This window comes from Pseudopodoces humilis, chromosome 1 (assembly GCF_049639895.1).
Source record: "Pseudopodoces humilis isolate 2021_Gansu_Grassland_sample_001 chromosome 1, ASM4963989v1, whole genome shotgun sequence".
Classification (NCBI taxonomy): Eukaryota; Metazoa; Chordata; class Aves; order Passeriformes; family Paridae; genus Pseudopodoces; species Pseudopodoces humilis.
In genome coordinates, this window is record NC_142200.1 from 45119950 (window position 1) to 45192038 (window position 72089).

Here is a 72089-nt window from a genome sequence, read left to right on the forward strand (position 1 = left end):
AAAGCAGCCGCACAGCCATGGGGTGGCCATGGTTGCCACTGACAAATGTAGGCTGTGACCAAAAGGGCCAGCTAGGGCTGGAGGGAAGACCCAGGGCCTTCCACCAGCAACAGCTGAGAAACAGAGCAAGTGAGTAAGGATCAAGATTCATGTCTTGTGATGTGGGCTGTGGTATCCTGTCACCAGGTAGCCAGTGTCCTGCCAGCCACGGAAGCACACACACCTCGGCCAGCTGCAAGTTGGCTGAAGGCAAGGAATTCTGTACCCACAGCCTGTAGTGTGGCACTGGAATGCACACAGGCTGAGCAACGGGTGTGCCCAGGAAAAATCAGGTTTAAAATGCTTTGGCTGGGGGCTTTCAATGTCCCTGTACCAATTGCTCCTTGCAGCTCTTCATTCTTGCAAAAACTGGCTTAGACTTTGCAAACTTGTTCATGAGGCTCTTTGGCGACACCGAGATTCCCTCCAGTGGCTGCACTGAAACAAATCAAGCCTGCTTTCAGCACTTCCAGCGTCTGTAATTTGTTTGATGTTGCAGCCGAACATCTTCTTGCTCCATTTCACTCTCACGGCAGCAACCTGCAGCCGCTGAACTCACCGGTGAAAGCCGCCCCAAGCCCTTGTTCCAGTGCTCTGCCACCCTCCACATAAAAAAGTCCTTCCTTATGGCGAAGTGGAAACTTCTTGTGTTTTACTTTATGGCCATTGCTCCTTGTCCTGTCGCTGGGCACCACTATCTTGGCACCCTCCTTTGAGATGTTTACATGCATTAACGAATCGTCTCTTCTCTAGACTAACAGGGTCAGTTCCAGCAGTCTCTTCCAAGAGATGCTCCAGACCCCAAACCAAGTCCGCTCCAAGTCGCAGCGCCGCCCTTCAGCGTCTCCAGTGCCGTCCTGCTCGGCCCCGCCCCGCGCTGCCGCCAGAGCGGGCCGCTCGGGTGCAACCAACTGCGGAGCCGGGCGGCAGGGGGAGTAGAGACTGCCTCCTGGCACAGCCCGAACCTGTCCCCTGCAACGTGCGCGCCACAGCGCTGTCACCCCCCCAGCCGGCCGTACCACTTCCCTGCCATGAATCGCGTCGGGCAGGAACGTACCAACACGGCGGAAGGAAAGGGGGTAGCCAAGAAAGGCGCGTAACAAGGCTGCGGGGGGGATCACTTTCGAAGCGGCTCAGTGTCGGCTCTCGGTCCAGTTCTTCTGGCCAGGCAGTGCGGGGCAGCCACGGTCTCATCGAGGCGCCCCTTGGCCAGGGAAACAAGCAGGGAGGAGCCGACGGTCTTCCTTAACCCCTTCCCCTGGCGAGATGGGGATGGGCCGTCCCACCGGGCGCGCGCCCCCGCCCCCCCCACGCACCGCCACTGCTGGGTCCGCGGGGCGCGCGCGCGAACGGGCGGGAGTGGGAGCGGACGCGGAGTCCCCCGGCACCCGCCAGACATGTCGGTGGCGTTCGCGGCCCCGAGGCAGCGGGGCAAGGGCGAGATCACGCCGGCCGCCATCCAGAAGGTGAGGAGAGCGCGAGGAGGAGGGCCCAGCCCGGGCGGCCCCGGGGGCTGCAGCTGCTGCTTCCTGCCGCGCGGGGAACGGGGGCGGCGGCGGCTCAGGCCCGGAGCGCCGAGGCCCCGGCAGGGAAGGGAGGCGGCCGGGCCGAGCTCGCTGTGCCCGGGGCTCGGCCCCGGCGGGGGCTGCCCCTCTCTCTGCGCTTGGACACTTGTTGGAGGGTCCCGGGCCGGCGGGAGGAAGCGGGCGATGTCCCTGGGCCTTTCCAGTCCTCATTTTTCTTTCTCCACTTGGGCTGCCCCGGTCGCCCCCGTGGGCCTGAATTAACCCGAGAGGACTTGGCCTGAAAGTGGAGGAGTCGAGTAAGTCCTTCCTGCGGGGGGCCCTGACAGTGGGACCGCAGCCGGCTTGTTCCAGACCCTGTGCCTGACTCTGGGCGCTGCGGAGTAGGAGGCGCCTCCAGTTCCCAAACTTGGTCGACCTGATAGTTAAGGCTGGCTCCCACTAAACCTTAGGTGTGATTGAAGAAGATTATTGCGGTCGGAGCCAATGACAGCGGCTCTGGACGACTCCTCCTAAACTGTTGTGGGAGGGAACAAAGTTAACTCGCTAAAGCAATCAAAGAAAAGCACATACAGGATTTATGGTAATCCAGTGTTTTATATCAGCAGCAACAAAGGAGCATGTTCAAGTTCTCTGGTAGCTGTGTGGTATTTGGAAATTTTACTTAAGACTCGTACCATCATTGGTGTAGATGGCAGTGGATCAAACATATTTCAGATTGCTACCAGCTCCTTATGTAGAGGAGTCCTTTGGATAGATGGAGCTAGCCTCTGATTTAGTAAAAACTTAGAACCTCTACAAAGTAGGTGTTGCAGTGATATGGACCTCAAAGAAGACCCTAGAGTGGTAATGGGAACCTCCAGGGTACTGTAGAAGAAGTCAATGCTTGGGAATTGTAGATCAAAAATACATATCCACTGGGTGGAAAGTTGCACAAAGGTAGTCAGTAGAAACTTCAGGATGCTGAGGTACGCATGGAGAATACAGAATGCAGTCAAACCATTGGTTCAATGGTGGTGTGCTGGCAGAATCCTACTGTTAAAGTTTAAGAATATCTGTAAAGTTGTCGAAAGCCCTAAAGGCCTCTTCATCCAGCTGGAAACCAAATTCTCGTTTGATGGTAGATGTTTATTTCAATTTTTCATCAGCAAGCACTCGGTTAAACTCGTATGTAACAGTTGTCTGCAGCCCCACCCACCTAGGATAGTTCTATTCTATCTTGTTGCCTTTCCTCTTAGCCCTAGCATTCCCGCCCCTCTCTGGTCCTTTCTTTCCCAAGACGTCTGGCTTACATGGCTGTAGTGAAGAATGCAACCACCTAATGTGCAGTCTCAAGGACTACTTGTCTGCTTAGCACTGAGAATCTGCTGCTTCCCTCAGGACTGTAGGAGATAGTCTAAGGAGAGCCTTGATTCACAGCTTCATTTGCAAGTGCTCTATTAGACTTTGGTACCAAAGGTATTATCTCCTTTTTTCCTTTTATTTTTTTTTCTGGTGAAAATGGCCACTGTGTTTCTTATAAAACTTAAAATTAGTACATGTGTTGCATGCTAGTGTAGCAGTGGGTTTGTGATTCTCTTCAGAGAGTGCAGTTGTAGCTTTGTCTATTTTCTGAGGCTTACACAGTAGAAAATACTGCAGTTATGTCTGTGTTTAGTGCTTAATGAATGTGTTTCCAGATCCAGCAGTTTCAGGCAAAATACTTGCACTGGGATCATTCTAGTCCATTCTGGTGAATTACTGTTTAGAGTTTAAGAAAACTTGGCTGGCTGGCTCCCTCTTATGTGAATAGAAGTCCTGAGTGAACAGCATAAGGTTTCTGACTCCATACTCTTTTCATAGCAGAGATGGATTAGGTAGGAAAAGAAGTGTTGCTATTTTTTATTTTTTTTCCCCCTCCCTGTAGAATTTGTTAGGGAAATAAAGGCTGTGGAATGATCATTCTGTGTGGAAGGATGAGTCTAGTCATGGCTAGTTTCAACCGTGTTTGGAAGAAGGACTGAATATGTGGCATGTTTTAAGGTTCTGCTAGTTTTGTGAAATTCAGCAGCTGGGGAAAGGAATCTAAACTAGCTTTCCAGTGAGAGAAAGCAAAGGAGTAAATTGATGCAAAATTTTGCATTTGGCTGTAAATTTTCCATTTCCATAAGGTGACTTGGATAACTTGGCTGGTGGCTCAGGTTAGCCATGGTTCTGCTGAATCTCACCTAATCAGAGTGCAGAGCATATGCTAGAAAGATGTGTGGGCACGTGCACTCTAGGAGACCAAGTTGTGGGTTTTTTTCCCGTTTACAGAGCTTGGAACAGTCTGACTTCGTGAACTTTCTGTAGAAAGTTGTGAAATTAGCTGTTTCCCATGAGTTTTGGAACTGCTCTTTTTTGAGTACTGTAATTTAATAGGTGTTCATTTTCATGGACACTTCTGAAGTATAATAGATTTATTGTGTCCATTTGTCCTGGTTCTGGTCACCACAAGATTAATTATTGCAGTAGCCAGGAGGGGTCATGGCATGGACCCGGAGGTTATTCTGTAGCACCTCGCTTCATTTTCTGGGGATGGGGAAAGGGCTCACGTAGTGTGGTGTGGTCAGATATTGTCGGGGGCTCTATATGGTGAACACTTGTATGTGAATTATTTGTCCTCTTGTATCCTCCATTGTTATTATTTTTGCTGTTATTGTTTGCTTCTTAGTGCTGTTTCCAGTACATTTTTGCCATCTCAACTGGTGAGCTTAATTTTTTGTACCTTCAGTTCTCCCCTCCACCCCACCAGAGGGGAGAGGAATGCACGGTTTGGAGTGTTTCAGTGTGAACGCTAAATTGGGCAATACCATTCCTAAACCATAATGTGCCATTATACCAAATATTTATGAAATGCAGCTTAATTAGAGATTCTTCATGTAAGTATTACCTAGCTTTCCAATGCATTTGCTTTGAACAAATCTGGTCAGCTCAGTTTTCATCAATAACAATTTCAGTGCCTTTTAAAATTAAATGTATAAGCAGTTGCAGGCTTTAGAAGGAGAAGAGAAACTTGGGGCATAGACTTCTAAGTGAATTTCTTGTTAGCAATTCAATGAAGGGATGTAGAAAACTTTTAAAACTTTCCAAGAACATAGTGCAAAATCAGCACAGGTATTTGAACAAGATGCTTCACAAATGTAGCTGCTGATGGTAGTGCTATGAAACCCTTAAGCTAAAACCTGTAAAATTAATCAGAGGGGAGAAATGGGAGCAAAAACAGTGTTCTGTAAATAATTGGTGAAGTAGAACTTTCTGGGTAACAACTTTTTTGTTGTTTTTTAAAACTAAGAAAAGGAGCATTACACATGACTGAAACTTACCTTCAATTTCTTTGCACAAAGAATATGAAATTTACTCCAGATTTCTTTATTGTTTCAGATGTTGGATGAAAACAACCATCTTATCCAGTGCATAATGGACTATCAGAACAAGGGAAAGACTTCTGAATGCTCTCAGTAAGACCTTAAACTGTATCTACTCTGGACTGGGTGAATTTCCATCTAAATCATCATTCTTGATTTGTTCAGCTTACCTTACAGGAGTACTGTGCTGTGAAGAAAAGTACTGCTACAGATACTACACTTGAAATTTCTGTGGAGGGTGGATGGGTTTTATTTGTTCTATGAGTATCACTTGTGTCACTGAAATGTTGCAACTTTCCTACTGCAAGTTGATGTCATGATGATGATGATGCTCATAAAAATAAGGACTGTATAACAGTCTTTTTCCTCTGTATTGTAATTACATTGTTGAAAAGAGGCAGTTTTGTTTGAAAAATTCTCAAAGTCATGCAGGAAAATTGACCTTTCTGCTTCCTTATGGCATGTTTGAAAACTACCTGCTTTTCACTTGCCCAAGAACAAACAGGCTTGTCTTAGAAGTCTGGCTTGCCAAAATACCCATTATGGACTGGCTGTCTAGTGGGGCCTTTGGAGAGGGTCTGAGAGAACTACAGAAGGAGTGATTAGTTAAGGAGTGTTACTTTCCCATTGTGCTTTTCTGGCATGAGGTGATGATGGCACCCATGTAATCAGACAGATATGGACAGATAGGACATCTTAGTCCCTTGCCAAGAGAAGTGTTAGTCAGGGAATAGCAGGGAGATCATAATAATAGGTGCTTTTGGTTTAAGGGACTACTTTTAGTAGTTAATACTACTAGTAGCAAGCCTGTAGTTATGTACTTGTAATCTGCTCTGGCTTTCAAGGTTATTTTTGTGACTGTGGGCTAGATACTGAGAATCAGGACTGTGGTTCTCTACCAGAAAAAATATTCCATAGCAAACTTCCAGAGCTCGGAATCCTGATGAAATGTGGTCACAATTCACATAAATCTATGATATCTTGAATATGGGAACATAATAAACAGCTCCCTTTCTCTAGTGTTTGTGCTGGAAATTACACCAGACACAAGGACACTCCATGTATGTCTTCTGGTGATTTAGTTTAAGTCAGGAAGTGAAATAGGTGAGAACAGTGTCACCCAGTTTTAGAATTTTTTCATAGCAAGCCAGTAGTACAGATAGGCACAGATATGATGGAGACATTGGGAAAGATTGGATAATAGATAAGTGTGGGGGAAAAGGCGTAAAATTCATAGTAATGGTACTCTTGTAAGTCTCTTAAGTATTGTTTTACATAAGTAGCTTTCTTTACATTTGTGGAATTAAGAGTAAATTCTGACTTTACTGTATTTATGAATTAAGGTTTTTTTTTGCTTTGTTTATTTTGATAGATACCAGCAGATGCTGCATACAAACTTGGTTTACTTAGCCACTATAGCTGACTCCAACCAGAACATGCAGTCTCTACTACCAGCAGTAAGTACCAAATAATGTAAAAGCAGGGAATATATTTAATTTGGGTTCCTGAGGAGAAAAAAAACAAAACAAAAAACCAAACCAAAACCCAACCAACCAAATGTTTGTGACAATGACCAAATACTTGGCTTTGGATTTACTATTTATTATTTATTATTACTACTTATTATTACTATCCAGTAAATACATGATGCTGTCTCTTTGTGCTGTATTTGGAGTAGTTTCACTGCTTAAGTCTTGCTTAAAATCTGACTTGTTTAACTGTAGACTCTCACTGTGAATTAGATATGCAATGCTCAACTATCTAATCTGCCTCAAAGACAGAATTTTTTTTCCTTTTTTTTTTTCCCCCTCTCAGCTGAGAACTGTAGTGGTGTGGTTCTTAGTCAACTCCTACAGCAGTATTAATTTTCTTCTTAGATTAGGGAAAGGTGGGGGAATGGGATTTTTTTATTGTCTTTTTATTTTTTGCTGGAATATCATCCATTCTCTTGCCCCAGTAGAACGAGGCTGGGTACATTTTTTTCTTCTTTTCCACCTTCTAGGTGAGTCTCAAATTCTTTACATGTCTTGGATATTACTTGCTATCTTTTTTTAGCAAAAGAATTTTTTCTGAGTCTGTATTCCTGAAATCTGTATAAGATGCCTCCAGTTTTTCCCCTTTTCCATTGTTTATGCAGCAGTAAGAAAAGAAACAGCAGTGTTAAAATAGCTTGCTATCTGCTTGCTTCTTTTGCTAATCAGAAAGCTTGGGGAGTTCATTGTGAGTAGCACAAGGAAGTTCTTTGTTTTTTGGTAATAAGACTTTTCTTGAATTAATATAGTCTTGATTCATTTCTGTAATATGAAGCTAAAAAGCATGTCTATAAAACAGCCATTCCTAGATACTAGTTTTCACCAACTGAAATTGAATTACTTTTTCTTTGGTCTCTGGAGAAGTGTTCTCCAATCATTGCTACTAGTGAAGCATCCTTTCAAGTTGGTACCTAGAGGACTATAGAAACAGTGCTTCATTATGTCCAACCTGTTGTGCCTGTAGAGGTTTCTCTTTTTATAAATCCATGCTTGTAGCTGAGGGGGAGGGAGAGAACCCTTTAAGAGGGCTGTGTGTGTTCCTCAACTAATATGTTTTTGGAGGCTTAATTCATATCCTGGTTCTGATGACAACTGGAAATGAATTTGACCTTATCCTAGTCCCTGGTGGACAGCCCCGTTGTTAAAGTTGAATGTGATGGCATTCTCTTCTTAAAAGAAAATGAAGATAGGGCTGGGAAAGGCTTTTGCAGATCTGGACAGAAGTGTGGCTCTGATCTTCAATGTCAGGAATATTGCATGGTACTGAGAAAAATAGCATAGTATGTGTTTGGGTTGGTAGAGAAAGTCTCTTTTGGACAGGTGAGGAAGGGAATAAAGGTAGCTTCTTGGTTTTTTTTTTTCAAAAATACTAAATGAAATTTAGATTTTCAGTCTTACCTAAATGTAGATGCTCTGATCTACAATCTTTGAAGATTGTCCCAAAATGTAGCATAATCAGACAAGATGATTTTTGTTGGGATTTATAGGAGAATGTTCTTTAAATTGTTTCTCTCTTCATAGTAAATTTTAGCTAACAGAATTTGGGAACACGTGAGCTATCATGTTATCTTTCTTTTTTTTTTTTTCAATGCAAGATGAACTACTTCAGAATCTTTTCCTCCACTGGCATGTAGGAGCTGATGAGGCTCATGCTTACTTGGAAGTAGTATGATTCTCTTCACTATGGTTGTATATCAACAGTTGATCAGTCTTACTAAATGCAAGGTGTGGATGTTAACGGTTAAATACAGAGAAAGATCATGTGAGTGTAGACACCTACTATTTTTAATACTAAAATGCATCAATTTTATGATGCTGCATATGAAACTTGCAGTTTCTTTCCATAGAAGTTAGGAGACTGAGTTTGGATAGCTTCTGAAGTTGGGTTGTGTCTCATCTATTTGTTTCTGGAAGACTATTCTCCCCTAGTAAATTGTATTTTCTTTTTTGTTTAAATTTTATCCTGTTATTGTTTCAATCAGGTAAATAAGCTCTCAAGAAATTTCACAACTTTTAAAGCATTTCATAAAAAGTGATAGTTATGGGTTAAAGTCAGGTTGGAAAGAGAATGCTTCTCTTCAGATATCGTTCACACTGAACAGGACATAAATGACCGGGTTCATTGAAATTTTTAATACGAGCAAAAATTACTCTAACCTTATGAGAACTTCATTGGTTCTCATATCACTCTAGCAATAGTCCTTACAATTAATGCTTTATATTGTTAGGAAAAATGCTTGTTGGCTGTTAAGCCTTTTCTCTTCTCTTTCAGAATTCACTGTTCTAATGAAATGACTGATGTAGTTTCTAAAACTCTGGTATTGCCTTAGAGAACAAAAAGTGTAGTGACCCAACAGTGCTGTGCAGAGAAATGTTTATTGAACAGGGACTGGAAGTGTGGAGAGGTGAAACAGGTGAAGCAAGCACTGCAGAGTCTGGGTGAAGTGAGCAAGGAAAACTTTGAACATCCAATGTCACTACAAAGCTCCTGTGGTCCTCTATGCGTGCTAGAGTATTAAATTATTACCTATGGGGTAAGACACCTTCTTTCACATTAAAAGACAAAGTGTGAGATTCTTGAGTCAACCAGTCTTTTTTCAGCTGTGTGAATAGCAGCATTATTAAAGGCAGAGCTGTTATGTGGCATCTTCCCAGCTGGATAAAAGCAATGGCTAAGTTCACATGTGAAGCTGATACAACTTTTTGCTGTCTCTTCTTGAGTTGTGGCACATATTCTCTTTCTTAGGTTGAAGTCAAGAGTCTCTTTACCATCACCTTATGAGATAAGCTAGCTTCCCAGAGTGGGCTTTTGCACCATGAGGAGCATTTACTTTCTTGTGATTTTTCACTAGTGCTACTTTTAAGGGAGGCTACAGCAAGATATTGATGTTCTTGAACTGTAGAGAGCAAAGATGCAATTAAAGTGGTGGTGAAGTATTGTGTGTGTTTCTAAACACATGAAATTTCAAACTGCAGAACAAGCATCTTATCCCCTTTGACTTGTTTTTTTTTGGTTTGTTTTCTGAAGTGTTTTAGTGCCCTTAAAATCCATTGAATACTAGTGAATAAAAAATGCCCAGCTTTTCTGCTTGGACATCTTCCTTCTCTTATGTCTTCATTTTGCCAAATATTTTTAAGGAAACAACCCATGACCATCTCTTTATTTAGCCTTTAGTGGGAAACCTCCCATTTTATAATAAGCAGATACTAAGGTCTGCAAGAATTATTTGGCAACATTTGTGTGCAGGTTTTTGTTTGGTTTTAGTGGTTTGGTTTGGTTTTTTTGGCTTTTTTTTAGTATAGGAAATGATTTTTTTTTTCAGTTTTTCTTACTTACATTCTGTAAGTATGCAGAGCATGGGATTTCGGTGTGTATTTCAAGAAGGTGTTGAAAATAAGTGCTTCTGATTATTACTCACTTGTGTAACAATGCTTTCTTTTATGTTGAAAGTGCCAGTTTCTTCCAGTACTAAGTTACAGTCTCTATATGTAATGATTTTCAAGAAAACTTACTGTGTCCAAGTCATAGAAGAACCTGGAAATTGCATTAAATAGTTTTTCTAAATTTCATAATATTGGAAAAGTTATTAATAAACTTTGTAATTAGAAAAAAAAGTCCTTTTTTCTTGAGCTATTTCTTTCAAAAATAAAGCTTTTGGTAAGACTTGCAAAATCCCTTATTTTGTGCTGTTCCCAAACTTGTCACACAGATTAAGGAGGAGTCCATGCCACTTTAGTTATAAAATACTTCTCTATAAGGTAATGATTACTTTTTATGAACACCTAATATCAACAAGCACTGAAATGCTGGGTGTTTCCAAAGCAACTGCTTCAAGAGATAGGGAAAAACCCAAACCACAACAAACCAAACTAATACAAAGAAACCTCCCAAACCAAAACCAAAGACATCCACTGCCCATACACAAAATAATAAAATACTTGCAAAAATTAACTTGAAGACAAGCTTTTGTGAAGTGTTAGTAATGATGTTTAATGATTCTAAGTTGTGAAGCTCTGCAGGCTAAATAGGAATCTTCAGTATAAGCATGGTTTCACTCAAACAAAACTCTCATATAATTCTAGACACTTTGTTTTTCAAAGAGGTAATGTTAAATCTGTAGTTTTAATGAACTTGTGATGTGGTTGTAGGAAAAAATCGGAGTCTTATGAATTAAGCTGTGCACTCTGTTTTTTTAGTAACCTTTAGTTTGAACATAAAAACGGTTTAAAATACATGTTAATTGAATTACCTTGACTTGGCTTTTCTTGAGAAAAAAGCAAGATGGCATCCTGAGAATAAAAATATGTCTCAGTTTTCACACATCAAAATAAAATTTTGAAATAAAACTTTTGTTACTGATGATGAGAGGAATCTTAAATTAATGAGATTCTTGTCCAGTTCTGTACCAAATACCTGGACAGTTTGATAGCTATGGTGGTGTTGTGGTTTAACCCCAGCTGGCAACTAAGTACCATGCAGCTGCTTGGTCACCCCACACTCTTTCCTTCCCCTTGCAGTGGGCTGGGCGGGATAACCAGAAAAAAAAAGTGAAACCTATTGGTTGAGGTAAGAACAGTTTGATAATTGAAATAAAATACTACAATAAGATCATAGTTGTAATTAACAATGAGACAGTAAAACCACAGACTAGTGCCCAGCCTGAGTGATGCTCTGTGGTGTGGATTAGCCAGTTTGGGTCCACTGTCCTAGCCATGCTCCCTCCTGGCTTCTTGCACACCTTGCTGGCAGAGCCTGGAAAACCGAAAAATCTTTGACTTACGAGTAAGCCCTGCTTACCAGCAACTAAGCATCATTGTGTTATTAGCATTATTCTTCTGAATCCAAAACCCAGCACTGCACCAGCTACTGGGAAGAAAATCAACTCTATCCCAGCATAAATCAGGACAGGTAGCATAGCAGAAAATCTGTTTCTGGTATGTGCAGTATGGTGCATAATTCTGCCTTAGCCTTTCAGAACGCAAGTCCATGCCCAGTTCAAGTTCAGCTATTTGTAAACTGAATTAATAGAGAACAGAGCAAAAGGAAGGTCGAATGTTTCCTGTCAGGAGGCAAGGGAGCTATTAGTCATTACTGGAGCTTGGATTTTGAAGAATAATTGCTCTGACTAAATGTTCAATAGTTCTGAAAAAAACATAATAATTTCTTCTGATGTTATAAAAAAGAAAAAGGTGGCTGTGCTGGCACAACTGAAAGGGTGCTGTTGGAAATGAAGAGTCACTGGAGGGAGCTTATTAACCCAGCAACTACACTAGGAATAAAATAAATACAGGAATTTAAGTTGTTAGGATGTTAGGAGTGAATTCAGAGCCCAGTAGCTGCCACTTTAAACCAGAGGATCAGTCTAAGTTCTGTAAGCTACTTTGCATGTATTGTTAATCAGGTGTGTCCACATGGGGAGCTAGAGCACTGTACACAAAAAACTACTTCTATTGCCTCTGAACTTCTGTGGCTGATTTAGAAATCAGTAAAAATCACTGGCAGTTTGAATGAGGAGTGTGCTCTAAAGTGTAATTCTTTCATACTTGAAGATGTGATTTGCCTCTCTGTAGTGCAATATCTGCACAATAAATACCTTTTCAACTGTAGGCAGGCAGTTTGGTAATGTAGGTGCAGAGTCTGTGTGGTTTTGCTCTTTCCCAAATGCCTTGCTGTGAGGGTTCTGCAGGATTCTTTCTTATTTAGCTGCGTTTACGTAAAGCCTTTTAGCTAGAACAGAGGTGGATTTTTTTCTCTTAGGCTACTAAATGCAAGCAAAAACTTTAAGTATCAGACCAAACATTAAACTGTCTTAAAAGAAAATGAGGCAAGAGCTGTGGAACACAAAGCTTCTGAGGACAGATAGAAACTGCATTTTATGGGGGATTTATAGAGCGCCTCAGAAATTGTCTAATGTCTATAATTCAGTGATCCCTGAGTTAAGATCCACAGTTAACTTATTCATGGTCACTTACAGTAAACCCATATGAATTCATACAGTTTTTAAAATTTCTGATTTTAATAATTTTTAGTTCTACTAAAGCCCCAAAAGAATTTTTGGGGGATCATTTTTAAAGTATCAGAGTAACTACTGTTAAGAGGACATCAGATATTTTAGGGTTACATTTTGTTTGTTAAAATGTTGTTAAAGGATATTGGGACAGTGAAATGTTTTTATGCAGTGACATGCAATTTGAAACAAAGATTCCAATTTCGTCTTTAAACAGAATGTTTAAGTGTTAGATTATGCAGTATTTTAACATTTGTTCAAGTATTAAGTCAGAATTTCTCTGATTGTTGAAGATACTGATGTAAATCAAGATGTATAAACTGATTGTTCTAAATTTCAAATTCCTTACTCTGAGCGTCACATCTGGTAATCCAACAGTGAGAGCAAAAATTACATTTACAATTCACTATTTAGACATGATTGTAAATGCTTTTCCTGTAGAAGTCCTCCCTACCCCCAAATATTACACTAGCTGAGAATTGATACAGGGTCTTCATTTTTTCATGTAAGACACTCAGTACTAGAGTACCCTGTACCTTGTAGAAGAAAAGTTGTAGCCCAATTAAATCTCCGCTCTTTCAAATCTCAAAACCATATTCCTTTACAATCTTATTTCCCAGTCTGACACCTCAGTAAGTACTCCACAGGTGCCATCACCACCTATCAACAGAGTACTGCTCTCAGAGACTGGGACAGGTCCTGTGATATTAGCGGTGTGATATGAGCAGGGCAGAGTACCCCCTGGGAAGGGGTGTTTTGCTTTGCAGAAAATGGTACTTGAGAATTGAAAACAAAGATGATTGATTAAATCCTGAGTGAGGGCTACTCTTGGAAAGAAAAGAAGGCTATTTATGTTTGCATTTCCTGTAGCTTTTAATTGTAATTATGAGAAAATTTCTAGAAAATTGTGGTTTTGATAGTGTAGTTAAAGTATCTATTGCTAATAGTTTTGATTAACAATACCGTGTTTTAATGTGCTTAACAGTATTTCCTGGTTTTTGCTTTTTTTCTGGTGACTAAGTTGGTATTCCACCTCACATTTTATAACAATAGATGTTCCACAAACAAATCTTTGAACCTGCTGTTGGTGGTAAAAATCTTACCACCTTCAGGTGCACATTTTACCCTAGGACATTTTATTGTTGCATCTTGCATTTGATCTATCTTATTATTTAAAATAAAATCATCTAAAAAAATGCAGTGTAACTTGTTTTTAATGCATGCTTTCAAATAACTTTTAGATTCAGCAGGATTTTGTTTGCTGGAAGTTGTCAGTTAAAATCTAATTTTTTTTTCTTGTCTCTTTTTTTATTACAACTTGTTGACTTGTTGAGTCAGTTTCAGTCTTTTTCCAGTTCAGATTTCCAGAGTTTCACTAAATAGCTTATAATTATTTTTTTTCATGCTCTGATAAATTTTAAATGCTTATAGCGGCTATAAGTGTATTCTGTGTGTTTGGGGAAATGAGCCAAAAGTTAGTGTTCAGCAAGTGAAGCTATATCTAACATTTTCAAGTCTTTAATATACTTTTTACCGGTAGTAAAATATTTAACATCTTCTACTACATAATTGGAATAAAATAATCAATGATTTTAATTTTCATTCCTTTTTGTCGTACATCCAGCAAAAGAAGGGAGGTAGCTTTTCCTTTGGTTCTGTTAACTATGTCTGGATGTCATTTCACCCTTCATATCTAGGCTCAATGACTGCGGTTCATTTTGGGTAGCTTTTCTTCCACAAAGGCTGGGTTGTTTCTTTTGAATACTGTGTAATCATTTTGCATTTTAAAAAGTCTTTGCTATATGTAGTGCTCGTTCCTGGGGATAGTAAATTTTCTTAACTTCTATAAAGAACAAGAAAGGCTAAATAATCTAGTTTATGTAGCTGGGTGGATTTTTTTTGTTGTTGCTGTTGTTGTGGGGTTTTTAAATTAAAGTTAATTTAAAGAAGTTTATTATCTGTAAAAGTCTGGATCAAGTCCAGCAGAAATCGGGAAGTTGCCATTTAAAAACATTTTTTTCTTGTTTTCTTCTGTCTGCATCCACTAGAAAAATACTCTGGAGGAATTTCACTGGGGAATAATTATGTCTGCAGGAGACATTTCATTTTAATTACTATCAGGTAGTGATTGGTTTTGATCTGACAAAAAGGCTTGTAATGTTCTTTTAAAATTTCCTATATAATATCCTATATAACTGTTGCTATTGCATATATGTATGTGTAATTATCTCTTAATCTTACTTAAACATGGTTCTAGCATACTGCGTTGATGAATACCTCAGGTTTATGTGATTTATGGGGTGTCTTGTATGTTTAATGTTATTCCTCAATTTACTGACTATTCTCCTGAGATTTTCTTTCTTGTTAAACCATTAATTGGATTATATACTTCTTGTATGTATCATACATTAAATTGTATTTCTGTCATACCCTCTCATGTTACATTCCTTTATATGCAAAAAAAAATAAATCTGTCCTTTTTGCTGTTTCAGGCTTAAACATTCTAAGTTTTTAATCATTGATTGCCTCTCTTTAGAATCCTTTTATTTTTACAGTATCTTTTTGCGATTACTTTGCCCAAATTGAATGTGTATTATGGTATCAAATACATTAGCATTTCTTTTCTTTAATAATCGACCTCACTTTGCTTATTACTGAAGATAATCAGAAAGTGACCACAGGTCTTACGAATAGATTTTATGGGGTTTTGAGTTTTTTGTTCATTTTGTTGGGTTTTTTGTTTTGGTTTGGGGTTTTTTCCCCACCAAACTGTCTGGATTGTGGTCAGTTCTTTTTTGTTTGTTAGTTTTTTTCTGGATTAATGGTAACAGGAGCTTCCTCTTTCTGAAGAAAGTGGTTCGCATTCAGTGTAATTGCCATATATTTATACACATCATTTAGCACCTTCTGCTTATTCCTTCTTCCACATTTTCAGTAATGTTGCAGTAACTTCACCAGTTGACATTTACTAAAATATTTTTAGGAGATCTGTGTATGTTCCTTTACTCTTTGAACTTCATTAACTTCCCTTTGGCAGTTTCTGATCAGTGCCACTGGACAATGTGTTGCTTCAAAAGGCTTTTGTCAAAAAACTTGTCTTAAGAAGTTTTTGTTAATTATGCAGTTAGGTGGTTTAATTTATATTTTTAAAAATTCCTAGTAAATTAGAAAGTTTTGATTTTACTACATTGACACTTTACTAACTTAGCTTTATCATCCTTGGAATTTTATGATATTTAATTATTTTCATAATTTTACCTGTAGCTCAGAGAACAAGGCTCACAGGTCCATAATTCCTATAACTGGTCCTACTACTTTTTTTTATAAATAGAGGTACAGTGTATGTCTACCTTCTATTCATCTGATAGGGTAGTTTCTTTTAATGGCAGAATGATTTTTTTTTTAGCATTTTGGACCTTTTTCTTGCATTATTTTCAAGAATCTGATGTGGATTCACACAGGTCTTTGGGCTGTTTCTATATACAGAAGCTCCTCTTGATGAATTGCTTTCTGGTAGTATCTTTTTGAGTGTTTTGAGTTGCTCCCTCAGTTGTCTTAATTCCCTGTGGTTTGTGAAGTCTCTTGCAGGTTTTTGTATCTGAAGTCCTTAACACTTTTTTTTTCCCCCATCCTTGCATGTCTACACTCTCATGCTGTCTTTTTGATAACTGCAGTGTTTTTCTTGAAGGATAGTTGTTCTGAAATCTTCAGGCTGAATAGAGTTGGAATATATATAGTTTTGTCTAAATAATCCTTGGAGCTTCTTTCATCCGTCTTTCCACAGATAGGGGCATGCCCGTGTTTGTACAGTATCATATGCAGGATAGCTAAAAACTAGGTATGAGCTAATCTTCTTTAGTACTTCATTGGACCTCCTGCCACTTCTGCTACAGGTCGAGGAAGGAACTTTCCTTATGAAATGTCATTCTCTTCATCATGGAGCAATGAATAGAATTTAGAAAGAGAAAGTTGCCTACTTGCTTATATTTTTCTTCATCTCCTTCCTTTCTTCTTGTTGAAAAAAAAAAAAGCCTTCACTAATTTCCTGAGGAATTTCTTAAAGTACTGCAGGGAAAATAATACCTGCTTGAGGTATTTGAAGAAATGTTGAGACAATAAATTACTACTCTTCACTCCCCTCCCCTGGCAAGTGAATATTTGTATGTATGTCTATGTTACCCTGCTGTTACCATCTCCAACATACACTTCACTGGGAAAGCCTTGCTCTTTACTACTGTACTGTGTTTTTTCTTTATGAACCTGTTGAATGGTGTAGGCATAAGCAGGGACTGGGCTAGACAGGAACTTAGGGTTCACCCCCTTGGTTCTGTCTGTCAGGAGAAAAATGCACACATGGTTGTCTCATGGGGGTTTTTCATGAAGGGTTGTAACCTGTAGACAGAGTCCTCAAAAGCCAGGGAGCCAAGAATTTGTTCCTGCTGAGATGATTTTTACTCCCCTGAAGGTGCTTGCCTAAGGTATGTGAGGAGGATGGTAGAGTCTCACAGGTGTTTTTAGTAGGAAAACAAAGCTGGCTACTAGCAGTTTTTGTGTCTCCTTACATTGCCATTAGTAGAACCTACCAGTAAATCCCCCCTTGTATTTATTGTTTTTCTTGCTCTCCCTCTTTGAACTCTCAAGGTTATTCAGTTATTTTCCTCACAATTTCATTAGGAAATTTGCCAAAAACATCCTTTCTAGGCAGCTGTCTCTGGACCTTTGGAGGCCAGCACTAATGTGCTTCCAGTCTGTAGGGGGTGTTTGGCACAGAATTATGAACTAGGCCTTCATCGCTTTGGGGGAGAGCAGGGAAGAGATTGCTAGCATTTTACCACACCCAGGTGCAAATTTTTTGCTGGTCTAGGAGCATTCAGAGGCTTTCATCTCATGTTGTACCTGTTTTGTCCCAGTGCAAGGTCTGTTAACAGCAACAAATTGTTGATGTGAGAGAATTACAGTGAAGACTTATTTCTCTGTTGAATGAAAGCATTTTTGTGTGTGTGTGAGGGAGTGACTCCAGCGATCTTAAACTGTTCAGATGTAATTTTTTAATGAGGCATTGATTTGTGTTTTTTTTATTTTAAAGTGGTGCTCAAAGGTGCTGTGGTGTTGCCTGCATGTAATACTTCACGTAAAATTGATGAAAATGTTAAATGTTTAGCCAGAATTAATGTTGGGAGGAGTTAAACATATCAGATAGAGAAAGAAATGCGTTTCAGCGCTTTCTTTCATACGCTGTTGAACAATATAGGCAAGTGCTGTACCATATGTACATATAATATATTTGTCAGACTAACTGCTTCTCGTGTTTGACTAAACTGTCTCCTTTCAGCCACCCACACAGAATATGCCTATGGGTCCGGGCGGGATGAGTCAGAGCGGCCCTCCCCCACCCCCGCGCTCGCACAACATGTCTTCAGATGGTATGGTAGGTGGGGGCCCTCCTGCACCACACATGCAGAACCAGATGAACGGCCAGATGCCTGGTAAGTTTTTCTCCTCTAAGACATTAACACCAGCGTTGCCTGGCAACTGAAACGACATGGGGGCTCAAGGGATACTAGATTGTTGATGACAAAACTGCTTTGAATGCCCCCGAGTACAAGCTCTCTTAGAGTTTGTTAGCTACAGAGCTACGTGACCTGTATTCAGTGTTTATCAGGCTGCCCTTGGGCTTTGATGTAGCTGACACACAGCATTCCTCTGATGAACAGAACTGGCTAAATTTAGTCTGTTTGAAACCATGCGGTACAGCTGGCTTTAGAGGGCTTACTGGGGAAAGGTATTGGCCTGTGGCTGAGTGAACACAAATCCTTCCATAAAAAGATAATGTGAAATCATTGTAGCTAAATAATTAGATAATAATAAAATAGATACATCTGAAAGAGGCTGTTTCTGATTTGGGTAAATGTTTAAAAGAAAAAAAAGATTGCTTTTATACAGCTTCCACTAATCTCCTGTGTTCTTTATTATTGAAGATGTGTTGAATCGTAAGGGATTTGTAAAGAAATGGCCTCCAGATTATTGTTCTAGGTGTAAATTTTAAGTCAGTTTCTATGCCATCCTGTTTTGTAATAAAAAGGAAAGTACTTGGGAAGACAGAAAAAAATCAGAGAAAGAGGATGATAAAATTCCACATTGTACCTACCAATACTGGCTTTGGGGTAACTATTCCCTTTAGCAGTCAGATCAGAGTGCAGTAGGCAATGGAAGAGCATGCTTCTTTATATAGAGACTATTTTCCTGAATTTCCACTTGTAAAATCATACTGCCTATTTCATGTGAAATGGCTTTCAGCTTAAAATTGCATTCCCAGGATTGCTTTTGTTCAGGATCCCTGGTTTTTTTTTTTTTTTGTTATGGAGGAACTTTTTGTACAAAAGCTCCTGAAGGTATTGATACTTTTGAGAAAGTAAACTATTGTCAAAGAATCTTTGAAAATTCATCTCTCACTGGTGTCAAGCATAAGCTTCCTGACAGCAAACACAGTAATAACTATGCAAAACTTAATACAAAGTAAAAAAATATAACAATTGCTGTAGTCTCTAATTTCTGTGCAAATCTTAATAAAACAGACTTAATAATGGTGTCTTCTCTGAAAGAGTAGCTTGAATAACCTCTAGAGGCCATGTGTAAGAAGTGCAATCAAAGATCTAGAGAAGTTAGTTTTATCATACATGTTGGTCATGGTCTGCATTTGGAAGTGTAAAAAGCAATATATGCTGCTCCCTTAGTAGGGCAGAGATATTCTGATTATGGTGTCCTTTATCCATCTAAGATCCATCAGTTCCCATGGAGAATAGCATTGCCTCTCAAAAATCAGTCTCTTTGACCCTCAAGTGTAATCATATTATTGTTATTATAGTGATCTTTTCCAAGGAGAAGGATTACTAAGTCACAATGTGAGCATAATGACTTCCCTGCAGAGCCACAAGGGAGAAAAGTCACTCCTTAAACATACATATTTTGTAATTAGATAGAATAAGAAAAGAGTGCTTAGGAAAATACGTGAAAGGTAAATAGCTTTGTTTTGGTATTCACCTAGACAGATACTTAAATACAGTTTCCAACTAAGCTTTAATTTAGCCTTCCCTCCAACATACTCCCTTTCTTAAATGTCTGTTCTTTCCTTCTCAGTTTGAGGTTTTCTCTGAGGATGTGAAGATAAACAGCTTAGGATGAGGGCATCTCTAATATTGGAAAGGCATGCTAGAATCATTTCATAGGTAGACATTGGAAAAAGGGAAACAGAATCCTCTTGTTAAGTGGATTAACTGGCTGAATCACACATATCTTTTTAAGTGTGTCTTAGTTTGTCTGCTTGTGAGCCTTTCTGTATTTCACAGACATGTATTTCTAATAATTTCTGCAGTGTATGTATTTGCTTTCTGGTTTTAGGGCACTTATTCTGAGCTTACATAAACATTTGTACTAAAAACCAGATGCAAAATCTTGAATATCTGTAGAGATTATCTGTATAAAAGGAGCAAAGTCTCTAATCTTAAACAGAGGGAATCCAGGACTGACATCAGTTGACCAGCCTGGAAAAAATAAAATGCAGGCTCTTGAAAATGGATTTCGGGTATTACCTGAGCAGGGGCTTTCATAGACCTGAGTATGGGCAGAAGGGTTGACGAGAGGATTAGAAGAAACGCCTAGTGATCATCAGGGCATGAGTAATTTCAAAGTTTTGCTGTAGACCTGTCCCGTTGCCTGAAGGGCAGTGGATGATTTTTATTGTACCTGTGTCCTGGTTAATACAGAACCTGAACTGCTGCTGGGGCTCTTAATTGCATCCCCTGACAAATGTGTGTCTGTATCCTCTTGCCAGGGAAGACAGTCATGACAAACCTTTTTCAGCTGGTGATACACTTGAGTGTTATCTGTACCTGTGTCAGATTGTGGTTTTTTGAAAGAAATGCTGTCTTAGGAGTTACTTTGACTGAGTTTATGTGATGCAGAGTAAGGGTGATCTGGATTTGGAAGGAGATGATGAACTTAGATGTGCTGGAGGCAAGTTGTCTTCCTGATTTCTTGATGTTATTTTCTCACATGTAAAACGTTGAAAGGTAAGACTAGCTGTAGGGGTTTCTGACCTTAGTCATGGCACTGGTAGGTGACTGTCCTGAATAACAGGTTTTTCTGGTTCAGGGTTAGTTTTTGCAGTAGCCAGGAGGAGGTATGGCCAGGAACTGGAGGTTATTCTGACCTGCAGGGTATTGTCAGGGGTTCTTTGTGGTGAGCAATTGCCTGTGAATCCTTTACATCTTGTATACTGTTATTAATACTGTTGCTGTTACTATTCTTTTTCTTATTTCATTGCTATTTCCAGTAAATTGTTCTTATCTCAACTTGTAATCTTTACTTTTTGTGCCTCCAGTTCTCTTCTCCAGCCCAGCACAGGAAAGGGGATACAGGGGAGCAAGCTAACTGGTGTGTGGTTTGGAGTGTTTTAGTGGAAACGGTAAATTGGGGAATAGAATTTCAAACTACAACACAGGTGTTTGTGTGTTCCCAACAAGTTCTCTCAAAATCTTCTTTCCTTCCTGCAAATGTAGTCTCAAATGTATTTAGTTTGGATTACAGCTTCTTGGAGGTAAGGTGCTGTGCATAGATAATTCATAGGAAAAAGGACTTGAGTTTATACTCAGGATAGCTAGTTACTCTGCTGACTTCATTGTAACACAATTTTAATTATAAGTGTATATATTTTAACTGTAGCATTTAAAGCAGTTACTTTAAAGTGGAGATACATACTTCATGCCTCATTAATTCACTCACAGTTCATTCATACTCTCTTCTTTCTATAAAAAAGAAAATCCTTTTTTCATTAGATGCAAGAGAACTCCATGAAGTGTTTTGACAAACTGTAATAAAAAATTATATGTAAAGTGTGTTTCTATTATTTTTCATTTCCAAGGTTTTTGATCCTATGGTCTCAGCTTTTTCTTTCACCTTATTTTCTAGCTTCTCCCTAACAAACCCCCAGATTTTGACCACAGAAAATACACATGCCTCGCATTTCATTTGACAGCTTTTTCTTATGAGTGCTTTATCCTGTTTTAGTGCTACTTGAGACATGAACTGTAAACTAGCCTTTTAAAGAAGGTATTTTATTTTTTCAACTTATCTCTTGCAATGATTCTTGCCTTCCTCATTTTGCTTCTTACATTACCAGTTTTTAAAAACTTGCTCCCCTGTGTGCTTGCCTAACTCTGAAATCTATCATTGACAATGTCTTCCTTTAATCAGAAAGAAATAAAACCACTCCCAGGCCCTAACTTCTGGCACTAAGCCTGTGTATTCCTTCCTTTAATTAGGAAAGTAGTCTAGCAGCTCCGCCATGGTTGTTTGGCACTATAGTAGGAAGTAAAGTGGGAAGCTTTTCTTCGCTGTAGCTTTACCTAAGAGCACATTCATGACTGAGTTCATAGTTAGAGTGAAGCTCACTTTTTCATAATTAAACTGTCTCCATGTTCTCATTATTACAGAATTAGGCAGTGTTGAATTGAAGAGGGGCAGTATAGGCATCTGTAGTACTCTTGTGGGCATAATCCTATTCACTGAATTGCTTTTTCTGTATTTCTGGTGGACCTGCCTTTGTACATTTCAGCGATCTCTGCTCACCTTACTTTGCCAGAGCAGTGAACTGCATGTATGATATCTTTTTCATCTTTTACACTTTCCTTGACGAAATAGGTTTATGTTTATTTCAGTAAGGTGTCTTAAAAAGGGCAAGAGGCAAAAACTTATTCTTTGTTTCTTCACTTTGGCTTTAGTAGCCATGTTCATTTATCATTGTTATCTTTTTCTTTTGCATCTTTTTGTTAGACTTAGGAACTGTTTACATCTGAAGGCAGAGGGTGTGTGTGTGTGTGTTCCTTTTTTTAAAAAAAAAATATTAAAAAAAAATATGTAAACTAATTAGTACCTTCCTACAGCTCTACTAGTGTAGTTTCTTTTAGATTCCTCTTCCTAGACTTCTCTAGCTTAACAAATAAACCTGTGGCATGTTTAGCAACAGCAGCAGCATCTTGGTGAAATCTGTACATATCAGCATTTGCCTTGTTTACAGTTGGTCTGGTCTGTTATGTCCTCTGGTTGTACAAATTTTCATGAGGTCTTGTCGTGTGGTCCTTGTCATGGATAGAATCCATACATTTCATCTTTTTTCACTTGTTGCAGTTATATCCAGTCCCACCTCTTTACTAATTTTAGTTCTAGTAGCTGTTCACCCATTCCTAAAGTAATGAGTAAACTGACCAGATAGTATTGTAATGTTGTACTTGTTAAAATACCTATTGAGAGTAGATTGAATTCAGGGAATAATCCAAATTCAATCTTTGTTGTCAGGAAGAAGGGAAATAGAAGTTGAAAAGATGCTGTTGGCTCATGGGTGTATGAACAAGTTTCTTTTCCTTTGCATCTTCACAAATTGAACTGATAATTTGGAGACTGTCCTTCCACTCATCATCCCCCACTCTAGTAATCCGCAAATACAGTTGCAGAATATTGGCTATATAGTATATGATTAGAAATGTGAAATAGTTCTTCAGTCATTTTAATTCCACAAGGTTTCATACTATCTGAATCACTGCAATGCTAGGTCCATTAGAAATCAAAAGCATTGATTTTCTATTGTGTTGAAATTTCCCACCTTATTTACAAATAGAAAAGATGCACCATTGTCTGTAACATTTTCCCTTTGTTCCTTTTATCACACCTTTCTCTGATTTCCAGTGTTGTTCTTTTACATATGCACAGCAAAGGTGATGTGTTTACCAGCATAGGTCACTAAATGCTTTCCATTTACATGTCATTCTTATAAAAAAGTCGTGATTGAAGTATAAAAAAAAAAAAAGTCTTGATTCCTTACTATGAAGATTTCTACTCATTCCCATCTCAGGAGATAAGCGTTGTCTTCTTGTTATGACCAAGTTTTGGTTAGATTTTTATCTATAGGGGCATTAAAACAGCTCTGTAGAAAAATTAGTCTGACTCACAGGTTTTCCATAAATGCCTTTGCTGTTGTATCAGTGATCCATGGAGTGTTTGTCTACTTCTCTTTCTTCTATGGGTAGCTGTATAATCATTTGAATGAAAGTTTGCCTAGGTTAGCATTTAGTGGTGGACTTGGCACTATTAAATTTGTAGTTGGACTTGGCAATCTTAGTGGTCTTTTCCAGCCAAAATGTTTTTATGATTCTCTGTAATTTCACCATGACAATACTGCCTGCATTTGAAAATAATACTAATTGTTAGTTTCAAAAAATTGTCTAACATGGGTTGTTTGAATACACAGAAATGTTGCAGCCATTGTAACAATTACAGCTCTGATGGAGTTGTCAAGCTGTCTGTTACACTGGTCTTGTGCCATTCAGAACAAAATTCAGGCTGTGTTAGGCAAGTCCTAAAAAGACTAGTTTTGTGTATGATACAGGTAGAAGATGAGCTATGTGATAATTCACATTTGTTTCTGTAGCTTTAGCTACTCAACAAAAGAAGATGTAGTAGAGATGAGCTGTTACTTTGTTTTTGAAGTGAGGGAATCACATGCAAACCATATTTAAATTTATTTTCATGTAATTGTATTTAATGACTTCTGTTTAGTTTTGTGATTCATTATGACTGTTTTCACCTGCTTTTATGATGCTTAGTGTACAATTTTTTTCCCTGTTTTTCTTTCTGAAGGACCCAACCATATGCCTATGCAAGGACCTGGACCTAACCAACTCAATATGACAAACAGTTCCATGAATATGCCTTCAAGTAGCCATGGGTCCATGGGTGGCTATAATCACTCAGTGCCATCGTCACAGAGCATGCCAGTGCAGAATCAGATGACAATGAGCCAGGGACAGCCGATGGGCAACTATGGGCCCAGACCGAACATGAATATGCAACCAAACCAAGGTACGTGAGGTGTTTGTTAGCTTCTGTAAAAGGAGAACATCTTGGGTGCAGATTTTTTTAAGGTCTTATCTTGTAGATTTCCTTCTTTAAGTGTGTTTGTACCCTGAGGTTGGCTCAGTTGATTAGGGCAATGTGCTAAGAACACAAAGGTTGTGACTGTAATCACCCTATGGGCCGTTTACCTAAGACGTGGTCTCAATGATCCTTATGGAAGGATCACCTCAGAGTACTCTGTGAATGTTTGGAAGATTCTACATCTCTTTTCTCATATGTATCTTTTATTTGCAGACATTGAACTATTTTCCAGTATTATGTGAAAACCTAGGAATGGATCTACTTTCATCATTTATAAGCTGGAACTACTGTTTGTCTTTTTCAGACTTTACGCTTCTAGCAATGTGTTATTGTCATTCAGGTTGATAAAAGAAATCTCTGCTTTTATATCTCTTGGTTAAATTGAAAAATCAAAGTCAGATAGCCCTCAGATTGTTATACCTAGTTAGTCTTTGTTTACTTCATGCTGTTTTAGCTTGGAATGTCTGTTAGTCTTAGGGAAGCAAAATTCAGTTCCAGGAATAAATCTGGTACTCCCTACTACTTTCATGAGATGTCCTTGTGTATATAGTAAAAGTCAAAACTAATTTTGTATCTAAGACATTTCCATTGCATAAACTGATGATGTTCTGATGTCCTTCTGGAAGTGCAAGGACATTGTGGAATTAAAATACTGCATTAGAGTCACAGCACAACAAACTATTAAGTTGTATATGTACTGCATATTGTTATAGAGGTGCTTTACAAGTCAGCAATCAGTATTTTCAACTTACCTGCTAAGTCTATTACTGCACTGGTTCTGTACATAGCACCTGCTAGAAGACATAAGACAAACAAGAGCTCCACTTTTTTATATTTAGATACCATCTGTTCCTAAGGTGTATAGACAGACCAGGTCATACTGATCAGTTTGATTATTAGGTTGCTGAAAGGTGTAAAACAGACAAAAGATTAACTTAAATGAGAGGCTAAAATTAAGTCATGATGAGAGAAGTTCCTTCTCCACTTTCCTTACCAGTAGGGAAAGTGTGAGGTCTGAGGCCTTTGACATCCACAATGTTAATGGCATTTTTCTTAAAGTATAGCAGTGAAAGAAACAAAAGATAGGCACATAGCAGGGAAAATCATAAGTGGGAATATTTTTGACTGTCTCTCTGAGCTGGCAAGTTATGTCTGTATTCTGGGCAATACATAGCATAGTAATCTGGTTAACGTTGTAAGATGCTTTGAAAAAGCCCTGTGCCATTTAAGTTCAGATTTTTTGGTTGCAAAGTTATCAGTAATTATGGAGCAATTATGAGGGCGCCATCTATTAATTCACTCTACAGAAAACAGTTTCTTGTGAGTGGCCTACAATGATTCCATCTCAAAGTAGCATTCTTTACTCTTCCTCATAGTATTTTTCTCTTGTGTTTTCAGTAGTCAGTCAAACTTGAAAATTGATCATCAGGAAATAAGCAGAAATAAAATTAAAAGGTTTCTGTTCTGAACAAATAATGGTACTTAAGTGACTTTGGGGAATAAAGAATAAAACAGTATTTTATATTCTTTATAACCAAATTATAGGTTAAAGAACAAGAGCAAAACTTTGGTTAGAACAATGTTACCATAGCCATTAGAGCCACAGCAAGCTTTTGCATTGTGTAACTCTTAATTCTGCCAAGTTTTGACCCTTTAGGCTGAGACTTTTTCCATTCCAGGTTGCCTGCTTCAGGGCTGGTTCTGTTCTTTGCAGAGGTTTCACAGAAGTAGAGGGCAGTCAGGCTAAAAATTATATTTAAAAAGTTTCAATGTCTCACAAAAAGATTAGTAAACAGAGCACTTCATATATAAATGTAGGCGTGCAGGTGCCCCTTTCTTTGGAGCAAGGCTTTGAAACTTGTCTGTTATGCAAGCAAAGTGCTATTTGCTGTTAAATGAAAAATACTGTTCCAAATATCTCTGAGAGAGGAAGTCTTAAGTCTGAAGACGGGCATGTTTGGTTTTTTTGATCTAAGATGATTCCCAGTCAGGTCTGCTTAGTACACTTCAGTTTTCTACTCTTAGTTGTTACATGTGTATTGAAGTTTGATGACAAATTAGAGGAAGTATTTTTGTAACTTCACTCTCTTGTGACTACAAGACAGCTGGGCAGAGAATGAAGAGTGATCTATGAGAACATGAGAAATTTAGAGGTAGGTAGCCAAGCCCCAGTCTGGCTGGGCAGAGGTCTCAGCCAAGCTTGACCACTTCAGGCTTCTCACCTAAGTGAAGAAACATGAATGAGCTGCTAGGAAATGCACTCAGTGCAGTTTAACAAATGGGGATTAAGATTGTAACTCAAATATTTCCTAACTGGTCAGATGTGCAACAATTCAGAAACACAAGTGAACCAAAATTTCTCAGTGTTCTTGTCAGGAGGTTTTTTGTGAACCCCTAAGTATGCTTTCTTTCTTTGTCTTACAGGAATGATCCATACTGAAAATGAGAGATCCTACTACATCTGTCAGTTAATAACAGCACTGGCTAAATATAATATAATGCTATATAAATATAATGCTAAATATTCTACAAGATGAGGTCTTAGCATCTCAAGCTGGATGTTAAAAATTAGTAGATGTTTTTGACCTTAATCTTTCCCTGTGTGGATTCCTCATCTGTAGAGGAATGAATCTGATGTTAAGATTACAGTACCATGTGATTTCACAATAGAATTGTCAAAGTGTATTCATTATGAAGATTTGGACAAATTACTTATGGGTGTCATAAGAAAACCTGTGAATGAATTAATAGTTCTGTCTTCAGTATTTGACTAGGCATCACATCTCACATGTATTAGGAAGAAACAAAATATGGAAAGTTCTTCAGGGAGTAATACCTACTGTGTACTGAATGAAGCCAGTACTTCTAGGGGAAGGAAAAACATACTATTATGTAATAGATAAAACCACCATAACAGTCAGAAAGGCTTGCTCTAACACTTGGATTATGCTTCAGCATAACCTCTTTATGTGCACTTGCTACCAAAACACCTTGCTGTATATACACCTTGTGAGGCAGATGGTGTTAGCAAGAAAAAAAGAAAAAGTGCTAATTAAGAAATAATCTGCATAGTAACAGAACAGTTTGCTGAATTTACTTCCTGTATCCACTCTGTACTCATTGATTTGCACTAGTTATAAAATGCTATCCAGAGGAATACCTTAATTGAGAAGAAGAGTTTTCATTATATGAATTTTACATAGTCAGTCCAGTTTAAAAGAGGAATTCTAGTAATTTTGGACTTAAAAAGCAGAATATTTTAAGTGGAAGTTTCTGTAGATGACTCTTCATTGAAAAGTTAATATAGCAGCCTGGGACATCTGCAAGGAATATTGGTTACCTTTTTGGAAAAGATAGGAAGCATAAGGAATTGAATGAATATGGAAGGAACTATGTCCATATGGGTGCCTTTCTTCTTGAATATGGTAAACTACTTAGGTTGAAAAAAAATTTCAAGTGTTGCCAGTTTTTGACTTTTCAGAGGGGAGATGTAGGCATGATACTTCTGAAACCTGAAATTTCCGTGGAAATTCCTCATTTTTCATGTTGACCAAATCTTTCACACTCAGGGAATCATATTTAGTAGTAGAATCAATACATTTTACGAGTAAGAACCAAGAAATTGTAGCTTGGTCATCTCAGAAAGTCTGTTTGCTATGCATGGCCGTCCAATAGACTGTTTCTCATTTCTCAGATCCTTTTGCTGGGATTCCATTCCTTGCTAGAAGAACTTGACACAAAGTTGCCAAACTCCCAGTCTCTATTGAATGAGCATTTTATGTTGCCTGTGGTAAGGGAAAGGGGAACTAGTTTACAGGTGACTTTTACAGGACAGTATCATGTTGCCTCAGTCATTTGCAAACCAGTTGTCAAATCTGGTGTTGAAATTTTTTAATGATAGTTTCATTTAATTTCATTTCATTTATATAACCTTAATGATAGTTTCATTTATATAACCTTGGAAAAACTCCATTAAAATTTCAGAGCTCTTTCACTTACAAGCAAACATGATGATAGGGGAAAAGTAGAGATGAAGCAGGCGCAGATTCAGGTTCTTTTGTTGTGCACATATAGAAAGAAACATACAGATAGGAGCATCCAATGTTAGCTAAAATGTAATTATATTCAGGGTATGGCAGATCAGGATAAAATGATTTCTGTGTTCGACTACCTTTTGTGAATGTCTTGCCATCTGTTCCCTTCCATGTAAGCTGAGACTGTTATGTTTCAGTACCTTGATTACTTACAGTAGTCAAGATGTTATGGAAAAAGCAGGGCAGTCTAAATTTTTTTTGAAATCTATCCTATTAAAGGGAAATAAAATTGCCTCCACATTCTGAAACAACATCATGCTATAGCTGCATTGTGTAGGATGTCTAGCTGCAGAAGACACTGTAGTTTAGTCATGAAAAAACGAAAGATATAAACAGCTGCCACAGAATTTGTGCTTTCATCTTCTTTCCCTAGCGTAAAACATGAAAGGCAATGTTGGTATCTAAGGATTTTTTTTTTCTATGACATTTTATGTACTATTTTTTTCCAAATGATACCTGAAATTATGGTTCTGTTTGAGATGAGAAGTTTGTGGAGTGTGCAAGTGTGGAGAATTGTCTTCTGTCTTTAATTTGTAGCCTGAATCATACATTAGGAGTAGAAAAAAGTTTTGTATCCTCAAAGTGTTTTGAGATAATGTTTAAAATGCTTCTGGTGTTAAAACATCTTTAAGGATGGTGGTTCATTTGACTAAGCACATCTGAACTACAGTGTTTGTCAAGTTAAATTGACCCTACATTATAGTTTCTAAGATAGCTCTCACAAAGCTTAAAACCATAGTCTTAAAAACAAGCAATTTTTTAGATATGTGGAAAAACAGTGAAAAAGTTTTGCTGAGGGCTGCTGCAGTGATATATATTTTGTTACTTTTGTAACAGTAGACACAGTGATGAGATTGACTGTAGTAAGTCTGGCATGATGGGCTTTGTTGATCCTCTAGATATGGATAACCAGTTGCAATGTACACCTATGTAGGTGTACACTGTGAAATGCCTAAAGAAGAGACCCCTGATCAACACAACCGGTGTAATTTGGAAGGCTGAAGAATCAGTACCTTGTACTGCTGCTTTTTGGTCATACCCACCTATTCCCATAGCTTTTTAGTCAGAACAGCAGAGTGACCAGTTCATTTGTGAGTGTGTTCCTAACTTCTCTGCTTCAAAAGGTTCAACCATGTCAGTGGTTATTCTTGTCCTCTTACAGCGTTTTATCACCAGTATCTGAGTTTCAGCATAAAGGACAATGCTAAGGAGACATCTTTAAACCACTGAACTTTTCTGCAGCTCTTTCATCCTCTGCACTTCTGGTCTCAGATTTGTTAACTTAGTCTGGGACCTATTTTCAGTTTGTATTTCTGTTTCTTTGTTTGTCATACCTGTGTGAAGACTAGGTTGTCAGTTTCCAAAAGTCCTTGTCAGGAGACTGCCATTGTGTCACTATTTACAAGAAGATTAGGTTGTATTCCAGTTTTGCTCTAATCCACATACCTGTTCTTCCCTGTACATGAGGCCTCCTTATGAGATGCTGGCTGAAGCAGAAGTTATTTTTTTCCCTCAACTGCTCAAAATTGCCTACACCTACTAAACAAAAATGTGTATTGATAATATAGACCAATTAAATTCTGTACCTGCATATTTTACAGAGATAATCTTAACACAATATTTCTTTGGATGCATTTTGAACTGTGTACAGATAAGATACTTTGTCCTCTCTGGATTAAATAGTTCTAGAAATTCACAAAAAAAAGGGTTTCTATGGAGAGTTTTTGAAAGCACTGATCATTCTCTTACAGCTCAGTTATGTGAACTTTGTATATGAAAGTCTTATCTCCAGATCAGGAAGAGATAATGATTTTCACCAAATGTAGTTTGTTGTTGCAAATTCAAAAGCTGTATTTTAGGTTGATTATAAAAATATGTGCCACAAATATTAGAAAACGTTATAGAATCATTGAATGGTTTGGATTAGAAGGGACCTGAAAGCTCCCTGCCTGTGCTACAGCTAGCCCAAGTTTCTCAGAGCCCCATCCATCCTGGTCTTGAACACACCCAGGGATGGGGCATTCGCAACTTCTTTGGGCAACCTGTTCCAGTGCCTCACCACCCTCACAGTGAAGAATTTCCTCCAAATATCCAATCTATACCTACTTTCAATTTAAAACCATTGCCCCTTGTCCTGTCACTATCTGCCTGTATAAAAAGCCCATCTCCCTCCCTTTTATAAAGCCCCCTTAAAATACTGAAAGGCCACAATGAGGTCTCCCTGGAGCTTTCTCTTCTCCATGCTCTCTCAGCATTTCCTTACAGGAGAGGTGCTCTATCCCTCTGATAATCCTTGTGGCCATCCTCTAGACTTGCTCCAACAGGTCTGTGTCTTTCCTGTGCTGGACACCCTAGAGCTGGATATAGCACTCTGGGTGAGATGACACTAGAGCAGAGTAGAAGGGCAGAATCACCTCACTTGACCTCTTGGCCATGTGTTTTCATGCAGCCCAGGATACGGGGCTGTAGGCCCACATTGCTAGTTCAGACCCAGCTTTTTATCAATGCAAACCCTCAAGTTCTTCTCAGGTGTCCTGGGGTGACTTTATGATACTGGTATCCCCAATCGTCTGGTTTATGTTATATATTAAGTTCTGCACCTTTAAGACTGGCTTTGAGAGCAAGAGAGGGGGATACCAGTATCATAAAGTCTGGCTGGGTGTTCAGTCCAGAGCAGGCTTGCACAGATCCAAGAAAATTGGGAAAAAAACAAACAAAGGTCCAGGGAACTCCTCTGCCTCAGCTAGCTAGAACTAACTAAAATCCAGAGAGAAGCTCTGTCCCGCTGTCTGTCCGTGCTGCAGACACCACAGTCCAGGAGCGGGATGTGTGGGAGTGATGTTTTTCCTTAACACAAACTGCGCGCTTCTTCTTCCCCCTCTCTTGCTCTCAAAGCCAGTCTTAAAGGTGCAGAACTTAATATATAACATAAACCAGACGATTGGGGATACCAGTATCATAAAGTCACCCCAGGACATCAGGGCTGCTCTCAGTGAGTTCTCCACTCCATACTCATGTCTGGGTTTGCCCCAACCCAGGTGGTGGACCTGGCACTTGGACTTCTTGAACTTCATGACGTTTTCTCAGACCCACTTCTCAAGTTTCTCCGTATGCAAATAGATAATGAATTAATAGTCTTAAGGTTTTTATTAAGTTTTGGGATTTTATGTCATATTAAGTATTACATGATGAATAAATGTAGCTTTCTCCTAGGCTAGATTTTTCAAATGGAAGAATAAATTCAAAGCTCCCTCATCCATCAGAACTGCTGCATAAAATGGTTATGTTCCATGAGGCAGTAGAGACCATGGTGGTTCTTATAGGTGTGTTCTTAATAAGAACCAAATTGGAAGGAAGCCAGGCCGTCTGTTATGAGCACAACACACAGCCTGATACAGGGTAGTGAATTCTCATTGTGGCTCTACAAAGCGTTAATGAAGTTCTAATTTAAAAAGCAAACAGAAAATCTCTACATTGCACCATAGGGATCCAACACATTTTATCACATTGTATTGTGACTAATATTAATATTGTTAATTAACAAGCTTTCTTGAGATCTAGGAATATTATGGCAACAAGTTTCTATTTTTTTTTCAAGACTGCTTAATGTTTGTCAGTACCTCCAAACAGAGGAGTAGTGAAATGGAATAATCTAAATTACCTACTTGTTTAGAAGATCAAAAAGGGAAATGTATTTTGCCAATAGCTAAAATAAGTACATCTGAATTTAACCCCTTTTTTTTTTTTAACTTTGAAGTCAGGACACAGAAACTTCCCATACTGAAAGGTAGAAGCATAACTGGATCTTCTTAAGAGTGGCTAATACTTATCTCTAGAGGAAAATGAAGCTTAGGTCACTTTACTTCTCAGTGAGAGATATCACACAGGGGTTTTATGGGATTTAGCATTAGAACTAAATTCATTCATTCATGCAGCTAAATTTGAATTCATACCATTAATTAATTTGTCTTAACTTTCCCTCATAACTCTGCATAGACAGATCTATGTGACTACATATTCCCTTTCCTGTATAAATCCATTGTCACTTTATCTAGGTATTTTTCCAGTACTGTAGTTTCATTCAGGACTTTCTGCTTGTGCTTCAGCACCTAGTTTTTTAAAAATACTAAACGGAATGGAAAAATCTAAGCATACAGAAAGTAGGTGATATCTTCCTTTTTCTCCTTGGATGGCACTTAGGAGTGGCTCTGCTAGTTTGATGTCATAGTTTGTTTTAATTTTTAGTGAGGCTGCTAGTTTCTTGTTGTCTTTGTAGTTTATAAAATAAGTTATTTTTTAAAAAGGCAAAAAAAGTTTAGGGTTTCACCATTATGGACTGGGCAGTATGTGTGAAGTGGTTTGAATTAATCTGTTACAAAAATCTGTTACTTAAAAAAGTTCAGCTCCCTGTCACAACTTTTTCCTCCTCATGTTTTTGATACTGGAATAGCTCTTTTCTGAAGTGGTACTACAGAGGAGGCACTGAGGCTGTTCTTTGTTAAATATCAGTCTAACCTGCAGTCTCATATAATGAAATGGTATAATCATCGTTTTCATTGCTGTGTGATGTCAGTAGGGTGCTCTTTAACTGTCTGTTTTCATTACTGAAATTTGCATTTCTCCAAGTACAGTCTTAATCAGATTTTGTCAGTTGATAAAACATGGACAATACTTGACCTTTCCTGGTCTCTTCCTGTGGTTCGTAGAAACTTGGTGCAATTTGGTATGAAAGATTTTTTTGTTACAGACTGTTTGGGACTGTTCAGAGTCAGACAGAGCCTGTGTTCTGTGGGCTTTCTGCTTATGCCAGTTGTGTAATTGCCTGTCAGGTTCCCATGGTTTGTCTTTACAGGCTAAATAAAATTGTTGATTTTGTGATAACAGCTTAGTGGTTTGTTGATGGAATATAACAGCAACTATGTGTGTATTGAAACTATGCTCTGAGGAAATCACAAATGTTAAATAATTTTTCTATGACTTACCAAGGTTTCACCATCAGGTTTTCACCTACGCTTTTTTTGAAGATTTTAAAACAAAAAGTCGTAAAAGTGTTTCAGTTATATTTGTGTGTGTATAAAATAATCTGTGGTTTTGAAGAAAAATAATCTAAAAAGCAACCTTATTCAGGCTGACTTCAGTTTCGTAGTTGATTACTGGATTGTTCACCTACATTTTCATAGGTCCAGAAACAACAAACCCTTATCAGAACACTGGATATGCAAAGCCTTTTTTGGTGCATTTTTAAAGGCTGAGGTTTCCATGTTCTTTTGGAAAAGTTTAATACAAATAATTTTTTGCATATTTGACATTTTTGCTGCTTCTCCTTTTGCAGGTCCAATGATGCACCAGCAGCCTCCCTCCCAGCAATACAACATGCCACAGGCAGGTGGCCAGCATTACCAGGGGCAGCAGCCACCAATGGGAATGATGGGCCAAGTTAACCAAGGAAATCACATGATGGGGCAGAGACAGATTCCTCCATACAGGCCACCACAGCAAGGTAGGAATTCACTTCAGTATTTTTACACTGATTTTAAATAACCATGTTTAAAACCATTTTACATCACTTTCTTGCTTACACCAAATTTCTGTCAAGTCATTTGTTGTGACAAACTTTGTTTGCACACTCTTTTTGTTACCCTTTTTAAGGGTGGTTCTTGCAGCAAGAGATTACTGCTATCACCATGAAATGTGAAGACAAGTTTGTTTGCTTTTTCTTTTGGTTCTTTCTGAGATTATGCATCCTGAAATTATGCGTCTCAGATATGCTGATGCAGAATTCTGTTTTGAAATGTAAATGATAGGTACAAAAAAGGAACAGAATACCTACTTGGTTCTGAATTGATTCAATTACAAAAGAAGGAACAATGTTCCATGATCTTGGTTTTCTTTTTTCTTTTTAGTCCTTTTCAACAAAGAATAATTTTATTTTTAACACCTTAGTTTGTTATACACATATTCCTAAAATGAGCTCAAAACTGAAGTTTGATATATGTAGTCTCAGTCTAGTGCAGCCAAACAACTGTGTGTTTGTATATGTAGATAGATACATTTACTTATTTTTTTTAACTAAACCAGATTACATATGTTATCTGTAATGCAACAATATGGGTGGGGAATACATTTGAGAAATATTTCTCATACTAAAATCAGAAATTAGCAGGCTTTATAACAGAGAAAACAAGTTATTTACGTATTGACTGGTTGTGGTTTTTCAGGCCCACCACAGCAGTACTCAGGCCAGGAAGACTATTATGGGGACCAATACAGTCATGGTGGACAAGGTCCTCCTGAAGGCATGAACCAGCAATATTACCCTGATGGTAATCTCTCATAAATGTTAACCTTCCCATTTTCTATACCTGCCCAATACTAATGTAGTCATATGCCCAAAATTAAGGGATGAGGCAAGAATAGTAATTGGATATCATACCTCACATTTACAAAACCTTTGAAATTCAGAATTGTTACTACAATTTTTTACAGTTGTTACTAGTTTAAGTTACTATGACTAGTTAAATTTACAACTTAAAGCATGTAATTTGAAACTCTTAACAACAGTTTTAGTATTTCAAAAGAATGGAAATAATTGGTTTTTCTCAAAGAATGGAGAGTTCCTTAGCATATCTAATATAATTGAGATGAATTTAAACAGTCATAACTTTATTATCAATAAGAGAGGGGGCGATATCCTTTTATTAAAAATTTTACTGAACTGAAAAAACTTGCTAAAAAGATGTGAGTTTTTTCTGTAAATACTTTTTTAAACTTAGTGTTTAGTTGTCATGTAAGTCGCACAAATGTGTTATTGCTGACATGGTATGGGCCTTCAGTTTAACATTTATATAGGAATAAAATGGTCCTTGCCCTGAGGATATTGGAAATGTGAATCCTCTTTAGGTGTCCCCTCAGTGCTATCAAGACAAGACTGAAACTTTGAATTTCATAAATCTGTCCTCCTACCTCTTGGAATATGGAGTGCTGAAGACTATTGGATTGTGTTATAAGTTAGAAAAGCTGAAATTAACTTGTTTTCAGGCTGAGCAGAGGCTGGGACAACAAAGATGCTGATTCCTGACTACTGTGATAACCATGTGTGCAACTTAATGGTATCTTATGAAGTTCAAGAAATGTGGTAGATCTTAATGTTTAAAAAATGTATAAAAAGCAAAGTTGTGTAATTGCCAAAGCAAATTTTCATAGCAAATAAAGGGATGCAAGTCAGTTGTTTGAATTTAAGTTCCACCAGATTGATTTTAAGATACATCAAGCCATATCTGTATAAGCTTACATGTGTTAATTTCTGGAGATGTATGTGCAGAGTTATTTTACAATTTGCATTAACTGGTAATTATTCAGGTTTCATTTTGGAGCATTTATGTACACGAATGAACACTAAATTGTTACAGGCAATTTAGTAAGGGCAGTTAGATGTTACCATCAACAGCTCTGTAGCAGCATAGATTACTTCTAAGATCTGTTCCTTCTAAAGAGTCATCTTTATTATTACCTCATTATTACTCTTTCATAGAATACAAGGAGCTTATTTTAAGACTTGTTCTAACGGTTATGTATGCATGTAAAATTCAGTCAGTGATGTACTGTACAGTTACAGACCTCATAACAAAACCACTGAGTATTAGAACTGTTTTCTCCTTTCCTTACTTGTATGTAAAATTTTTATTCCAAATTTATATTATTTAATTTCAAATGTAAACAAAATTTTGGCATGTATTCTTGACCAAGTTAGAAATAAGATATATTTTCATCATCTATAAGATAAAATATATGTGTACTAAGACAAACAACAGGTGGGATGCTTACTGCATGTATTGGGTTTTTAATCAGAGATGCCTGTAGTCTCTGAATAGAAAGGTTTGTTTGTAATGAATCTGCTCAGGACTGGAATGTAAGAGGAAAAGTTTTCTTAAGACCTTAAGAAGGAATTCTGTTTGTAGGGAAAACCTTGAGAGTGTTACATATCTGTCATTTAAAAACAGAATTTAATGTAGATAATGGTTCATAACTTCATTGAGCTTTATTTGTTATATTTCACACTGCTTTTAGCATATGCTTTTGAATTGGAGATCAGCAGAACAGGTGTTAGACAAAGTATGATAATTGCTTTCTTTGTTCATTCTAATTTAATTCAGGTTATTTACATGTGAAAGGCCTAAATGCTTTCATTTTTTTTTTTGAGTGAAAGATGAAGTACTTCCCCCCCCACTCCCCCAACAAGGATTATTGGAAGGTTAAGACCATCCCTTGCTGTGATGTTTCTAGAACTACTGCATTAAGCCTTTTTTTTCCCCTGTCACATGTTAATTCAATATGAAAGGAAATCATATTAATAAGTCTTTGGCTAATACAATTTAAAATTCTTTTTCATGTATATCCAGTTGAAATTTTTTTTTTTTCATTTTTCTGAGAAATGAAATATTTTTAGGGTTTTCACTCAGAGGCCATTAACGTTTCTTCCTGTCTCTTGTCGAATTGATGTAGGTCATAATGATTACGGTTATCAGCAACCGTCGTATCCTGAACAAGGCTACGATAGGCCTTATGAGGATTCCTCACAACATTACTACGAAGGAGGTATCTATATACCTTCACACACATACACACATACATTCCCTTTCCTCCCCCACCCTCAACGGGAACAGAAATTCTTGCACAACACAACTTATACCCATGCAAAGCTCTTGTAGAATACTAGTTGCTGGCTGTCTTGGAAATGGCAGGGAACTTGAAGCCTTCAGAATAATTTCTTGCAAACACCTAAAATATATAACCACAATTTGCCATTCTAACAACAGTAAAATGACTAAAACACTCTAGAGATTTTTTTTTTACCTCAATGGAAATTTTTATTTTAACATAAATTTGTTGGTTCAGTTGTATATCTTTTTGTGTGTGTATATATTTTGTATAATCATAGTGCCATTAGGAAACAGCTTGCTGATCTTGTGTAGCTAGTCTGTGCTCTTGTAGCTGTCCTTAATTTTGTCTTTTTTTTTTTATTTTTATTTTATTTAGCATAGTCATGATCTTATGACTGTGATGTTCCAGTAAATGTAATGCTCGTTTGGCAGAGATGCTGAAAATGCTGCAGTTCAACTTTGCAAAATTGGCTTTAACTGCAGTTTGTTTGGCCGAGTTCCTTCTGTTTGGTTTGAGTTTTCTTTGTTTTGTTCAGTTTTTGAAATCAATATTGCATTTTCATTTTGTTCTTGTGTTGTTGGCTGTGCATCTTAGAAGGAAAAATATAGTAAAATAGGTGTCTTTATGAGTTTTTGCTTTCTTGCAATGATCTTACAGGAAACTCGCAATATGGTCAGCAGCAAGATGCATATCAAGGACCACCCCAGCAGCAGGGTTATCCACCACAACAGCAGCAATATCCCGGCCAACAAGGCTACCCAGGACAACAGCAGGGTTATGGTAAGAACCTGAGGATACAGACAGCTGTCACAGAAAGGACTAAGAGACTTGTTGTGTGTTGCTGCATCCCTGTTTGACCGTGTCCTGGGGCCAGGCTTGCACAGAACAGCTCTGTGCCTCCAGTTTCACTGGGCTGAGACAAGAAAACGTAGAAGGCAGCGTCTTTTGGGAATTAGATCTATTGACAGTCTAGAAGAGTGTGGTAGCACAGAAAACTGAAGGTGACTAAACAGCATTGTAATGGGTGTCTGTAATTTAGAAGGACCCATAAAGATTGCTCTTTTCTGTCCTCAGTGGGTGAATGCACTCAGAAAGATGACAAAGAATCCCTTTCATCTGTGGATTTGCCAGTTAGAACAGTCTTTTAAAAACTGGTTTAAAACTTCATTCAACATACATGAATCATTCTTTTCAAATTCTTAGACTGATCAGTAGAGAAAGGACTGTAAGCATTGACAGTGCAGCTTTAAAGACACTTTGCCTTATAAATTCGCACTGGTAGTCCAAACCTCATGATACATGGCAGGAATGAGAAATCCTCTGCCACAAGTCCCTGGATTCAAGGAAGACCTCCCAAAAAGGAAACTTAAAGCAGTAGAATGTAATTTTGGTGCATTAATTCTAAAAGTCTTCGTGTCAGGAGAGCAAGTTTTACTTGCTTGCATACTGTAAAGTCATATATATTTATCACAGAAGAATGAATCTCTGAAATTCCATAAATTCCATGTATTTTAGCTTTCAGCTCTTTTGCAGGATTAAACCTTTCAGCATTGTGTGTATGTGAGGAAATGCACAAGTAATTTGTTTGCCATGTAGATAAATTCCAGATTCACATGAAATCCAGTTATGTTGAGACAGAGTTAAGTTTTAAGAGGATCCACTGAGATTTACCAGGTGTTCTACTTCTGGAGGTTATGGATGAATTGATAGTTCTGAAGTAATACTTGTACCTACGTTCTACTAAATATAATATAGGAACAGACTGAAGATCAGTGTGGCGATCTATGTAGATCACTGCTTTGAACTTTGTAAGTAAAGAAATAAAATTGATTTATTCTGAAAGTTTAGGTTAAGAAATACTAGAAGAAAAGGGATTAGGAAATCTTTTGGAGCTACTTATCCAACATAATTCGTAAAACAGAATAACATTTTTCAGTTTCTGGTTTCTAGTAGAAACTGTTACTGAAGTTCCATTTTTTTTCTTTGTAATGTCTCAACGAATATTTAGAATTCAGCTATAAAGAATTACCATGAATAAATAAACCCACGTTCATTTGTCAGATGAACACAGCACTTCTAGGATGTCATATTCTTGCTCCATTTAATATTTAATTGCTTTCTAATTTTCAAAAAGAAATCAATATCTCAGTCATTATCAATCTTTAAGGTTCAGTGGATAGCTGAAACTGCGTAGTTCAAGGGGATTTGAGGCCTGAGAAGAATGGTAATAGCTTATGGAGCTTTTCTTCTCCAGGTTGTCTTTTCACTGTCTTACAGATCCAGAATTACTGAAGGAGTTACCAGCTTATGTCATCTTAATGTCCAATGTCTGTAGCTAAAACTACCCCTCTCTAGCACTGAATCACAGGTGCTAAAATGCATCCGTTCCTTCTGAGGGGAGGGGAAAAAAAAGCCTTGGTTTATTTAAAAGAAAGCATTTCTGAAGAGCTGCAAATCTTCAGCTCTGAGATTTTCAAGGGGTGGTATTGAAAAAGCTAGCAGATCCACTGCAAAGGATTCATAGAGAGTGACACTGAAATACAGAGTACGCCATCTCTCCCAGTGCTGGAGGAGATGGGGATAATTTTGTTTGGAACATGGCTTCCTGATGGTGGTAACATGCAGCTTCCAGTGGTGGATAGGCCAAATCCCTATGAATAGTAACAGAAAGTTACTGTTCAAAAGAACTGCTAATACTATTGCAAAAGAACTCCTTCTGTTACAGACAAAAAAGAATGGAGTCCAAGTTTTGGGTTTTTTCCTAGCCTTTTTCTGGAAAGTTAATATTACCAAAGGAGTATGGAGTAGAGGGTGCTTTTTTCCATTTCACAATAGCTTTTACTGCTTGTCACATCTCACATTTTATACATATATAACTTGCTTGCCTGACACTCCATCCATGATTGCCTGCTGTGGTGTGAGACTCCACTTTCTGGCAGCACAGTACTGCGGGTCTCTTCAAAAAAAAGTCCAGATGTTAAACATAGCTGGTTATCTGGCTGCTCTTCGGATTAGAAAATTCTGGAATTAAAGTAGCATGTATCAGGAGACTGTCTTCCTAAATCCTGGAAAGGGCTCATGTTTATAATTTCTTGCTTTGTTTTTCTCTGTCCTGTGACCTTGTATGTGGAACTACATGCATTGATATTAAATAATGAATATATAAATAAAAGTAAATGTTTCTGTGGTTGGAGCACAGGCCCTGGCAGCAAAGGTACTTTCCAGGGGGAGAGGGGTGGGCCACTGAAAAGACTTAATTGCACAGTGGTGGCATTTCTTACTCCTGGTTAGTTGTAAAATTCAGTGTTTTTCCTGTTCTCTTCTTTCCAACATCTTAAGCACTCTTTTTTTTTTTCTTCTTCTTTTGTTTTTTTTTTTTTTCTGCTTCATTTAATGATCCTCAGGCCCTTCCCAGAGTGGTCCAGGGCCTCAATATCCCAATTATCCACAAGGACAAGGACAGCAGTATGGGGGATACAGACCCACGCAGCCTGGGCCACCACAACCACCACAGCAGAGGCCTTATGGATATGACCAGGTATTCTTTTGTTTGATGAGAAAGTTGTGATTCTTACACTCTCATTTGATAATCTCAGATTTTGGACATTTAAACTAATGAATTTTAGGACATGGTCTTCCAAGTATGTGTGTACAATTCTCATGGAGTTTATTTCTTGGCAAGTTACCAAGAATCATTTGTATGGAATTGTGATTAGTCATTCTCTCTTGTGTTTGCTAAGTTTTAATGCAATTTGGCTAGTTGAGGCCTTCCCAGCAGTATTTTTGGATGTTAAAAATTAAGGTGATGTGTTTCATAGCCTTATGGCGAATGACTTATATGAAAAATGAGGTTTCTAAATCTCATGGTGGATCATTTTTCATTACTTCTTTGCAATAGAAATGGTTGAATTTATTTTCCACAAACACAAATCCTAATCATAATCTTCCTCTTCAGTTGCAAAAGCACCTCAGGCATGCAGCTGAGGTCCTTCAACTGCAGAGCTTATGGGGAGACATGAAACCTGGTTTTGCACAGATTTTCTCTGAGCAGTATAAGGGAGCAGTGAATGTGGGAAAGAAGAGACCTGAAAATCAACTGCTTCACTCCTATCACTGCTAAGACAAGATTAAAACAAACAATTACTACCAAAACTTTAGGCTGGACTTGTAGTGAAGGGCTTACGAAAAAAAAAGCTGTCTTAGAATTCAAGGATGAAACAGGTTTTGTTCCTGTAAAAGGTACTAACTTGTAAAAATCCAAACTTCTTGCTATGTATCATTCAGAAATGTCATTAAAATGTACACTGTTACTTTCCTTAGTATAAATAACGTTAAGATTAACTAAATGATAAAGTTGAGGTTCTTTAAAATAAAATCCTACTATGTCAGTAGAAGATCAGTTGAACTTTCAAGAAAAATTTCTCTGAGGAAGTGAAAGTTGCCCACAATTTTAAAGGACAGTTGTCTTTCTTTCTACAGAAATTAGAAAAGACAAGGAAGAAGGAACAAAGTCTCAGTGTGGTAGTTTAGAGATGCAGTTAGTTTTAATTATTTAACAGATAAAATGTTTATGCACTGAACCAGTAGCTTCCTCTGAAAACAATAAGCTACAGGAGAATACTTTGCTTGTGGCCAGTATAGGATCAAGGAAACTTAATCACAATTTACTGAGTTTTTTCCAGCTTTCCTTATAGTAGAAGTGGATAACCCTCTCTGTGGATAGGCTGTGCTTCTCCAGTTTGTGCAATCTTAAGTTCCACTGGGAAACTCAATTATAGAAGACCTCTCTTTCATACTGTCCATTCCCATAGGAGTTGTGCTGCTTAAATTCTCATCTGGCAGCTGTTGTGAAACACTTCTTCATGACTGATTGTTATATTATAATGGAACATAACTGACATTGAACATAAAACTAAAATGTAAAATACTGCCTTGTTGTGGTAGTACTTTACATGGAATGGTGGCAGGATCAGTTTGGAGCGTGTTCATTTCTTAACACAGTACTTCTTTCTGCAATCCTTGAACCCTGTGGTGAAGGATCATGGTAAGCTTATAGCATTGATGCTTTCACCTCTGTCCACCTCTGCAGTACATGACATTCTGTCTAAAGAAACAGAGAATATCAGTAAGGGTGGTAATTCTGTGTATCAGATCTATGCATTAATTGCCTCCCGCAGGATATGTGGACCAGTTCTTTATGTTCCCCAGGATGTGCCTTGGTTTTGAAATACATTTACCATTTTTCTCTAATGAAAAATAATATCAATAATTTTAGGTACCTCTGTGTCATGGTTAGTGCCGAAATTACTTTGAATTTAAGTGACCTTGGCTTTTTGAAATAATTTCCAAAGTTTAGGTGGAAATTAATCCACATCTTTTGTTTTTCGATAATGCTCTGCTAATTTCACAGCAGCCTATTGAATGTAAAGGTATAGTCTTTTTATCAAATCAGGTTCCTGGCCTTAAATTTATGTCTTTACTTCTACATTAAAGCACAAAGTAATTTTAGTGAGATGAAACTACACTAGTTACTCATTGTTTACTTTTGTTTCTTTTTATTCTCACAGTTTATTTGGATGGCCTTCCAATTACAGCTTTAAATTCAGGAAAATATACCTTGTGGTCTAATTATGTATTTTGCTTTTTTTTTAGGGTCAATATGGAAATTATCAACAGTGAAAAAGTACTCACATTCCGGTAGGCAAAATCTATTAGCAGCCATATTGTCTCCTCAGCACTGTGGACATCTTCCCAAGATGAGAACTTCCCATTCCATCTAGATTTTGGAAAAATCTCGTGGCTGTTTTATGGTACACAGTCGTTATGGGTTAACTGTTAAAGGCTGTAGATTCTCAGAAACTAGTTTCACAACTCTACTCTAGATGGCAATATTGGACAGAAAATCTGTGATATAACAATTTGCAGTGAGTTGAGAGCTGTATGTCAAATATACTGTTACAGACTGAGAGGTGCGAACAGCTTTGTATGTTTATGAAGGTTATGGGAATTTAATATTTTTTCCACAGATTTTTTTTTGTAGGGGGAAAGGGGAAATGCACACTTTTTACAGCAGCAATATTTTGTATATTATGTTTTTCATGTGTTGAATATGCAAGACAGTACACTACTGGCTGGGCAGGATAACAAATCTACTGTTAAAAATGGGTAGGGGCATGGTAAATGCTTGATTGTATTAGTCTTGAAATTGTGTACAATAAAGATAACAGTGAAAAGATGGAGAGCATTCTATGTCACTGATGGGTACAAAGATTGAGAATCCCAGTTATCTAAATGGGAACATAATTAAGGACAGTGTAATATAGTCTTGTGCAAAGATGAATTTTTTAAGCTTTTCAATTTTTCTGAGTGAAACGGTTTTGTAAAAATTGTTTTTAACATAGTTTGACAATTTTCTGCAACATTTTTTGGGTAACAAGATAAACGTTTGGGTTTTATTTCTCAAGGGTTTTGTCAGAGCTTTGCATAAGCAAGCTGTAATCCTTCTTAATAACTGCAATAACAAAGAAAATGACAAGTGTTAATTTTACTTGGCTTGAATATGCAAAGAACTTGAAAAAGAATATGGAGAACAGGACTGTATTGTATAAGTGTATTTTAACCTTTAGTTGAATAATTTGTATGTATCAATATAGCCTAGAGGACTTTGTAAAACCTATCTAAACTTTTGTTGTGGTTTAGGAACAGTATTCCCCAGTTTTAGTGTTCCCACTGACACGCTCCAAACCACGCTCTGCCGCTCACTTGCTCCCCACTCTCCCTCCCCCTCCCTTGTGGCAGGCTGGAGAGGAGAATTGGAGGCACAAAAGGTAAAGATCACGGCTTGGGAGAACAATTTACTGGAAACAGCAAAGAAGTAAGGAAGCAAAAGTAACGGCAACAATACCAGTGCCAGAGGGGGCAAGAAGGAGGTGAAGGCTTCACAGCGGTTGATTGCTCACCACCAGAGCCCGTTCCACCCCACACTACCCAGCCTGGAAGGGTCCCCAGAAAATGAGGTGTCCCCTCCTGGCTGCTGCAAAAGTTAACCCCGTCCTGGCCGGAACCAGGACAGCTTTCCTAACTGGGAGTTAAAAACTTTAGAAGAAGGGGCATTTTTGTTTGCCCGTTTTTCTTATTGGTTAACATGAGACCAAGGGGATGTTTTATAACATCAAGTATAAAACCTTGAGGCAAATGCCAAGTTTTGTTTTAAACTGCATTAATCCTTACAGTGTTGCATGTGAGAGAGAGGCAGCACCTTGATCAATAACAATAGTACACAAAAAAATTGGTTTTGAAATTGCCCTTCAACTGTGTATCAGATAAATAAATGGATATTCTGTTTGCAGAAATATATGCATTCAAGAATACCTGGCAACTTTTATAAATTATAATACTTAAGATTAACCCAGGAGTAAAATAATATTTTGCTTTTTTCAGTTTGCAATCAGTGTTCAGGGGGAAAAAAAACCAAAAACCTGGTGTTCTTAGTGTGACATTATATCTGGAAAACAAGATTTTCAATTTGTGCATCCTTTTTAAAGGGAAAACAGTTTTGTTGAAGTTGATAAAAAATACACATCAAGGTTTGAACAGATATGGCATGAGGAACATTATTATGAATTAAAAGCTTGTAGGTTCTGTGCCAATTTTCCACCACTGTGTACTTCATTGCTATTTAAAACTGTACTCCATCAATTCTAACGGAAGAATAAATTATTTGTGATTTTAATTTTCTCATTTGTTTCTTTAAATTAGATCCCTATCACTCTGATGTCTCATCTGGAGACTCTGCTGTGGGTTTTGATTTTAAAGACGTTTGGCCAGAATAACCAAACCTTATTTGCAGTCTAGGACTTTATCAAAATTCTCTTGCCATAGCCAAGTTAATTAGAATTAACTGTTCAGTAATCAGCGTGTTGTGTAGGTTGTTTGTTAAGAAATTCTTCCTCTGAAAATGAAGGTCCAGGAGGCTATAATCAAGATGACTGAATTAGATAAATGAGTTGACGAGGCAAAAATGTGTTGAACCCAACCTGGTGTAGATATGTTATCTCATTTGAAACAGGCTCAACTGACATTAAGAAATAATTTGTCTTGCCAACCCATCTTCTGTTGTCTTATTCTCCTTTTTAATGGAAACTAAAATTGCAGTTTTAATAAGCAGAATTTCCTCCAGGGTTTCCCTCCTAGAGACTACTGCATTTGCAAGGTTTAATTGTTTTATAACAGTCCTGTTTCGTAAAACTTTTTAATTGGTGGTGACAAAAATTACCTTATTCCTCTGATACTATGCCAAAAGAACAACTTGAGATAGCTCCATGCAGAAATATTTCTACTAAAACTATATATTAAAAAGGAACTTGTGTTCCCTAAACAAAAGAAGCAGGAGTGCATGACAGGACCAGGAGGAAATGGCAAGATACAAGGTGCATTTTACTGTCTTCCTTATTAAATAAAATCCAGCCAACAGGAAACTAGTAAAAAAGGTGTTCCAAGTGGCATTTTACATTCAGAATATAGAAAATAATAGGGGGACTGACACAGCAAATCAAATATATGAGCAGAAATGATAAAAATGTTAAAAGAGTAAAGAGAAGGGGTTAATGCATTCAGTGACTTTTAGTTATCATAGGGTTATGATTTTTGCCGTTGTATTTTTCTCTCTTAAGGCTGTTTTATTTCCTTTTCTGCTCTGTGAATGACTTGCAGAAGGGAGAAGCTGGCTCCCTGTTTCAATTGAAATTAACTTCACAATGTTGGCCATAAGGAAGCAAATGTGCTGCTTTATAGGCAGGGTAAATGTATCATTTTGCAAAAGACACACTTCCATTTTCATACCTAAATTACTCTAAAATGTGTAAAGTAATAGATTTTTTTTTTTAGAAAATGTACCCGATTAAAGAGGGGCAAGGACTTCAGTGCAAAAATATTGTTGTATTTCTACCGTTTTCACCACAGAGGATGCTGAAAGACTACAATGTGATAAAAAATAACAGATTATAGAATAAAAAAAAAAAACACTTAAATTTACAAAATTAAGAGAAGCTGTTACTTCAGCAAGTCTAAGTGGAGTTCTGCCAGAAGCCCTGAAGAAGTTCAAAAAGAAAGTAGCAGGATTTCCCTACATGAACAATTGGTGTATCATAAAACAGAAGCATAAGAGTGAAATTAAGCCAAACAAGCCTTCTGACATGAATAGATACCTGGATAAAGTAGTAAGTTAAACAGAACAAATGACATCCTAAGCTAAATTACATGTTCATTAAAAAAAGAAAAAAGACAAAGCTGACCCTCAGTCTGTTATAGTAACAACCCATAGCACAGTCTGATGGAATTGATCTTTAAGTTCACAAAGCATGAAGTTCTCTGAGAAGCCGCTATCATAAAAATAAAGCATGCAGTAAGGTTGACTGTGAAGCACTAGGAATGGGATAAGACAGCAAAGGAAAATAGGATAAATGCTAAATATCATAAGTGAAGGAAATTGGTAATAAGTTTTGCTGGCGCTCTTTTGATCACTGATTAACACTTAAATTGGAGAAAAGAGTATTTTGATAGCAACATGAGGTGGAAGTGGTGAGATTATGTAGGATTTAAAGCTGGAAATGCAATGTAACATACATAGCATAACTTTAGAAATTACTGATGTTTACAAATACAGTACTGAGATAATTCCTTTTTACTCCTGCCCAGCTATTCAGCTGTCAGGAATACAGCAGCTAACACAGGAAAAGTTCTGTTCAATGGGTGTCAGGAGTCACAGTGCTACCAAAATACTGAAAAAGCTGTGCTATGGAATGCTTAACAAAATACCATTTTTTCAGTTCAGAATTACTGTGTTCAACCTTGTCTCTCCCACATCAAAAAGATAGCTCATGTAAAAGGTGAGTAACAAATGGCCAAGGACAAATACAGCATGTTTGGGGTTATTTCAAATGTCAGTATGTAAACCAGCAGTAAATAACAGTTTAATTTTTGTAAGGGTACAGACAACATGACCAAAATGAAAAACAACACTTTTGAAATTGATAAAATGCTTCTTATGGCATGCAGAACTGCAGACTCAATCCCATGGGTTTAGTAGGATTAAAAAATGAATTGGATAGATGTACAATAATGTAAAATTGGTTAGGTTGGAACAGATCTTTAAGACCAGCAAGTGCAAACATTAGGCAAGCACAGCCAAGTCTACCAGTAGCCCATGTCCCCATGTGCCATGTCTATTAAATACCTCCAGGGATGCCAACTCCACCACTTCACTGGGCAGCCTGTTCCAATGTTTGATAACCCTTTTGGAAAAGAAACTTTTTCCAAATATCCAATGTAAATCTCCCCATGTGCAATTTGGTAAGATGGTGAGGGGAGAATAGGACTCTTGTCCTATCTCCTGTTATTTGGGAGAAAAGCCTGACCCTCACTTTGCTGCAACCTCATTTCATGTGAACAATTAAATTAGGGCAGATGAAAAGCTTAATTTGAAAGAATGTTAAAACCTCATGCTTTACAGCTTTATGCAATTAGCAGCATTCTAGAGTGTAGAATACATTTTTTCTGTTGGTGCCTTGACAGTAAATGTTTGGAGTATATTTTGATTTTTTTAATAATTGTCACATTTAGAATGTCATTCTGCAAAACCTGGAAGTGGGCATCACTAGCAGAAGACTGTTGGTGTATATTCCAGAATCAAACTGAGGCTGAACTGGGTAGCAATGTTCTATTCAGAAGGCTATTTTTTTGCCATGGTGAAATACATCTCGAAAATAATGTGAATAGCAAAATACTTACACTTCAATCTTGCAAGATGCTGGCTGGGTACTTTCACTCAACTCTCTTAAGCTTCCCATGACATAATTTTTCAGGAACAATTCTGACTAATCCAGCATAATGTCTGTTTCCCCCTGCTTGAGATGTAATGATTTTACAAGAGATTTTTCTGTTTTCTGTAGATAAAGTTCTCTAATTTTCTCTTAACTATTCACCTGTTGGTCTTAGGAAATGAAGGTGTAGTTCAGTATGTCAGTGGCTTCACATATGATAGGTACACCTCAGGTTTTTGGTGGGAAGAGCTGTGGGGCTGGAAAGAAAGCTGCTGGAATAGTCTGTGAACTCTTCAGAGCACTGCGTTATTTTCACTTGCCTTGGCACTTTTTAAACAAATGGTGTGGGTGAATTGCCATATAAATGCTTTTGCATTTTGGTTTATAATTTTCATTTAATCTCAAAGTTAATTTTACACAGCATAAATTCTAATCACCTACTGCAGTTGGTGTTGCCAGAAGTGCACTGGCATCTTGACACAGGTTCATTACAAATACTTTTACAGAAAAATGCCATTTGTGAGGGCAGGCTTGATAGAAACACACATTTTGTTTTTATAAAATTAAGTTCTATCAATTGTACTTCTTGATGCTTTTAGCAAATTTCAAGTCAACCATTTTTGGTCTCCCGTATTAAGCTGCCACATTGACATTTTTCCACATGTGTCTTTTCTCAGCCCAGAGCTTTAGACTCTTTCCACAGGGCTACAATGTAAACAAGCTCCACAGTTCTTAGAGTTTCTTTCTAAATGCTAATTATGGCCTTACTTGTTAAGATAGTTTTTGGGCAAGTTGATGCAGTGTCAGTCTCAAAGGTTAATGATCAGAATCTCTCTCTCTCACTCACACACTCTCTCTCCCTCCCTTTTTTTTTGGTTTTTTGTTTTTTTGTTTTTTTAAACCCAGCAAGGATGCAGATTATTTAAGAGCTAGTTAGCTCTTCTTAGAGCATCTAGATAAGTGTATCTATCTGCTCACAAAACTGTTTCCCGCTTGGCAAAAATGTTTGTCTTCTATCATGGAAAGCCTTCTTTAGAAGCTTACAGATGCATTAAAAGGCTTCTGCCTATAAAGACCAGAGTTTCTGATTTCATAAGCACAGAGATCCTGCCCATCTGAGTATGACAAAGTATTTGCTAGAGTGAGACTGGCTTAGGATTTATTGCCTGCTTCAGTGTCCACGTAGGCTCGGGAAAGGTATGCATGTGGCAAACCTGAAGCAGCATGAAGGTTTCTGTTGTATCCCCCAGAATTTTTGGTCGATGGCAAGAGGTTGATTTTAGGACCGCAATAGATGCATGGTGATTACAAGGATATCTGTCACGGCTACAAGCACCTTGTGTGCATGCTAACATGTCTAATGGAGCCTGTGTTCGTTGGCGTTCAGCTGTTGCTGTGGTCCTGCTGTAAAGACAGCACTGACACACTCTTGCCTCAGAAGCTTAGCTCTAAGTTGCCTGTGTTATTTGCCCATCAGTTTCACATTGCTTCATGTTTTCTGGCTCTCTGGCTGCAAAAAAAGGAAGGCAGAAAAGCAGGAGTCTTATGTGAGACTCACTCTGCTGACAAGGAGCTTGAGACTAATTGATTTGATTGCTTCAGTAGTTCTTTTGACTGTTTAGAAATCTGGAGTTTAAAATGTGGCAGGCCTGAGATCTGCGGGCCAAGCACGATAGAGGTGACTGGCTGTCCAGGATTTCTTGATACTATGCCCCATTTTTACCACATAAGTGACCACTGACAGCAGCTGGTCACTTGGCACTTGGCTGCACATCCTGCTTGTATCAGCTCTTTGGGAAGAGTGAGCTCGTGGGTCAAAGCCCCTTTTGGGCTGCCTGCTTTTCATTGAGAGTTGTTGCAAGAGGATGCTGCAGTGTGCTGTGGTGCTGGTGAGTGTGGTTGTGTCTTTGCAAAAGGTTGATCCAATCACCAGTAGCTCATAGGCTACCCCATGTTGTGGCATCAGTAGTGCAGTTTGTATATATAGATGAATATTAAGAAGCTCTCTCCTTTGTTGCTGCTTCTCATAGCGGGACCATGTTAGCCATCTGTTTGTTGTTGTAAGCCATGACAGCTTACCTTTTGACCATGCTCATCTTCTAGAAAGGTAACAGGCAGGACTCTCCTGGACACCTGACAAAAATGCAAAGGCAGAATTGCTGCTGGAGATACTGGGAGATACCTGTGACATGGTGTGTGTCTTGAGACCTTTCTCCATTGTTGTGAGTAGGCTCTGAGCCCAAGAGATAGCTATGAATTAGTGAACTTACATTATGTTTGGAAGCAGGGCCTTTGGGTGAAGATCTCTATGGAGAACTGCTCCCTGAGTTTCTAAAAGATCACAGCATCTTCCAAGCACCAGTGCATGTGAGGGACTGGGTGCCCAAGAGGTTTGATTCTGTTGCTCACTGACTGATGACTTAGGAATGGGAAAGTCTACTGCGAGGAAGATGGACAAATAAAATCTACCTTGGCAAATTTTTCCTGGCAGAATCTGTAAGGTTGTGTGTAACCTAGCCCAGCACCGAGTCCTCAATTTCTAGTGCTGTGAGCAACCATGACTCCATCAACAAGAAGAGTTTGCTACTCCCTTTATATGAGGATTCCTAGATTTTCACAGATGTACTGACTGACCTCACTGGCCCAAGCTGGGACACCCTCCTTTCCATCGTCTTTTGCACAAGTAGATCTTGACAGCAGGAGGGACCCAGTGCTCCTATTTTCTCCAGATAAATAAATATCCCCAAGTGCACTCTGGGAAGTTGTGCCACAGTTGTGGCATAGGGTCATGAAAATATTCCATTTATCCACAATACTGCACACTGATGAATCTGAGAGCTATGTAGCCTCTTAAAGCAAAAAATACCGTATTAAAAGGAGTGAAAGGAGGGTATAGAAAGCTTAGGAGGAGGAATAGATGGTGAAACTTAGAAACATCAATAAGCATAAAGGCTTTCTTAATATAACCCAGGAGACTTGCAAGGACAAGGGAGGGTCTGTAGCACCAGTGCCAATACAAATGGGAAAAGGGGAGAATTGATAGTTTACAACAACTTTGATGGCTGGTAACATTCTCAGAAGGCAAGAAGTCAGGTAATAAACTAATACACGTTGGAAGGGACCTAAGGAGGTCTTTTGTTCAACCTCCTGCTCAAAGCCTGGTTCAGATCCGGCCCAGTACCTCCTCTCAAACGGCAAGTGCTCCAGCCTGGGGGTCCTCCACTGAATTTACTCCACTTCATCAATTCCTTTGCTGAGGGTGGGACAAGCCTGGACTCAGCACCACAGGTGCTCATGCACAGTCAGTCCCCAACACTGACAAGATGTCAGTGCCCAGAAACAAAGTGTCAGGAACCAAAGATTTTGTAGAATGAGGTGTTTTTTATTATAAAATCAGAGGATGAAGAAGAATGAGAATATTGAATTGATAAGCTTAAACTCCAGATGTTGTGTATAAATGCAGTAAGTGCAGGAATATATAAGAATATCCATAAGTGTATGACTGAAGCTATAGCTACACAAGCATAACAGAAACATGGTTCTATCTATTTATTTACTGGTTTTGAACATTAACATACACACACCTTTTTTCAAATTGAAGAGAGGAGATGCTTTGTCAGTGACTAAGGCACTTTGTCAGTGAATAAGGCAGTACATTTTCTCTGAGGCATGGAAGATTGACCAAGTGAGAATGCATGACAACATCAAGTTGGAAGAGACCAAATGCAGTGATTGTGGTGAGATTTTACCATACGAAACTTTAATGGGGGGAAAAAAAAGTCTAAAAAAAGGAATTCATCCTTGAAGAAAATTACATTATGGTAGATGTACAAACTATCTCAATATGGAGGATCAAGAACTCGTCAGTGCCTTCAGAAAAAGGAGAAAGTGCACCGAAGGCTCTCATTGTTAGGAATAGGCTTAAAATAACAGTAGAACACATTGAAATAAAATCAAGGCAAGCAACAAAATGAACTATAATTATTGAGAGATACTGCTAAAAAAAAAAGGTGGTCCATTACTTCTCAGAGAACAAAAGCTGTAGACAGTGTTGCTGAAGAGTATTCAAGTTTAGGACATTGTTCCTAGACTTAGGTAGGAATAATCAGTTACACAAATAACAGATGAGGAGAAATTCATTAGGTGCATAGAATTTTACTATTGTTGCCATGAAGATTGCTAGCCCTATTCTAAGATCAAGGAACTAGTAAAATAACAGCAATAAGAGCAATAGAGTTCAGATTTGTTATCAGACCAATTTATGACAGAAGGAAAGACAGTGGGCACATTAGAGGTAGGATCTTGGTGGGGATAATTATCCCCAAATGACTACTGGCAAGAGGTGAGTATGGAAAGATGATGGTGGGGGCATCTCAGAGGGGAATAACATCTATTGATCATATTTATCAAACACAGTGAGCTGACCACAAGATCTGTAATAGTATATTGGCTCATTATAGTACAAAACATATATTAGCTCTAACATAGATTACACCTTTACTTTTAATCCTCACCAATGCTGAGGGAGTCATGAACTTCCAGCAAAGGATCTGACAGGGAGAGAGTAAATAAATGGTCTTGCAGAGAACCTGCCAGCTGCCACATCCCATGGAAATGGGTGCTGGGAAACCAGCAGATAAAACCCATTTTGAACATCAGTTGCTGCTGTTATTCAGTTGCACTCTTCCTCTTTTCAACTTCAGAAAACATCCTTTAATTTTAGATGTTGCCTATGCCAATTCGTAATGTTATGATTCAGTGGGTCCTGTACTCCTGAGTGATTTTCAACCTTAGTAAACTTTATTCTAAGTTTCCTAACTGGTGCTAAAAAACTGTGGTTTCTGGGGAGGCAAGAACCCAAGGTCTTTACTAAATAAGCTGCTTTTAGGCACCATCTTAGAATCAAATAATAGCTTGGGTTGGAAGGAATCTTAAAGGTCATATAGTTCCACCCCCCTGCCATGGGCAGGCACACCTTCCACTAGATCAGGTTGCTCAAACCATCTGCTGAAGTGTTTTCTTTTTTTCACACTAAGAACGTTATGCTGCTCAGGATATCCTTCCATCATCCTCTTCTGCTGAGCTGGAGATGTCCCAGCTGGAGCTGCAGACAGTGCCTGTGCTAGGGAAGGAAGCTGAATCACCATCATGAGTAGAATTCCAATTCCCATTCCCAACCCTGGCTTTGAGTTGGGAGGAAGAGGAGGTAAAGAAGATCTTGCATGCTTCCTCCTTCTCTTCAGGAAGAAGCGAGTGTGCAGAACAGCTGGGAGCCAAGTGCAGGGGGAAATGCACTTCCTAGAGTGGGGAGCATTGGAGTGGCACCACAGATGCCCTGCAAGACACAGAGCTCGGGAGAAACTGGGCTTCAAAGTTACTTAATTGACCCACACCTGTTTTGGACCATGCTGGCTGATGTGTGCACCAAAGCAAGAACCACTTCTGAGGTGTGCTGATAAAATGCATTTGTACCAGCTACGGATACTCCTTATCTAGTGAGCACAGGGATTTGGGAGCAATGGAGGTGGGATACACTGGGAAATGACAATCCTAATATGCACATTTTGGCACTTCCTGGGACATCTGAGACCACAGGAGCAAAACAAATACTTGTATGTTACCTCCTCACAAGACTCTTCAGACTCCCCTCAAAGGTTTCTGAACAGGATCCTAAAGGCTGCTGCTCTCCTCAGCAGCCATGGCTCTACCAAGTCACCAGGACCTAGTCCTTTAATTTCAACACCCATCCTAGCCAGTTATGGAAGCTTCGTAGCAAATGTTGAGTACTTCAAACCCTGCCAGTTAGAGTTCAGCCATCATTCCCACATAAACACAACCATTTTGCAAACATGATCTGATATTAATTACGCCCCTGGCACCAAAAGTCAGGATTTCCTGATGCAGCCCACTAATGTAAAATGCATTAGTGAAAATGCTGGCTCCAAGGGGTTAGGTTCTCTAAATAAACATAGCAAAGTTCTTTTTTATTTGCAACTCCCAGGCTATTCTGAAAGACTTCTTGATTTCTCCAACAAGAAAAAAAACCCAACGAAACAAGACTAAAATCATCATTGGGTTTTTAATAGGTTATAAATGCCTTTTTCTATTCAGTTGCAGGAACTGAATGTCAAGTTGTAGATCAATGAAATCTGAGTCTTTGCTTCAGAATGAAGTTTGTGCAAGCTCCTTTCTGCAGTTGTGTGCTTTGTGTCGTGTCTTTCAGCAGATAGCTGAGGATCAACAGGGCAGGACTGCAATGCTGACTTTTGGGCTAAGATGACAACACTAACATTTGTAGATAAAAAAGGGAAAATTGTACAAGAGCTAGGGAGGATTATTATGTAAAAAAACCCCAAAGTTAATTTCTGAGGCAGTGACTTAGAATTATTTTTCTTCCACTGAAAATCAGAAGTAGGGCTCAAACAAAGCCAGCTTGCAATGAATGAGAAACGTTCAGCTCTGTTAACAAAATATGGCTGTGAGGCCAGTGATTTCCATCTGCGAAAATGCCCATGTCCTCATTGGCAGTACCAGCTTAAGGCACCGCCACCTTCTGCCAGTACCGCAGTGCCTTGCCTTCACTTTTGTGCCAGGACTTGGACACGGTCCAGAATTTCATCTGGCTTGAGCAGGAAAACAAAACCTTAAAAAAACCCAGACCAAAACAACAAGATAAATCCCTCAAGCTATTGCCAGCAATACTGTCCTGGGACACCTGAAAGGCACAGAATGGAAAGAATAAGAGACAGCAGATGCAGGGGATAACCCAGAGAGGAGTGCCCAAAGCCGCCCATTGCTGAGCTGCTGCTGCTCCCCAAGTGCCAGCAGCAAACAGCTGGGGCTGGAGCCTTGTGGTTTGCAAGGCTGGAGCTGCCTGTCCTGTCCTGTACAGAGTCTGGCATGCTGGGGTGGACTGGGGAAGATCCCAGTGTGGGCAGGAGTGGAAAGGATCAGGGAGGGCTGTGCTCCGTGTCCAGAGAGGTTCTCCTGGGTCTCTCTGGCCAAAGCCTCTCCAAAATCCATAAAATTCCCACACTGGCTAATAAAAGCATCCCTGAAATGACTGTGGGAGATGCTACAGAAATCATACACGGGCAAGTCTGGGCACTTCTTCCACTGGGGGCATCCCATCCTAATTTGTGCCCCAGGTTTTAGAAGGGTCTTTGGAAATTAGACCAAGGTATCCATTGTTGGTCTACTGCTGTTTGTACATCATGTTTATAGGGATGAGAGGAGTGTGTTGAAGTCCTAGTCTACCTTCTCCTGTGGTAAAATGAGGCTGAAATAGTGGTGGGGGTTTCAATCCAGAAGTGTATGGTTAATACCATAAAACTAAACTGTTAGAAAAATGTCTACTTGGTCCTCTTCCCATTTCAGAGCATCTGAAAATATGTGCACTGGTACGATAAGATCAGGTACCAAGACAAGAATCTCATCCTCACCTGATTCAAAACACAAATGCCTGTTTAACATTACTCCACTGCAAATAAATTTGTATCTGAAATGCTGTTCAGCATGTATAATAGAGTCTATTCAGATAATAGTCCCTTCATGTTTATAAGAAGGGCTGAAACCTTCTTATATGTTGGAAGAAAATTCAATTGCAGTTTCAAAAGGATACTTGTCCAGGTCAAATTTCGTTTGAATCTTCTAATGAGGCACACTTAATTGCTGGGAAACTGCAGCATTTTTTAGACCAGTTTTCAAATGTTAATTCTGAGAGTAAGTTCATCATTTTATTCAACAGTTTATCTTTGCCATATTTGGTTATAAATTTAACTTTCTTGATTTCAGCTAAAACAAGACCTCTTTCTGTTTTGGTGGTCTAACCCTGCATATTCTGTTCTTTCCATGAATCTCATACTAGAAAACGTTTTACTTTTGTCTTCCATGCTTGTGGGTGGATGAAAGAAATGCCAGCTTCAGTCTACACCAATTTTTTTTTTTTTTTTAATACAAAAAAAGAGTTTGCTGTACAAGTTTTCTACCAGGGTCAGGATCTAGGGGAGGGGTAGATGATTCTAAAATTTCAAAATGAAATACCTCTTTTCTACCCAGCATTTTCAGAATTCATTCTTTGTCTTGCAGGTCCAAAAGGTTAAAAATAACTGTACCTCCTGAGACTTCTCCCTGGGCTGTGCTCTTCCCTGGGATTCTGTGAGCTTTTTCCACCCAAACTGGGTCAGCCTCGTGCCTAATTTTAAAATCTCTGGGATCCAACGCTTTATAAAAATCAATGAGAACTTTCCCATTATATAATCCCAGCAGTCACATATGATATGCTCTTTCCTGATTCTGCTTAAGCTTGATTTTATATATTGAAATGATGATTATTAGTTTTAAAGAGCTGCGAGCTTCTCTTGAAAAATTATGGGGAAAATTCTTCATGTGTGGAGTCTTTTCTCTATCTCTTTTTGCAAACTCTTCCCTTTTTTAGGCAGGAAGACTACAGTTAAAATGAGAATGTTCTCTGATTGAACTTAGGAAATTGACTTTCAAACTAAAGGTTGAGAAAGTACATTTTCTTAAATTTCCTCTGATTGTATTTGTGATCTCTTTTACTCTCTGAAAATGTAATTACAAGAAATACTGATGGAGATTACAAATATCTCTACAAATCTGTTTCTCTAGATATTTTGATACCAGTTATTCCTGCAGCTAGCCTGCAAGGTCTGGGAAGAACTCGAGCAGCATTAAATAATATAAGGGGGCATAACTATCAGATCAATGAATAAACCAAACTAATTTCAGTATTTATGTGAAATACCTCATTGATTTTTCAGTCTCTGCTTAGACAAACTCTTCTTTGCTATAATGTCTACAAAATATGTGCCAACAGTTTGACTGCTTGAATGCTGTGCCAGTGTCCATCACGCCCACCTGTTGCTGTGCTCTGGCTTTCCTGGTAATATCCAGCTGTTTCTAGACTTAGACTGGGTATTGGAATAAGAATTTTTTTGATCTTTTATGCAGCACCTAACACAGTGTCATCCTGATGCATGGCAGGAACTAGAAGATGCTCCTGCAAAGCAAATTAACAGTGTCTTTGGGATTTGGAAATGACATGAAGAATTATTCAAGATCCGGCTCCAGAAAGTAAATCACTAAGTCAAATTGTTAACGATAACTGTGACAGCAATGCATGGTTTGGAATTTTATTGGAAAGAATTTGACAAATGCTTTAGATAATGAACAAAGTAATAAAAAAATCAATGTCTATTCCCAGATAATTTGTGAAAAGGAAAAGGAGTTTATTTATCAAATATATTGTTTCTGCAAATAGTTTACCTCATGATTTCAGAGGGGAAGTAGGTAGGAAGAGAAAATGAGCTTAACAAAACAAACATTGGTTTATATGTCAATATTCTTGTAAATGACAACGACAAAAGGGAAATACAGCTAATACGATATGGGAACAAAATAACTTCTAAAATGAAAATTTTGTTGTGATTTTTCTAAACCTCACCAGCTCCATAACAACAACAAATCCAAGGATCACCTAGTGTACTCTGATATTGAACATGGGGCTGCAGGAGAGCCCTGGCTATGCTACTTCAGTAGTGCTTCCCAACTCTCCCACTCTTTCAATCACTTTTTGGTGCTATATATTTCCTTTTACTCTGTTGGTTTGCAGGAAATGACTGGGAAACAAACGGGCACATTTCCGTATTCCAGGGCAACAGCAGACTGACTTACAGAAGATTTCCTTATGACTTTTTAAGGACAACATTTATAGTCAACCTAATCATTCCCTTTGACAGAAACAACCGCAGAAGAGGGAAACTTCTGAAAGATTGACTCTGCCTTGCTTGTGACTTCTCCCTTAATTAGGAAGCCAGAGGTGTATGTCTGAAACCTATCTAGGATGGATCTGGGCTGGTTTAAAAACCCCAGGATATCTATCAGTTCAAGACCCAGCCCTAGCCAAGGTTCAGGCATGTCTGTGTGACCTTTTGTCACATCCCTTTGGTATTGAGTTTCATGGCAGCTCCCCTCCCCAGCTTCCAAGGTTTTCATTTCAGTCTGATGAATTCCTCTGGTGGTTTTGGATGGGGTAGAGTTAATTTTCTTCACACTAACTGTTAAGGGGCTATGGCTTGGGCTTGTGCTGTAAACAGGGATAGTTCAGGGGTGTTTTAGCCATTGCTGAGCTTACACGAAATTAAGACTTTTTCTGCTCCTCACATCACCCCACCAGTGAGGAGACTGAGGGTGCAGAAGGAGCTGTGAGGGGACACAGCCAGGACAGCTGGCCCCAACTGACCAGATGGGTATCTCAGCCCATATGGGATCATTCTGAGCAATAAGAGTGGGGGATGAAGCAGGAAGGGGGGATGTTCAGACTGATGCGGTTTGTCTTCCCTCTGTTAGGTGTGATAGATCCCAGCTTTCTTGGGGATGGCTGAACATCTGCCTGCCCCTGGGAAGAGGTGAATTAATTCCTTGTTTTGCTTTGCTTGTATGTGACTTTTGCTTTACCTATTGAACTGCTTTTATCACAACTGATGAGTTTTCTCACTTTTACTCTCCCAAATGTCTTCCTCCATCCCACAGGGAGAAATGAGTGAGGGGCTGTGTGGGGCTCAGTTGCCAGCTGGGGTTTGCAGGCAGAGGGGAACAGCTGCTCCAGAAAGGTACAATAACTTATTTTGTTTCCAACTGGGGTCATCGTGATTTTTTATGGCTTATTTTTAGTCTGGGCAGATGTGGGAGAGGAAATGGGTAACACCATAGTAGAGATCAGGATGAAAAGCAAAGCCAGGGGAGTACAGAAAGCACAGCTGAGCTCTGTCTCCCACTTGCCTGCAAAACCACAAGTTTACAACCTGAGAAAGCACAGCAGTCAAGTGTGTGTGTGTGTGTGTGTGTGTGTGTGTGTGTGCCTGTGGGTGGTTTGTGGGGTCCTGCCAGTGCCTATTTGATCTCCCCTCAGTTCAGATGCTCCTCCTCACTTCTGTGGGAAAAATAAGAGAATGAAGTTTGAGGTTTGCACTTTCAGGTCCTGTATCCTCCCCCAGGGAGGGCTGCTGGTGTTGCTCTCAGGAGAATGACAGCCCCCAGGCACAGCTTGGCTCTGCACCTGGAGAAGGACCTCCACACAACCCTCTGCAGAAGAGCAGCGTGGGGCAATGGTCTTCTGCTAGTGGAATGGCACATGGGCACATGGGAAAGTGGAGCCCTCAAGGTGCTCCTGGCTCCTGGAGACCTGGCAGGTGAAAGGAGGCCGTGGTCAGGGCTGGCAGCTGCTCACTGTGCTGTCCTCACACCCTGGGCTTCAGCACTGCTTGCTGCTCCCCTGGGCATCTCAGGAGCAATCCAAGAGCTGGCCTCTTGAGAGGCCACCCCTTAGTTCTCTGTGTTTTATTCCCAAAAGCAGAATCTCATTAGATTTTAGTGGGGGAAACACTGTCAACAGAAAAAGGTTTTTTCTCTGCCAAATACCAGGACCCTAAATAAGAATGCGACTTTAACTGGAGAATAAGCTGAGTAAAATGAACCCCTCAGGAGGTCTCTTCTTTCCCATCAAAGCTTTAAAAGCAGGCAACATGTATCTGGGAGTTTTATCTTCTTCCTTCCTTTCTGTAGTGTTATCTTCCATTAGTAGTAATAATCTTTTAGGGATATGTTTTCCTTTCATGATGATCCTGGTACACAGAAAGACAGGTAAGCATTGTTTGTCTCCTTGAGAGACCCTGTTTGCAATGAGGGAAAATGACATCTAAAGAAGACAGGTGACACTGAGCTCTCCAGCCTCAGCACTACATTTGTTCACACCTCAGCAAATAATTTTTCCAAGGATCTTAGAGAGCAGGGAGAGGGAGGGAGCATTTTAACAGCTTCGTAAGAAATAGCCCCAAAATTCAACTCATTTTGGGCTGTCAGATGGTTTTCTGCCACAACACCTGTAAGTCAAGATATCCTAAATTGGGGAGGTGAGCAACAGTGCTCAGGAGCAGGCAGCAGGCACTGAATGCTGCTGTAATCAATGAAGGTTTATGCAATGAGTGACTTTTAGTAGTATTTAAATCTCAGATGTCTGTGGAAAACATCAGCTTGAAGAACTTTCTGTCCACAGTAATTTAGATTGTGTTCATTGAACACAAAGCATCAAGTACTCGCAACTCATGCTAAGTTATGGCCTCAAATTCACATTTGAAGCACTAAAGAAGAGGAAACCTGACTTTCAAATAGTGATTATAAGTTCTAGTTTTAAATGTAGTAATGAAATGCCCATGGAAGGGAACTGTGCATTATAAGTTTCAGACATACTCCTCGGCTTGGAGAAAAATAAAAGCAAAAATTTGGGAAAGTCATTACAGAAAGGATTGGTTTCAGTTTGTCAAGGTTACAGGAGTCTCACCCTGACTGCTTTTGTTCTCCAGGAGGCTAAGTGCTTATCTAAAACATCAGGGAAGCTCTTCATGTGCAGCAGCCACTCAAGCAATGGCAAAGATACAGTAAGGATCTTAAAACACAAAAAAAACCCACAAAAAACCAAAGAAATGCAGTCCAAGTCTGCCCAGAAATAAGACTTTTTCTTTTATCTGACCTGATTTGTGGAAATAATGTTTGCAATACTATAATTTTTCCTTCCGAGAAGAATGAAGTACCTGAAGGGACCCTACAGGAAAGATGGAGAAAGACTATTTACAAGGGCCCAGAGGGACAGGGCAAGGGGAAATGGCTTCAGACTGAGAGAGAGTAGGTTTAGATTAGGTGTTAGGAAGATAGTCTTTACTGTGATGGTGGAGAGGCACAGAAACAGGTTACCCAGAAAAGCTGTGGATGCCCCATCCCTGGAAGTTTTCAAGGCCATGTTGAACAATGCTTGGAGCAACCTAGTCTAGTGGAAAGTGTCCCTGCCTCAATGCAGGGGGGATTGGAACAAGATGATCTCTAAGGTCCATTCCAACTCAGGCCATCCTATGATTCTGTGAATTTCCTTCTACAGACTCCAGCTTGCCATCTGTGCTTTGCTTTCCCTTGCACAGTCTGAATTTACTTTTTCTGAGGATCGATGAGCACAAAAACCAAATAGCACAGTGCAGGGGAATCTGGCAAGCATCATCCTCCTGCTGGCTGAAGTACAACATCTCACTGTACCTGATGGCAAACTCCATGTTTTGATAGATTTAGATGTGAAGCACCAGTTTAAATGGTGGCACAGAGTTTCAAGCATCTATAACCTATTGGAAATCACTGAGTGCCAAAATCTCTTCATGCTAAATCTCAGGCCCTTAGTCAGAGAAGTCTGGCCTTTCCATACAATTCTAAAACCTGTAATTCTTTGTGCATTTTTAGATTTTTTTTTATTTTAAAGTGTTTGCTATGCCAACAGCTGATGTGGTAGCTCAGCCTGCAGCTCTTTGCACCTGCAGCCGTCCTTCCCTGAGCTCCACAGCCTCCACAATGATCCACAAGATCCACAATGTCTGGTGCTGGCATAGGATGGTTCGACACAGTTTGTCAGTCAGTTTGCATGTCTTTCTGCTCTGAGTACCTGGACCACTCCTCAGGCTGATGCCCTGGGTATGAGTGACCCACAGCATCCACACTTCATGGCTCTCTGCAGCACATCCTGGTATTGGCTCCTCTAAGTGATTTTGCACAGTTTAACAGATCTACAGCAGTTAAACTGCTGTAGATCCCTTGGGATTGATGTTAGATCCCTGCAGCATGAGCTGGCCCTTCCCAGAGCCCCACCTCCTCCATATCCCTGTGTTGCAGCTTTCCACTGTGGTTACACTGGAGGTTTGAATGCACAGGTAAAGTTGACAGAATATATGAAACACAAACATTCCTTACAATGGCAGGCATGGAAACAAAACTCACCTCTTTGCAGGGAGGCTTTTTCCATCTTGCTTTGACCTGCCCTTACACTGGACCTCCTCTTGCTAGAGGAAGCCTTCCTACCCCTAGGGCTGTAAACTTCGAGGGATCAAAAATCATGAGTTGAATTCCCTCAGGAGAATCAAAGTGAAAAGGCTGTAGTCTTAGATTATTAAAAAACAAACCAGCAAAATGTGCCTTTGTTTTCTTCAACTGATCTCACCTTGTTTTGCATCAACTTTATTTAAACCCCAACCTTTAACACCTCCAGAAATTAACACTTCACCTTACCTGCTCAAGTAGGGAATCTGCACATGCTGAAGACAAGGGAAATCCATATCATGCAGCAATTTGGACTTTCTTCTCTACCACAGTCTTGTCTCTCCCCTGTACTTGCTCATGTGTAAGGGTTCTTATATATGAAGATGGATCCTTAGACACCGAGAAATTATGTTTCAATACATATTTATGTGAACCACAAACATATTTAAATGTAAAGTTGTCATTACAGTGTCAGCCATCTCTCTAACTGCTGGAAAACCCCTAACCTAAGCAGTGCTTTTTATAACTCAACACATTAATTATATTTAGCATCCTTAATTATCTCTTTTCCATAGTCAACTCTAATAAATTCCAAACATTTAAAAATAATTTTCAATAATGCTGCTTTCTTTGCATATTTTCAATCAACTGCACAAATATCTAAATTAGCTGGTGATTATATGACATTTGGTTTACTTTAAAACCTGGTAATTAATTGCCCAATGCAACATTTTCTTTTTTAGTCTCCATTGTCCCTCCCCCTCACAGCCCTGGGACCGGGATGGGGTCCAGGATTTCCTTTTCCATCTCCCCACTCTGGCTGCCTGGGATCAACAACTGGAAATATAAATGATGAGCAGCAATATGTTTAAGACTCAGACATACACATGTATTAGCCTTTTTCACTTGTACACACTGGCAGCAGTCACTCTAATTGACTAATTGGCCAAAAGGTTGTTTTTTTAACTGAGAATTTTCACTACAAATGTCTTTGAAATTTTCGCAAACTTTTGTTGTAAAATTGTCTTTAAATAAATTGTAATTTACCATTGTTTCTTCTTTTAAATACTAAAAAGGAGTATATTAATTTATGTTTGTTCTGTTATTTATCTTCAAAAATTGAACCTCTCAGGTGTATTTTAACTTAAAAAACTCAGCAGATCAATATGTGTTTTATTAACAGTTCTTGTGATGCTCCAAAAATTTTCAGTGAAATAAAATTCCACCCAGTAGAAAGCTATTAGGAAGAATAGCATCCCGCTTACATTAAAAGAATAAGTGATTTTATATGTCTGACCGTTGTTTTAGGTAATAAGGTGGTTTTTATTGTGGATTTTTTGGGGGGAGGGAGACAGAGGATTTAGGGAGGCAGAAGAATAAGAGGAGTGTGCAGGGGAAACTTTACAAAGAAAGGGGAGAGAACATCAGAAAGAAATTATAGTACTCAGCTGATTTTCATTGATAACCTAATTTCTTCTGCTTTAGTGGTGCACATAGCACAGCACAGATTCATAAAGCATCCGCAAATAAAGACTCCCCATAGAGAAAACAGGTGATGCCACTGAGAGTCTTCAGAGAAATAAGACAATGGCATGAAGACAGGAAAAAATCAATGTAATTTCTTTCTAAAAGTAAGAATGAACAACTCATTCTGGACAGTTTCACATTTGTTAGAAAAAACTTCTCTTCCTGAATAACCATTGGAGTTTTTTTTCTAGAGGACTTTCTTCAGCAATCTGCCCAGGCAGGTTCCACCTTTCTACCTAGATATCCTGTTTATGCTTGCTTAATGTATGGATTTAGTAGCATTTCCTGATGGGACAGGGATGAGGAATTACAAATTGAGTGTGATATCTGATACATCCGGTTGTGTGCTGGGCAGATAGGACCCTCATTGCCTGCTCACCTTTGTAAAACACTTTGACAACTTTGGATGAAAAAGCAGTGCTTTTATTTGGAGATTGCTCTATGCTGGCTCTGTGGCAAAAAAAAAAAAAATTTAAAAAAAAGAAAAAAAAAAGAAAAAAAAAAGGTGATAATAAAACAGGGATTGAGTTTGCCCTTGGGGTAGTCAAAAGAAGATGAACATTTGAAGATAGTTGAAGAAATATTTTCTGGCAGGTAATCTCATGTGAAAGAAGGGAAGTGGAAGCAAAGAGGAAATATGCCTAAGAGGAACAGAAAAGAGATTTGTGTCTTGGGACTTTCTTTTCTGTGCCAGGACTTCTGTGATGTAGGTCTCTCCCTTCTTACCATCCTTTAAATTGCTCCGTACTGGGGATTTCTTACTGTTATTGAAGACTCTCACAAGGATATGCCAGAGCAAACTCTCTCAAAAACTGACAGGCCAGAAAGCCTCTATGGCTCCTGTGAGTGGTGAACTTGGAGCAATACTGAAGAGAGCTGAGGGCCAGAGAATGAAGGAAATTGAGCCACACATGCAGGCAGATGAGGAGAAAACAAAGCCTCTCAAATACTGTCTTGACATCTGTCTCCTGTGGCAGCAAAGAGGCAAAAAACAGCTAGGAAAAAATCTTGACATACTGGAAAATTCAGTATAGATACTTTTAAGGAGGAGGATTAGGCAAGCTGGTGATCGTAAAGAAAATACAGAATCTGACATGACTGTTCATAGTCATATTTCTACTGAAAGGACTGAGGGTGAAAGTAAATCTAGAGTATCTGGTCTAGAAATAAAAGTTATTTAATCTCTGTGAGCAGAAATGAAATACAATGTTAAGAAATCCTTAAGCTTGTTCATTACTATGAGAAAAATAATAGCCCCATTTTACAGAGAGGTAAACTAGCTGCCAATGGGATTGAGTTTCTTGCTGTCATCACACAGTAGACCTAATTCATACCTAGGTAGGGACCACATCAGATCATTCACCTGTCAATTTGTGTGTCACCTAATATAAAAATACTTTGATTACAAAGAAGGACTGTAGAATTCACTCAGCAGAAGATGATTGCAAGGCACTCATGGCATCGTTCTCTAGCCAGAGATCTGTCCAGGCAAGGGGTTCCCAGAGGCTGGCATGTGAAATCTTTATTCACAGCCTGCAAAAGACATTCTAAAAACTTTGATTGTATCCCAGAGTTCTCTTGTTTTGTATCCCCCCTCATGAAGGAAACTGAGGGTACGCCATCTGTTTGTGCTTTTTACACTGTGTGGCTACTAATGTCTGCACAAAGTGGGCAGTGATGGGAATATTACTTTCTGAGTCCTTCACTGTTTTCCTTAAGTTTTGAACTCATTCTACGCTGTGTAAATGGCAAGATACAAGGCAGCAGAGACTTAGACCAACTGACTACCTGTTCATCTATGTGCATCTCTGCATGCTGCTTTTTCCGCCTCTGATTCCTATAAAGTGTTTTTCCCCTGAGGGATTATATTTTAAGTTGTGTTGTAAAGCCAGTGCACATTTGCCCAGTACCTATGTTATTTGCACTGGATTGCAGCTATAGAGAAAATTCAAAAGGTAGATGTGCAACTAAACAATTCAGATGAGACATGGACCACCAGGAAATATATTATTAAATAAAATGATGCTTGATTTGTAGCTGTGAGACCAACCTCTTTTGACATTCAAGGGAGCACAGCTATGGGCTGTCTTGAAAGCCTCCACACATCGATAGTTTTTCTGTTGCTAGGAGGAAGGGTTTTGAAGTGGGAGGAGAAGCAGAGACCCTCTAGTCAACAGAAGGATCCTCATGTAAGGGTCAAGAGGGAACAGAACTCAGAGAGAAAAATATTCAGCTGACCATACTGTACTATTCTCTATTCCCTTTAATACCTATACTTAATGATATGCTTTAAAGCTAAACCTCAGGAATGTCAGGAGCTTTTTCTCATGGTGACATCCCATGTAGGTAGAATCTCTCGAGTTTTCCCTTTAAAATAGAAAGATGAAAAAAGACTTGCCTTGGAGTAATTTCCTCTGGATTTGAGCTTGTTGGTGTGTTGTTTACTCAAATGATTTATGGACTGGAGATTAGTGAAGTCATAGTAACAGAGAAATTGCCAAGTGAAAATAAAAACAGCCTTGTGTATCCTTATTGAACATAATCAAGGAAGCAGCTGACAAACAGGCTTTTTTTCCCCTGTTATGCAGAGACTGGGCATGAGACAAAGCTGATTTTTGTCTTTCAAAACTCTGAAAGTTTTGAATGCCAGTGTCTGGCATTCTAATAACTGTCATGATAAACTTGACTTTACCAAATAATGTGATATTTTTTATCTTGCCATCCCTTATATATAACCCTCAAAGACATTTCCTTCTGGAGAGATTACCATGTCCTACCAGGAGGCAAGGGCTGGGAAAAGACTCATTCCCAGCACTGCCAGACTTGCTCTCAAGTCACACATGGTGAGATTTGTGTTTCAGTAAAACTAGTGAAAAGCCATGGGTCTGAGCAGAGCTCATTTCCCGGAACCTCTGAAGACCACAGAGAGGACTTGGGCACCTCTGAGCTGGGGCAGCACCTTTTAGGGCAAGATGAAGGCATCTGGAGGACTGCAGAGGGACCCCATAGGAAAACCCTTTGCAGATGGGTTCAGGTCCTTCCCCATCCCTTCTGAAGTCTCTCTTTTCTAACTACAGAAGTAGAATGATTACTATCCCTGAATGTGTTATGCCCTGAATGTGTTATGTAGGACATCAAAATGAGAGTGTTGACTGTCACTGAGGAAAAATAGGGCAGAATAAACTTTACCTGGTTACTCTCTTTGTGGGTTCAACCGCTGTATAAGACATTTTAGCTGGGCCCTGCAAAAGAGGACGCCCTCTTATTTTTTTGTGGTTTTGCACAAGGGTGTACACAACAGGTGATGTTTGTTGTGGCTGGACATTCCTGCTGCAATGCAGTTAGTAGCTCACTCCAGAGATACCAAGCTTTTGACCTCAGAAGATTTTTACCTTGGTGTGACAGGGAAATGGCACTGATGGCATCTTTTGACATGCTGATGAGTGGCCTTGTGAGAGAGCAGCAAGGCTTTGGGATCACTTAGACTATGATAGAACTATTTTTTTGCTTGCATGCAAAGAGAGAGATTCCCTTTACTTAAATTCTGTTCAGACAAGGTAGGTAAGTAGCAAGGAATGAAGAGTGTCTGTGGGCCTGGAAACCAGAGGAAGAATAGATAATGGCATCTATGAAAGCTGCCAAACTCTAGCCTAGTGCAAGATCAGGGAAGACGTATGTCAGCGCCAGTGAGAAGAGCAATTTGTTCAAGTGGCAATTTAGGGGCAGAAAGATCAGTCTGAGAACAAAATTGAAAATGTACATCAATATCTGGCTGGTCCTTCTATAGGTAGCTGAGTAAAAGCACATCACCTGAAAAGGGGAGAGGAAGGATAATACTTTTGACAAGTTCAAGGTCTACAAAGATTTCTTCAAGACAGACAAATGTGGTGGTACTTTGGGGGACCGCCAGAGCTTCCAAGTCAACAATCCAGTTGAAAGTTGCCTGTAGGCTGTCAAAGACAAAACAACAGTCCTTGTGGGGATGCACACAGTGGATCACCAAGAAGATGGCAATCCAGCAGTGGTGCAGATCTGCTGGTAGGAAGCAGAAGTGAATACCCAGACTGAGCTGTATTCAGACAGGTCACCTTGCGTGTCATAAAATCACCATCGTAGAAAGCAATCAGGAGAGCTCTCCTCTGCTTTGTACACCTCCATGTGAGCTAACAGGTCCTCTGATGTGAGGCTCTTGTGACAGTGGATTATCCCCGCTCTGATCCTTCAGTGCTGTCTGGGAGACAGTTGTTCCCTCCATGAGATGCAACACTCCTGACCCCATTAGGCTGTTTGCAGCAGAGCTGATGTGTACAAGCGCTGTCCCAGACAGGTTACTGGGAGCTCATTTCCTACCATGTAGCATTTCCCTGTCTCACACTGTGGTTGTGTTGGTCTCACTGCCTCTCCGTAGGTGGAGCTCTGCCAGGACGGCTCAGAGAAGTGGCACTGCCTTAACCCAGTTCTTATTGTAACAAGAAAGAATAACATCTTCTTTACTCAGCGCTGATGCAGTGGAATACTGCCAAACCCCTGGAAAGCCTCCAAATCAGCACATTTCTCCTTCCCATTAAAAACTGATACAGTACTAGCAAAACAGAAAGCACTGGTGACAAAAACATATTTTTCCCACACTCTGAGATCCCAATTTACATGTAAAATAAACATTGAATACAGATTTAACTCACTTTTTAGATCTTCTGATGGTGTATAATAGGAATAACACCTCCTTTAAAGTAAACTAGAAAAAAAGGCAGACTTTCATGCTCTGAATTAAGATCTCAGCTCACAATTTCAGCTTCCTAGGCACACAGCACTAGTTTAGTTCCTAATTTCCTCTCGAGTGACTTAACGGTACTATATTGCTTAATTATAGCAGTTGCAAACTCCATCCTCTAAGAAGTATCACTGGGACCCAAACATCTGCAAGATTTTGAAGGAGGAAGATACCACATAAAATACCCACTTTCTTATTATTTTGTGTTTATTAGTCCATCACACAGCATAGCTACTAAGCAGACGGAACATTCATTTAAACAAGAATTAATGGTAAGGAAATATAGAACATTAAGTTACAAGAACTCTCTCTTCTCTGAAGACTCAGGCTACAGAAGAGGGCACTTGGATATAACATGAGATTTTAAACAGTAAAATACAGCTGGACCAGAGATCCTAAAGGTGGCCTATATCTAACAGATCATCCTACCTCATTCCTCCCCTGGACCATAAGCATTGTTCTCAGCTGCTTATTTATTGCTGTTTTGCTACATCTTCTTTTAAACGTCCAAGAAGGATTCCCCTCAATACAAAACTGGTTTTGATGAGAACAGATCAAAGATGACTATGAGGAAATAGCATTTGCCTGATAAGAGTCTCCACAATGTTTGAAATCTTAAAGCCTGATGAGTAGGAAGAAATTTCAAAATGCTTTAATGTAGTTACTGTTGCTATAGAAACCATTTCCTGGGCACCCATACACCCTTGTGCATTTGTCTCACAGGGTGAGCAGGCCCACCCTCTCCCACCCAGGGAAAGAGAGCCTGTGGGGCTGGGAACAGAGAATGTGGGGGCATCAGAGGTTCCACAAGACCCTATTGTTTTGTATTGCCTTCTCTGGAAAAGGTGTTTAAAAACAGACAGCTGGGGAGAGCCTGCCAATTCCCAGCGGAAGAGAGGAAAATAAACATCAAGATCCAGAGAACTAAATTAATCCTGATGGAGGTCCAGTGGAAAAAGGAGATCCAAAGCACTTTGTGTTTTGCTGTCTGAAGAGCTTCGTCTGTGTGACCCACCTGACCAGATGTTTCCTAAAGGTATTGGTTTTTTTCAAACTTCATTATGAAAAATATTAACTACTGATCTTAAGGGTTTTGTCTGCACTTTCTGAAAGTGATCAAATAGAAAACAGCTGAAGTCTTCAATCTTCTTGGGATTGTTCTGACTTTTGGAGTAGCTGGATGACAAACTCATGGAAGAGCAAGAGAAAGCATGTTGGTAATGGAGAAAAAACATAGCCCAAGGCATTTCCAGAGTTTTCTCTCCTTGCTGTGTTTTGTTGTATTATTAGAATGTTAAAACTGAACAGGTAGTGCTTCCTTTTCCCATCATCTTCCCCAAGCACTGTGTTTAAGTGGCCCATTTTGAAAGGTGGCTTTTTTTGTCTGAGCTGTGGGTATGCAATTGCAGTGAGGTCAATGAAAGGTCAGGCAATGCCAGTCAGCTGGGAGGTCAGGAGATTTCTTTTCTGTTCCTTGGAAAGAAAATACTTACCTCTCAGCAATCACATTTCATGTGGGAAGGAAGAGGAATCTGAGTGGGGAATTAGAATTTATGCATGCAGCTCCTGTTAATTGTTAGGTTGGGTTGTGGATATTAAAATTTGCCAAGACATTTAAAAAAGTGCACACTGCCATCAATAGAGCAGCAGCACAATTCTTCCTTTTCAAAATGCAAAAATGTCATAAATAAACACACAAATCCCCTAAAATAGCTGATGACATCTAACCCCAGTTGGTCTTCTGCTTTGCCAAAACTGTCAGCTAGACATAAGGAGCCTGTTGCTGCTGGTGCCTCTGTGTTGGTCTTTTTGCCTCCACTCTTTTCTCCAAAGATTTTCTCTGGAACAGGAAACTGTTAGCATAAGACATATTGAATAACTGTCTTCTGAAAAACAGTTTCAATTCTCTTTCACTCCTTAAGAAAACTCACTATGGTGAGGAACTTACATGCTGCCCTTTGCGTTTTTTAATGAAGACACCTAAATGTTCTCAGTATTCTTCAGAACTGGGCTCCTCGTGGAAGGAATTTAAGATTAATCTGTCTTCACAAGAAAATATTCTTATATATCATTAATGAAGACTTTAATAGAATTTTGCTACCTACTTTTTGCATGTGTTCTTCAAGCATCTTGGCTGTCTTTCCTGGTGGCTTTGAAAGGACAAGGGGACAGCTTTGGTTTATAGACTTCAAGTTGAATATTGAGAACCACCAGAAGAGCTAAGAACGATTTTAGGCTGAATCTACTTTATTCACTAAATAATGCTATTTCTGTTTGATCAAAGCCATTCCATAACAAAGCTGAGACTGAATTAATGAATTGAGACAAACAAGTCTGAAATTTTTAAAGACCTGTAAGTCAAATGTCTACCAGCTTCCAGCAGAGTACTTCTAAGAATCTTGAAAGTGAGCATGGCATCCTCTCTAATTTCTTAGATTGTGTGCTTCTTCTGGAGATTGCTCAAAAACATAATGAACTGTTATTGCCACTTTTAATCTTATTAAAGTGAGAGGAAGAGTGTGCTACTTGCCTCTAGGCTTTTTGTAAAACTAGTCTGACATTTTTATGTGGTCTTTCTTAAAAGTCATGCAAGTGGCATCCAGGAATGTGCCTTGGAATAAGGGGGAAAAAGGGTTGTAAAAAGCATAGGAAAATTAAATAATAAACATGAATTTCTAGGTTTTCACACTTTTTTTTTCATTCCACTTAATACATAAGGATAAGAATAAATGTCTTACTCATTTTTTCTGGAAATCACCTTGGTGGGCTAAAGGAGAACACTTCAGAATAATCAGATTTATCAGCCTTTAATTTAGATGCTGAATAACAGAGATCTTTTTCCCTAGTCAATTTTGGGTATGGTAAAGAGATTCTGCAAAAAAAAAAAAAAAGTAATGTCTTTAAATCCTCTAAGTAGAAGTATGTTACCCTCATTTTTTCAGGTTTAGTTTCTGTCAGGTTTCTGACACATATACCAGCTCTGCAGTCGGCTGCACACAATCCTGAAAAATCAAGACAGACACAATTTACCCTTTAGAACAAAAATTTTAGAACCTTTAGCCCAACCCACCTTACTAATGGTTTATAGGGGTTATAGATTTCACATCATAAATATATGGATTTAACTCCCCCCCCAACCCCCACTTGTTTCATGTTTTCAGGTCTGTTTCTACTCTATTTCTAGTTCCCACAATAAATACATATTGAGTGCTCAGTGCACACATTTAGTGTTTTTTCTCCCTCTCCCATTCAGTCTCTTGCCACTGACTTTTCTTGGTTTCCAGGTTATATTAAGGCTTTTGGTTTGAGGCTGTAGGGAGAAATCTCAGTGCAGACATGGAGCTTAGCAAGGGAGGGCTGTGAATAGAGTCAGCCAGAAATACTGACAGCAAAGCAGAGGTGGGCAGCAAGGGACAGGAGAAGCAATTGACTACTGGCAAAGCTGAGGATTAAAAACATATCATTGGGAAACAAAACCAGCAGAATATGAGATTCTATGAATACTCTCTGACGTAAAATCAGAGCCCCAGTAAAGACTGAAATAAAAAAGTTCTGACTTGCTCTGCTTTATGTAAAATTCCCTCTTTACTTTTCAGATGCAGATCAGGTATGGGTGTTTCCTCTCCTTTTCTTCTTTAAAAGCCAAATTAAATCCATGGTTGTTTTATAGAGAAAACTGTAAGCTGGGGGGGCTTTATAAAAAGATTCACAGAATGAAAGTTTTAGTCTTTAGGCAGCTAACAGGAGAGCTGCATAGGCTCAGCTATTGCAACCTTTCTCCTGCAATAATTTTTACTGACCTCAGCTCCAATTTTATGCTCATTACTCAGGCAAACGGCTCATTGTTTTCACTGGCAGCTCTGCTTGA

General features: G+C 38.9%; 1 protein-coding gene across 3 annotated transcripts; it reads left to right on the forward strand.

The window, feature by feature from the left end:
• The first annotated feature begins 1330 nt into the window (after window positions 1–1330).
• SS18 (SS18 subunit of BAF chromatin remodeling complex) lies at window positions 1331–44963 on the forward strand. 3 transcript variants are annotated; one of them, XM_005517207.3, is made up of 11 exons: window positions 1331–1505; window positions 4965–5041; window positions 6321–6405; window positions 17821–17974; window positions 24180–24401; window positions 33903–34070; window positions 34789–34893; window positions 37073–37165; window positions 37889–38011; window positions 40636–40769; window positions 42884–44963. In XM_005517207.3, exons 1-11 carry the CDS (start codon window positions 1437–1439, stop codon window positions 42908–42910), a joined length of 1257 nt encoding a protein of 418 aa, XP_005517264.1. In that variant the 5' UTR covers window positions 1331–1436; the 3' UTR covers window positions 42911–44963. The 3 variants fall into 3 exon arrangements, with proteins under 3 accessions (XP_005517264.1, XP_005517265.1, XP_014112936.1); XM_005517208.3 differs by lacking the exon at window positions 37073–37165; XM_014257461.2 differs by lacking the exons at window positions 34789–34893; window positions 37073–37165.
• The last annotated feature ends 27126 nt before the right edge of the window (window positions 44964–72089 follow it).

Excerpts from the sequence above, each read along its gene's own strand:
- SS18 (XM_005517207.3), top strand. The coding sequence starts at position 1,437 with ATGTCGGTGGCGTTCGCGGCCCCGAGGCAGCGGGGCAAGGGCGAGATC. Across the intron at positions 5,042-6,320 it reads AAGACTTCTGAATGCTCTCA|ATACCAGCAGATGCTGCATA; the intron begins GTAAGACCTTAA and ends TTATTTTGATAG. Across the intron at positions 24,402-33,902 it reads GAATATGCAACCAAACCAAG|GTCCAATGATGCACCAGCAG; the intron begins GTACGTGAGGTG and ends CTCCTTTTGCAG.